The 51,538-nt window shown below is 39.8% G+C and overlaps 1 long non-coding RNA gene and 1 pseudogene across 1 annotated transcript, besides 2 other annotated features; both read right to left on the minus strand.

Annotated features, from left to right (window-relative positions):
- Nucleotides 1–978: 978 nt before the first annotated feature.
- On the minus strand, nt 979–3,139 carry LOC105370230 (uncharacterized). The gene is made up of 3 exons (XR_007063921.1): nt 3,080–3,139; nt 1,980–2,078; nt 979–1,182 (listed from the first exon to the last, which is right to left on the minus strand). It is a non-coding gene; the product is annotated as an uncharacterized LOC105370230 (long non-coding RNA).
- Nucleotides 13,256–13,935: an enhancer, noted in NCBI's record as "OCT4-NANOG hESC enhancer chr13:61203144-61203823 (GRCh37/hg19 assembly coordinates)". NCBI's record gives its function as "activates a minimal SCP1, AML or CMV promoter by ChIP-STARR-seq in naive and primed H9 embryonic stem cells {active_cell/tissue: H9 hESC(naive and primed)}" and the evidence as "EXISTENCE:reporter gene assay evidence [ECO:0000049][PMID:30033119]".
- EIF4A1P6 (eukaryotic translation initiation factor 4A1 pseudogene 6) lies at nt 20,965–22,357 on the minus strand (annotated as a pseudogene).
- Nucleotides 22,051–22,211: a silencer, noted in NCBI's record as "fragment chr13:61211939-61212099 (GRCh37/hg19 assembly coordinates)". NCBI's record gives its function as "represses an EF-1alpha promoter that drives an FKBP-Casp9 reporter gene in an ReSE screen in phorbol 12-myristate 13-acetate-treated (for megakaryocytic differentiation) K562 erythroleukemia cells {active_cell/tissue: K562(+PMA)}" and the evidence as "EXISTENCE:reporter gene assay evidence [ECO:0000049][PMID:32094911]".

A 51,538-nucleotide genomic window follows, 5' to 3' on the forward strand; every position in this document is an offset into this window, starting at 1 on the left:
AATCACTAAAAGCTGTAGGTGAAGGGGAAGGTCCACAGTGCATTTCAAGGTGACAGAAATAAAAGGCGGCTCCACTGGTCAATGTTACATCTTGGAAGTCAAGAGGCTAAATCTGCTCCTGGTATTTAGTTGTGCATATTGATTATTAACAAAATAATACATGTAATTCTTAACAAAATATTAGAAGCCTCAATAGCAGAAAAATAAAATCTATTTTAGAAAAACTTAAATCCTGAGAAGGGAAAAAAAAAATAAAGTGATAGACAAGTTTTTACACAGAACAGACATGAACACGTTATCTTAATCTCCCGGAGGCTTTGGGCCATTTTAATTCTTTTCCAACTTACAAATTACCTTAACATTTCTAAGGGACACAGATGTCTTACATTGATAAGTAGAATGTCAAGCATCACTTCCAGTAACAGGAAAAGAATCCACCGCCTTTAATTTTTACGTCTAATTGACTTCAGTTCAGGTGTAGTCAAATGTATATTATTTCTTAAATTGACACCTTCCATTTCAGATGTCTTATTTTATATGTGTCAGAGTCACAGGTGTGAAATTAGTCACTGGGAAGGCTAACTGTTCCGGATTCTTTTGACCTTATGGCTGGAGGGAATTTAATTGTAACCTCATAAAAAGAAAGGAATTCTGGCCACTAGGGAAGATGATTACATGGTCATTGACAATGTGAACTTGAATGGCTACATTAGCTCTTTAATTATAATGAATCAAGAAGAAACGTTCAAGGTTGGAAAGGAGGCACCTGGTAGGGGATAAGGACAGGTAGTTATGCAAATGGTATCAACACTTACAGAATGAAGAGACTGGAGCTTCTTTGAGCCAGTTTGAAGATTTCAGCCAAGAGAAGTGCAAGACTCACAAAAGGTTCAGTGTCATTAAAACTACTCTGTCAAGTGGCACACTTCTATTCAGTAAATTGCAAGCTGGGGTTTTTCTTGGCTAGGAAGGTGGCTCAGTTCTCTTGTCTCCCTTGAATTGTTCATGCTAATTTTTTTCCGTCTTTTTTTTTCTTCCCTTTTTTTCTTTTTTAGTCTGTGTCTTTCTACGTTGCCCAGGCTGGGCTTGAGCTTCTGAGCTCATGTGATCCTCCTGCCTCTGCATCCCGAATAGCTGAGATCACAGGCGTATGCTCTTCATGCTAATTTAGTGTTAGTTTCCCTAAATGTGAATGGAGGGGGAAAGGAAAATAAAATAGCTGAAATCAATAGAGTATACCAAAAGCTCCCAGTAACCAAGTTTTCTTCATATAAGTTCTCATAATTTAAAAAAAAAATTGTTCCGTTTTGTTTTTGTTTTTTAGTCTTAGCTCTGGCTTTAACTTCTATCATCTCAAAGCACCTAGGGCTCTTCTTAATGCACAGAACATACTCATTAAGACTAAATAAATAATGATTGAAGGAATGGATAATTATGGGAACATGAATGTTATAAAGGAGAAATAAAAGCAACTCAAAATGGAATTAAAGGAAACAGATTCAGTATTAGATCTCAATTTACATACCTATTATAACACTAAAAATAGATGTATTTCTTGGAATTCTTTAAAGAAAGTCTGTTGAGAACACTTGTGAGATAATCATTTTTAGTCAGAGATGACTTAATTAAGGTAAGGATATATAAACAGCTTTTACCACCCACAGGCAAAGTACTGTTGTTTGTCAGAATAATGAAACTGGTTTCTGTTTATAGAAAACCAGACAGTCCTCATTGGAGTTCCTTCTTCTAAACAATGGAAAAAAAATGCCCCTGTGAAAAAATACATTTTCTTAGGATGTAGAATCATTACCTTGGGTGGTATGTTTAGGGAGAGAACAGTTATTCCTCACTGCTAATGCTTCCTTCCATGTGGCTAGAACTTCTGTTAGAATCATTTCCCTCTGCCTCTCTTGTTACTTCTCTCCGGGGAAAGAGGTTTTATTTGATATGAAAATTTGGGAGAAGACACTGAGCCTCACCCTCTTCTCCAGTGCCATCCTGCCCATAAGAAACCCACATTATTGGTTCCTCTAGGCCAGTCTTCTCAAAATGTGTTCTTGGGCCAACAGTAACAGCACCTGGAGACGTGAGAATTTGTTACATAAATGCCCAAGATGGCCTCTGTATATTGGGCCTATTATTTACTCCCTCACAGGAGGCTGGGAGCAGTGAGCTCAAAAGCCGAGCAGTGCCCAACTCAATGTTTACACACCCAGTTGTTTTAAACATAGCCCAGATAAGTAGGTTCTTAGCCATTTAGATACTTCTTGTTTTGCCTACCCTGTGAAACTGCACCTGACATCTGCTAGCCATTGACAGGAGAAATCCTGCTTCTATACCAAGACTCCTAGCTCTGCTACCCTTGGGAGCTCATTGACCCAGAGACTCTGCTGGGCTGCTGAGGGTACCACTTAGTAATTGTAGTTCTCCCCTCTGATTCCCTCTCTCTCGGGAGTTCCCTTGTCCTCTTTCTCTTGGAATGGTCTCATGCTCTGAGAAACTTCTGCCAGGAGCGGACTTCTCAGTGTCACCCAAATAAAGCTTGCTGTGTGTTAGTGCCCTCTCATGGCCACAACATTTCATCAGCTCCCAAACCCCTGGAACTCACTCCAGAATTCCACATTTTCTGATTTTACCTCAGATCTATCGAATCAGAAACTCTTGGGTCGGGCCCAGTAATCTGTATTTTAATAAGCCTGGCAGATGATTCTGTTGCCTGTGGGAGTCTGAGAACAACTGCCTCAAGTTTTATAGGGGGAGGGCCCCAGTGGGGAGGCCTACAGCTCTCCACTATATGTGCTGTGACCTGGCAGGTAAGTTTCTATATTACTTATCTGTTGCTGTGTAACAAATTGCCCCCAAAACTTAGTGGCTTAAAACCACACACATTTACTATCTCACAGTTTTTGTGGGTTGAGAATTTAGAAGCAGTTTAGAGGGGTGGTTCTGCTCAGGCTTTCTCATGTGGGTATAGTCAAGGGGGTTGGGGCTTCAGTCATCTGGGGGCTTGAGGGCTGGATGATCTGTTTCCAAGGTGGCTCAGTCACGTGGCTGTTGGCAGGAGGCCTCAGTTCCTCACCATAAGAGTGCCTCCACAGGGCTGCTTGGGTAACCTCATGACCTGGCAGCTGGCTTCTCCCAGAGAGAGAGAGATCCATGAGAGAGCAAGACAAGTCATAATGTCTTTTGTGACCTAGCCTCAGAAGTCACATTTGTCATTTTCACAGTATCCTATCAGTCCTATGAGTCAGCCATATACAGCATGGAACAGGGCTCCACAAGGACATGAATACCAGGTGGCAGGGATCACTGGGCCATCTCTCTAAATCACGAATGAAACATTTGCAACCTGTGTCTCCCAAACATGATATGTCTCAATCATCAAAGGTAATATTTTACTTCTGTTTATGCCCATGCCTCATTTGATTGGGGAAAAGCAATGTTTTTTACTAACCACCTCAAAACCCAACATGTAAAAATTATAAATCATGGTGACCTATTTTTTGAATAAACTGTTGATAACTAATAACTTATATATGATCTTTAATATATATCTTTAATCTTTTATATCTATCTTCATATATCTCAATATATCTTTAATCTTTATATATATGAATATATATCTTTTTGAATAAACTATATATCTTTACCGGGATGTCCCACAGCACCTCAAGGACAAAAACTCCTGATCTATCTCACTGTGTTAGTCTACTTTGAATTGCTATACAGGGGTATCTGAGGCTGGGCAATTTATAAAGAGAAGAGGTTTATTTGGCTTACAGTTCTGTAGGCTGTACAAGAAGCATGGTACTAGCATCTGCTCAGCTTCTGGTGAGGTCTCAGGAAGCTGACAATCAAGATGGAAAGTGAAGGGTGAGCAGCGTGTCACATGGTAAGAGGGAGCAAGAGAGGAAAGGGGAAGTGCCAGGCTCCTTTAAACAACCAGATCTCATGTGAATTAACGGCAAAAGCTCACTCATTACTGGGAGGAGGGCACCAAGCCATTCATGAGGGATCCACTTCCATAACCCAAACACCTCCCACTAGGCCCATCTCTAACAGTGGGGATCACATTTCAACATGAGATTGGGAGGAGATGAATATCCAAACCATACCACCTGGTAAACCTATTTTTTCTTTATTTCTTTTTAAAGTAAAGAGCACCACTATCCACCCAGCTGCCCAAGTCAGAAACCTGGAAACCTGACTCCTTTGCCCCAAGTCCTGTTACTCACTGAGCCCTGCTTATTCGATCTCTTGAATGGCTCTCAGATTGGACCACCTCTCTTCTTCACCAAAACAGTCTCTCAACAGGATTGTTGCAACAATCTCCCCAGCTGTTCTCCCTGCCTTCCATGTGAAAAATAGTGTAGAGGCAGGACAGAGTGGAGGCAAGGAGGCCAGCTGGAGATATCATGTCAATCCAGTTGACAGAGAAAGTTGTGATGATGGAGAGGGCTAGACCAGTCTGAGAGTGATTCAGAAGATAAAATGAACAGGACTCCCTGATTTCTCTAAAGTGATATCTTCTTTCAAGTCTTTGATGGTTCTCCTTTGCCCTCAAAGTGCCAATTCTGAGAAGGCTTTGTGAGACCTTCATAGCTTGGCTTGATTTACATCTCCAGCTTTCTCTTTTAGATACTATCCTGAGCCAGTCAGAACTTGTTAAATCCAACATTGCCTATTTCCACTCAACACCAAACCCTTTTTGTATACTTTCTCCTCCACCTGAAATGCCCTTTGCCCCACCCTCTTCACTCAAGGAGCTTTTATATGTTCTTCAGGTCTTGGTTTAGATGTTTCTTTTTTGGTGGGTGTGACCTTTTGGGACTTCCAAGTTTGGATTAGAAGCCTTTTTATGATCTCCAGCCTTTTTATGATCAGCATGGGGTAGTTAATCATAGCACTTGCTAATATTGAAATGTCAATTTACTTGAATCTCTCCTCTACAAAACTGTACAGTGCTTGAGGCAGGGACCGTGACTTATAGACTTTTTTATGCCAAGTCCCTGCCATATGTTTGGCACTTGATATCATTTGTTGAGTGAATGAATGCTTTTATACTTATTATTTAATGTCTTCTGCTTATTATCTTAGTGGGGGGTCGTTTTGTTGGTTGTCGTCTCATTTGGTTTATGTTCTGTCCTCCCTCCTTCCCACCCCCATACTTCCTTTCCTCTTTCTACTTCATTTCTTTTCTTCATACATTCCCAAATATTTGTTGAGCTCCTACTGTATACCAGCAAGTGCTTCTGTAACTTCTGTTTCTTCACACCTTCTGTCCTGGATTTCTCTACTTGCTGTTGTTTTTAATTTTTACTAGGAAAGGGGATAATTTTTAAGATCCTTCTAACCTGTGTCTAACCTTGTAATGAAGATAGTGGACAATGCTTGAGATGCTTGAAATACTACTCTAAATGCTCAGGGATGTGGTCACTTGACCACGGTGATGCACAAGTCTGACTATTTTCTTAAACACATAAAAATACTTGGGTGAGCATATTTACTGGGTTCCTTCTAGAGGAACATATTTATGAAGAAAAGGACACTAAGGTTATCTGCAGTACTTCACAGTGTGTGGGTGGATGTTAATGTGGCCGTCTCCAATCACAAATTATAGGGGACTTACCTGACAGTGGTGTGCTGGTAAATTGGCTGTCTGGAAAAAAAAAAAAAGCCCTGATGTGTAGCATTTGCCAGTTTTCATGATATAAATACTCCCCTCCTGGCTGATTTCAGGCTACTAATATGACATCACTGAATACGGAGTTGGGAGGTGATAGGGAGAATCGGCTCATTGCTGCTAAATCAGGGGCATGGTTTCCAGGAAGAGAGTGCTGGACAACTATTGTGAGGTTGTCTAGTGTTTTGTCTCCTTTTCTGAAACTTGTCCTAACCATGGCACAGTTGACACACAGATTATTCTGACAGGAATAATCGGAATAATCAGAATGATGGGAATAATCAGCTCAACTGGGCTGAGGAATGTACTTTCTAGATTTGGAATTGGTTTGGCTAGTTTCATGAATAGAGAAGATATAAATTGGGAATTAGTATTGAGACCATTTCCTTCAGATGGGCTTAGAACAGAATAAACCCACCTGCAGCAAGAAAGAAGCAGCAACAGGAGATGGAGAGAACAGAATGTCTGGGTTTGTACAGCTCTCAAGCAGTGCCTCTGTCTATGGAGCTGTGAAACTCCCTTGGCCTCTTGGCTTCTGCTAGCTCCATCTTATTTGAAAATCAAGATCTTAATAGCACAAAGAATCTGGCTGAAAAATAACAATATCTTTCTTTTCTAATTTATCTCCCAACCACCTATCCAGAAATTAACCTCTGAAATAATAAATCCTTGATTATAGATTTAAAAGAAATGGTTCTTATAGATAAGAAAATCTCTTTCACAAGAGCAACTTCCAATAGGCCAGTGGTTTTCAAAGCATCTTTCCTGGACCCTTAGGGTCCAAGAAACCCTAGAACTCTGTGATGTCTTGGGGACTAGAAAAACGAGTACAGTGGACAGAGGTCCAGACTCCAATTGCAACATCACCTGAAGCAGCTCTGGGCTTATGTACTTTAGAAAGATGTTCCATTTGCAATTGTATTCATACAGTTTTCCCTGCTGAAGCCTTAGGTAAAATTGAGAAGAGGTTGGCTTGCCTTCTGTGTCCTTAGCTCTCCCTTTCTGCTGCTGCTTTCCTCCTAGGCACCTGGCCTCACCCTCTCTTAGAATCTTCCTGTCACTGCCTCTTGCAGAAGCAGCTCTCAGGAAAGGGCAGATAACTTGCAGTACATGAGGATGAAACTAACTGATAAGTCTAAAGGTGTTAACTTTGTAATACTGTCTGCATCTCAGTGGAGGACAATGTAAAGCCCAGGGCAGAAGCCGTAGTCATAAAATTTCAATCATCATCCAAGAGGTGGATGTGGAAATGAGATGTGGGTAAGATGGAAATATTTTCCTGCAACTTCGGAATTTTCCTTGTAGACAATGAACTCTTTGGGGCAGTCATGAGGTTCATTTCAGAGTCAAGGGCATGAATCCTCCTTACTCAGGAACTGGATATGAGATGGAGTGATTTTCAGTTTTTTTACTCTGGTTTCGCTTAGACAAAGTACTTGCATTCCTAGTATTAGCATTTTATTTTTTAAGTTTTGTTTTTCAATAGCAAATATAAATGAATGCGCTGAGCTGGGGTATGTCTGCTTACTTTTTTGAAAAACAAAACTAGTCCTCAATGATATTTAGTACTTTTCTTGGCTCAAGATGTTAGATTGTTTTTTAATAGATCTCATAGTTCTCTAAGTGGAGGTGGCACACCTAAGTCACAGCACTAGGGAGATAATCAACAGGAAGATGGATATGTGAATTTGGAAAAAATCCAAAACTCAAAACAATACCTGAGGACACCTCTGAGCATAATCATTGATATAAATTTGTGAAGCATGGTGCCTCAATGTGGAGGGCAGAATAAGGTGTAGAATACACTTTGGCTGAGGAGTTCTAACATGCCTGAGGCTTCAGATGGAATAAAACACATTCCTCAGAAACCTCCAGGAGAGGAGGAGGTGTGACATTTCCACACATGTCTAAAATGTGGAAATTACCTGGATTCCCATAGGTTTTCTTACTGACGTTAGGGACTGTAACCACATGTAATAGGATTTTATAATGAGCACATTCCCTTTGAATGTGTTCACTGTAACCCCTAGATTATATTATGTATAACCTAATTAACAGGATATCAAGTAGATTTTCAGTTAGTACACTAAAGGCAATTACTACTTAAATACTCAACAGTTTTAGGGAAAAATAGAAAAGGTGATTTCATTGGTACATAAATATATAACATAAAATAACATGCACTCTTTCTTGTGTCCTGACTTTTGTTTTTCGTTTGCCATTGAATCATTTGGCTCTGACATTTTGCTATGAATCTTGTTTAGCTGGTAATTGCTTTCACTCAAATGGGCCATTTATATATGAATTTCATTTTAATAAAATTTTCTCTCTGATAAAAGTCTCTTGTTTGCCTATCTTATAGGCCAAATTTTGTTCAATTAATAATCTTTTTTTTTTCACATTTCTTTAAGGCTTTCTTATAGATTTCCTTTTTTTTTTTTTTTTTTTTTTTTTTGCATGGAGTCTGGCTCTGTCGCCCAGGCTGGAGTGCAGTGGCATGATCTCGGCTCACTGCAAGCTCTGCCTCCTGTGTTCACACCATTCTCCTGCCTCAGTCTCCCAAGTAGCTGGGACTCCAGGCGCCCACCACCAGGCCCGGCTAATTTTTTTTGTATTTTTAGTAGAGATGGGGTTTCACCGTGTTAGCCAGGATGGTCTCGATCTCCTGACCTTGTGATCTGCCCGCCTCGGCCTCCCAAAGTGCTGGGATTACAGGTGTGAGCCACTGCGCCCGGACATAGATTTTCTTTTACAGCTTTTTAGTGTCATGTTATTTGGTGGTGTGATTTGATCTTTTTTTGTGAAGTTTGTTTTTTTTCTTTGCAATGATGGGATTTTCCATTCTTCTGTTTATCTTTCCTGTTTCCCTGCCACTGAGTGCAATTTTTTCATACCTGTACAACTACATGTTTTAGAATTTGACACTACCTCTCATAAGATTTTGGAAGACTACAAGAGCGAAGATTGCCTAACATAAAATGTTTGTCATGGTCAGAGCTTTCTTTTTTAATAAGGTCAACGAACATGTCAATTAAGCCTTTGCTTCTCTTCTTCCCCATGCCAATGGGATGGAAATAGCCACCAAGATGAGCCAGAATGGGCAATTTTCTGAATATCTACTAAGTGCTGCTGGAATAGAAAACCCATATGCCATTTCCTTTACTCTTTATAATAATCTCCAATGTGAAGTAGCAATATCTTCAGTTCATTCATGAGTGGTCTCACATGGGTATCAAGAGGATCACACAAATTTCCTGGTGCTGGGCATTTTCTTGCATGTTTCTATATACATCTTAAAAGCTGTCATAGCCGGGCATGGTGGCTCATGCCTATGATCCCAGCACTCTGGGAGGCCGAGGTGGGTGGATCATATGAGGTCGGGAGTTCGATACCAGCCTGACCAACATGGAGAAACCCCGTCTCTACTAAAAATACAAAATTAGCCGGGTGTGGTGGCACATGCCTGTAATCCCAGCTACTCAGGAAGGCTGAGGCAGGAGAATAGCTTGAACCTGGGAGGCAGAGGTTGTGGTGAGCTGAGATCACGCCATTGCACTCCAGCCTGGGCAACAAGAGCGAAACTCCATCTCAAAAAAAAAAAAAAAAAAAAAAGCTGTCATAGATGTAAGCTTTAGGCAAACTCACAGTACTTCTGACAGCCTGATGTTCTGGCTGCTGCACTATTTCTCAAATGATTTCTAAATATTGGTGGTACCTTTGATTTGTTCCTTTCTTTTTGTGAATGGGGGCTTGAATAAATTGAATTAAAAGGAATTTGTCATAAACAGCTGCTATTTGTTAATATTTCCCAACTGATTTTGCTCAGTAGTAGAGATTTCTAGAACTAAATATTTAGGATCTACTGGCCTTGATTTGTTTTACAGGTGGATCAATTGTTTATTCATGTAACAAATATTTATAGAGAACTGACTGTGTGAAGTTATTTGTTATTTCTAACTGTTGTCATCAAAAGAGGATGAATCCTAACTGGAAAGACTAACAGAGAGTCATATTTCTCTAAAAAGAAAGAAGATACAGGGAGATGAGGTTATGGATGAGGGTAGTAAGATGAAGATTGGAGGGTGCATGGGGGGAAATGGTCTGGATTTGTTGGCTAGAGGTTGCCAGGGACTTCTGGAGGAAAATATATGTTTAATTTTCATGGAAACATCCAGGCTAGGCATTATTAGCCCTTTTAAAGTTGAGGAAATTGAGGCTGCTCAAGGGACACAGTTACATCTGTATAAAACTCCATGCCATCATGGTATGGTGTCTGGGAGCGGGGGGCACAAAGGTGAATGTGGGATAGAGATGTCTTCTTCTGAGCCACAATATGACATGTTTCAGGAGTATTTATAAAGTATCACATACAGCATAAACCCTCTTTTGTGTCACCACAAAATCAATAATGAAATATTGTGAATGAGAAAAGCTATTCTATGGGGTGTATGAATATAATCTTGTGAATAAATTGAGTTTGGGCATTTTGGATTATGCCAAAGGTCCTTAGTCTTGCATGAGGGTGGTACTGGAGGAAAAATGAAGCTTTGAGAAATAAAATGTTTGCCAGAGCTTGAACTCACATCTGCTGAGCTGGAGGCTGCTGTTTGTAATGCCCGTGTTTGGTCCAGAATATGTTAATAGAGTTTACCCACAGGTTTCCCCAGAAGTACCCCAATCATGGGCTGGGCACTGTGGCTCATGCCTGTAATCCAGCACTTTGGGAGGCTGATGCAGGCGGATCACCTGAGGTCAGGAGTTTAAGACCAGCCCCACCAACATGGTGAAATCCTGTCTCAAAATACAAAAATTAGCTTGGCGTAGTGGTGCATGCCTGTAGTCCCAGCTACTCGGGAGGCTGAGGCAGGAGAATCGCTTGAACCTGGGAGGCAGATGTTGCAGTGAGCTGAGATAGCGCCATTGCACTCCAGCCTGGGTGACAAGAGCGAGATGCTCTCAAAAGAAGAAGAAAAAAAGTATCCCAATCACTCTGGGAGCTCCAAGGACACTGTGGCCACATGTGAGGAGGTCCCAGGGCTTACAGGAGCAATTGTGGAAGGAATAGACTGCTATCCTTAATTAAAAACAAAACAAAACATTGACCAACCAGTTAATGTTCTTTTGTGTTATTCATGAGAAATTCAACTGTATTTTGTAGGTGCTTTCTTTTCACATTGAGATGTCCTACCTATCAAATAACCAATCTGCAAAGATTCATTAAACAGGAAAGGGATGATTGTAGAGTCTTGATAGTTGCATGCAGCACTGAGGCACCTTTTTAAAAAAAATGATTGAAATACGTGGTGAAACCTCAGTTAACAAGCCACAACCATAGCTGCTTGTTCCTCAAGTCTAGTTTTAAAACCCCATTTATGTGGAATAATTGCCTTCTTTTTATTCACGGTAAGAATGATCTCACCAGCACCATTGGCATCCCCTGACTGCTTGTTAGAGATGGAGGATCTCAGGCCCCACCCAAACCTTCTGAATTAGAATCTGCAGTTTAACAAGGTCCGCAGGTGATTCCTATGTACATTACAGTTTGAGAAGCACTGCTCTAAGGCAATTTTAGGCTCTGAGGTAGATTAAAAAATACCAGGAATGTCTTCGCCCTGCCTGAGCTTGCGTAAATGGCAATTAGTTGAAAGCACATGAATTAGAAATTAACAAAAGGCAGTAAGAGTTCCGTGCCAAGCCAGTGGTACCCACAGAAAAGGCTGTAAGTGTTGGGAGAAAGAGCAATCACATCCAATTAGGTCTACCAGGGAAGATTTCAAGCCGGCTGCTGCCTTCTGGTATTTCAAATTCTTTTAACTTCCAGCGCGTGCCATAGACCCCTGTAGCCCTAGGGGGCAGTGTGGTATAGTAAAAAGCAGTTTGTGTCACCTCCCCAGTGTTGTTACTCTGTGGTAGCCCTGGGATCTTGGGAGACCACTCAATCCCCACTGAACCTCAGTTTCCTGAGGAATAAAATAAAATACACTTTCCTTATAGGATTGTTGTAAAGATTCAAAGCCAAATGCACATAATGTCTAGCACATATCAGGTCCTCAATTTCTCCCTTTCCCATCTTCTCTTTTGTCTAATCCATAGTTAACGTAATTCGTAGTTACAATGAAGAAAGCTGTGCTATTTATTGCTGTCCAAGCATGTTCACATGTTATGTTAAAGCAAATACATCTAAAAGAAGCTGTCAACGGTGGCTGGCTCGCTAGATAGCTAAGTTTCCTAACAGGTAGTGCTTGCAGAAGAAGTAATCTAACCAAGTGCTCATGATGGTTTATAGGAATTCAGAAGATGGCTTCAGCCTTTTGCTTATTTTCTTACCTTTCAAGGTAGTGTTAAGCCCGGAGCATGGCTATGTTGCAGTGGTGAGAACCTCCATAGGCCTAGATCTAAAGCAGTAGTTCTCAAGCTTTGATCGTACGTTGGAATTTCCTGGGGATTTATAAAAACTCCTGGTGCCTCAGATAGCTTCCAGACCAACAGAATAGACTTTCAGGGGTTGGAAAGCTAGTTAAGAAAGCACACCAGGTGATTTTAATGTGTTGTCAAGGTTGAAAACCATTATAACCCGTGCATTACAGGCTTAGTACCACTATAAACCATTCATTACAGGCTTAGTACTTAAGTGTAAGCAAGTAAGAGACTTCTGCCCCAGTGGTATGGCTTCCCTGTCAACAAACACATACGGTTCTTGTGGCTTCTGAGAAAATTTTAAGTTTAATCTGTTTAGAGTGTGACAGTTGAAAAAGAAAATCAAGCTCAGCATTATGTATCCCAATGTTACATATTTTTTTTCCAGCTTTAAGTGGGGTCCTTGGGTCCTTGCTGGTTTCATTGTATATTTTTTATAACATTTGGAATACTTGGTACTATCAAGTTTATTTGCTTAGAAATTTGCTTGCATTTCTAGTTTCTCTTTATCTCTTTATGATACAGACATTGCTTATCCTCAATCTTTGGGGAGGGACTGATTTGTTTTCTCAATATTTGTATGTTTTCTACATTTTTATGAATCTTCCTTGGGTATTTTCAACAAAATTAATCAGTAAAGACACTTAAGATCCATCAAGTGCAACTTGGGCATGTTAAAACACACAGTTCGGTGTCAGTGTGACTCCGAGCTCCTTCTGTAACTTAAAGTCTGGGAAGCAATAAACATGTTTGATTCACGTGCTGTGAATGGAGATAATGAGACTCTCTTCCTCCCAGGACCGAAGTGAGGATTAAACCAGTTAATTCTCACAAGAGTTACAAACAGTGCCTGGTACCTAGCAAGCACTCAGTAAGCATTTGTGTATTTTATTATTCCAGGAAGCAGGGTCAGAATGTAACCAATATATTTGGAAATGGGGTCATACAGTAGCTGGCTATGATAGCAAAAGGCTTTAATTCTTTATCTTTATAAAAATTTGAGAATGTTAAAGAATAAAATAGTGTGTCACAATTTATTATCAATAATTGAAAGAGTTTGTGGCAGTTCTGACACCTTCTGGTGGTTCCACGTGTTTTCCCTGGTGGAAGGTATATGCATGGACATGGCGTGAGCCATGTTGCCAGTGTTACGATTAGCCAAGAGATATTTATTTTTATTTTTTAATTTCTGTAGAACTTATGAAGACAACAGAGAAATCTGTTGAAGTAACTAAAGCATCTTTAGAGAATGAGAACTATAGATATTTTGACATATTACTATTTTATAAGGTTATCTCCACATCTAATTCATCAACATCATATTCTACCTTCAAAACAGATTTTAAATCTGTTGACTTTGTTGCTGCGAACACCGCTCAATCCTAGTTCTACCCTCTGCTTCTGTTCCAATCTAGGACTACCAGTAATTAACTCCCTGTTTCTACAATGTACTAAATAGCAGTCCAAGTGGTCTTTTAAAGCACAAATGGAATCCTGTGGCTTCCAGGATTAAACCCGTTTCAGTTCTTTGGAGTGCTAATTGCCACCTGCTATGTGGAAGAGGACACCCGTGACAGCTCCATCTTCCTTCTAGTACCCTAGCAGTAAATGGTGTTCAGTGCAAATTTTTACACGTATGCTAAAATGACCACAATAATTCTTTAATTGTGTTTGGAGTTTTACAGAGGGTATGTATTTTCCTATATAATTATATTTATTTTTGTTCATGTTAGGATCTGAGCTAGTTTTAATAAATATAGATGATACACATGAAAGGTACAAAGCAAATAGTGTGTGTTTTCAGATGGTCCGTGTTTTAATTTTAGTTTTAGAGAGATAGACCATACACACAGAATATTTAATATTATTCATACAGTTTAAAAGTAACAAAACAAAATACAATAATACAGCAAAATATCAATTTTGAATGTCCTTGTAAATACCTCCATAATCTCATCCCTTTCTTCTCCCCTTTACAAGGTAACTGCAATTCAGAATTTTGTATTTATTATTGGCTTGCTTTTTTTCTCTTTTGGTTTTTGAGTGAATATACTTTTTTCCTTTTTCTCTTTTTTACTTAAATTTTTAAAAATTGTATACAATACAATTATAAATATATACAATGCAATTATAAATATATACATCATGTACAACATGATGCTTTGAAAGATGTGTATGTTGTAGAATAGCTAGATCAAACTAACATAGTGCCTTTCATCATTTTTTGGGTATGAGAAGACTTAAAATCTCTTAGTGACTTTTAAGAATACAATGCATTATCATTATAGTCACCAGGTTGTACAACAGCTCTCTTGAACTTATTCCTCCTGTCTAACTGAAATTTTGTATCCTTTGACCATCATCTTCCAAACCTTTCCTTCCCTCCACTTCAGCACCTGGTAACCACCATTTTACTCCCTGCTTCTGTGAATTCAACTTTTTTAGATTCTATGATTGAGAACATGCAATATTTGTTTTTCTGTATCTGGCTTATTTTGCTTAACAGGATGTCCTCCAAATTTATTCATGTTGTTGCAAATGACAGAATTTCCTTCTTTTTAAAGACTGAGTAGTATTCCATTGTGTACATATACAACATATTCTCTTTATCCATTCATCCACTGACAGAAACTTAGATTGCTTTTGTATCTTGGCTATTGCAAATAATGCTGCAATGAACACTGGGGTGCAGATATCTCTTTGACATATTTTATATCCTTTGGATGTATACCCAGAAGTGAAATTGCTGGATCAAATGGGTAGTTCTATTTTCAGTTTTTGGAGCAATCTTCATACTGTTTTTCATAATGGCTGTACTAATTGACATACCTACAAACAGTGTACCATGGTCCTTTTTCTCCACATCCTTATCAACACTTGTTATCTTTTTTGTGTGTGTTTTGTTAGAATAGTCATCCTAACAGATTTGAAGTGATACCTCATTGTGATTTTAATTTATATTTCCCTGATAGGGTGATATTGAGCATTTTTTCATATACCTGTTGGCCATTTGTGTATCTTCTTTTGAGAAATGTGTATTCTGTTTTTTTTTCCTGTTTTTAAAATTGTGTTAATTTGTTTCCTTGTATTGAGTTGTTTGAGTTATTCATATCTGTTTGATATGAACCCCTTATCAGATGTTTGCAAAAATTTTCTCCCATTCCATAGATGTTGTCTTCACTCTGTTGATTGTTTCTTTGCCTGTGCAGAGCTTTTTAGTTTGATGTAATCCCGTTTGTCTATTTTTGTTTTTGTTGCCTGTGCTTTTGGGGTCATATCCAAAAAACCAATATTATGAATCATTACCCTTATGACTCATAGTAGTTTTACAGTTTCAGGTCTCACATTTAAGTCTTTAATCCATTTTGAGTTGATATTTGTATGTGGTGTAAGGTAAGGGTACTATTTCATTCTTTTGCATATGGACTTCTAGCTTTCTCAACTCCATTCGTTAAGACGATCCTTTCATCGGCCCGGCACAGTGGCTCACACCTGTAATCCCGGCACTTTGGGAGGCTGAGGCGGGCAGATCACCTAAAGTCGAGAGTTTGAGACCAGCCAAGCCAACATGGAGAAACCCCGTCTCTATTAAAAATACAAAAAAATTAGACGGGCGTGGTGGTGCATGCCTGTAATCTCAGCTACTCGGGAAGCTGAGGCAGGAGAATCGCTTGAATCTGGGAGGCAGAGGTTGCGGTGCGCTGAGATCGCGCCATTGCACTCCAGCCTGGGCAACAAGAGCAAAACTCCATCTCAAAAAAAAAAAAAAAAAAAAAAAAAAAATCCTTTTCCCATTATGCATTCTTGGCTCTTTTATTGAAGATCAGTTGACAATATCTATGTGGATTTATTTCTGGGTGCTGTCTTCTGTTTCATTGGTCTATGTGTCTGTCTGTATGTCAGTACCATACTTTGAAAAATAACTGTAGCTTTGTTACATATTTTGAAATCAGGAAGTATGATTTCTCCAGCTTTGTTCTTTTTCAAGATTGTTTTGGCTACTCATTTGTGGTTCCATAAGGATTTTAGAATTTTTTTTTCTATTTCTATGAAAACTACCATTGAGATTTTGATATGGATTACATTGAATCTGTAGATTGCTTTGGTAAATATGAACATTTAAATTAAGTCTTCCAGTCCGTGAACACAGAATGTCTTTTCATTTTTTGTCTTCTTTAATTTATCTCATCAATGTTTTGTAGTCAGTATATAAGTCTTTCAACTCTTTAAATTTATTCCTATTTTATTCCTTTGATGCTATTGTAAATGGGATTGTTTCCATTATTTCTCTTGCAGTTCACTGTTACTATATAGAAACACAACTGATTTTTATATATTGATTTTATACCTTGCAACTTTAATGAGTTCACTTATTGGTTATAACGTGTGTGTGTGTGTGTGAGCGTGTGTATGTGTATATGAAGTCTCTGGGGTTTCCTATATATAAGATCATGTCATCTGCAAACAGGAACAATTTGATTCCTTCGTTTCTGATTTAGATGGTTTTTATTACTTTCTTGTGTAATTGCTCTGGCTAAGACTTATAATACTATGTTGACTATAAGTGGTAAGAGTGGGCATCCTTGCTTTGTTCTTGATCCTTGGCTTTTCTTTATTGGGAGTTTTTTTTTTTTTAATTACAGATTCGATCTCCTTACTAGTTATAGATCTGTTCAGATTTTCTATCATGATTCAGTATTGGTAGGTTGTATGTTTCTAAGAATTTACCATTTCTTCTAGATTATCAAGTTGTTTGGCATACAATTGTTCATAGTAGTTTCTTTTTATTTCTGTAACATAAGTTGTAATGTCTCCTCTTTTATATCTGATTTTATTTGAATTTTTTCTCTTAGTCTAGCTAAAGATTTGTCAATTTTGTTTATCTTTTCAAAAAACTTAGTTTCATTGATTTTTTTTCTATTGTTTTTCTACTCATTAATTCCTAATATTTATTATTTTTCTATCTGCTACTTTTGGGCTTAGTTTGTTCTTTCTCCCTGACTAGTTCCTCAATCATAAAGTTAGGTTATTTATTTGCAGATCATTTTTTTTTAAATGGACATCTAGTTTTTCCAACTTCCTTCATTGAGGGAAGACTGTCCTTTTCCCATTGTATATTCTTGGCTTTTTTTGTTGAAAATCAGTTGACTATATATGTGGATATATTCCTGGGCTGTTTCTTCCATTTCATTGTCTATATGTACATTTATTACTATAAACTTCTCTCTTAGTACGTTTTGCTGCATCCCATAGGTTTTGGTATGTTGTGATTTGTTTGTCTCAAGATATTTTCTAATTTTCCTTTTGATTTATTTTCTGACCCACTGGTGTGTGTTGTTCTATTTCCACATATTTTTGCATTTTTCAGTTTTTCTTCTATTGATTTGTAGTTTTATTCCATTGTGGGTAAGAAGAGATCCTTGGTATTTTAATATTTTTAAGTTAAGATATATTTGAGACATAACATAATTTTTCCTAGAGAAAGATCCATGTGCACTTGAGAAGAAAGTGTGTCTGCTGCCGTTGGGTGGAATGCACTACATATGTCTGTTAGATTCCTTTGGTCTAAAGCAATAGTTCAAGTGTGCTGTTTCCTTACTGGTTTTTTGATTGGATGTTTTTATTGAAAGTGGGGCATTGAAGTCTCTCACTATTTTTATATTGTCATCTATTTTCTCCTTCATTTCTGCCAGTGTTTTCTTTGTACATTTAAGTGTGTTAATGTCGGGTTTCTATATATTTATAATTGTAATATTATCCTAGGAAACTGACCATTTTATCATTATATAATATCCTTCTTTGTCTGTGATAGTTTCTGACTTAGTCTATTTTTTTCTGATACTAATATAATCACTCCTGCTCAATTTTAGATGATTTGCATGAAACATCTTTTTCCATCCCTTTATTTTCATCCTGTATTGGTCCATAAATCTAAAGTGAGTCTCTTGTAGATGGTATATAGTTGGATCTTGTTTTTTTTTTTTTTTTTTTAAAAACATTCACCTGCTCTACATGATTTCAGAATTTAACTTATTTAAATTTAAAGTCATTATTTATAGGAAAGAACTGAATTTAAAATAGAACAGTCTATTTTAAGCTGATAACTTCAATTGCATACAGTTTCTCTATATTTTTACTTCTCACCCCACTACACTTTGTTATAGATATCTCTATTTACATTTATTTATGCTTTGTATTCATTAACATATTTTAAAATTATAGTTATTTTAATACGTTTATCTTTGCCTTTTATACTGGAATTAAAAGTGACTTGGCTAGGCATAGTGGCCCACGCCTATAATCCCAGCACTTTGCGGGGGTCGAGGCAGGTGGATCACCTGAGGTCTGGGGTTTGAGACCAGCCTGGCCAACATGGTGAAAACCCCATCTCTACTAAAAATACAAACAATTAGCTGTGTTGGTCGTGGGCGCCTGTAATCCCAGCTACTTGGGAGGCTGAGGCAGGAGAATCACTTGAACCCGGGAGGTGGAGGTTGCAGTGAGCCGAGATCGCACCACTGTACTCCAGCCTGGACAACAAGAGCAAAACTGTCTCAAAAAAAAAAAAGTGACTTATTCACTACTGTTACATTAATATAGCATTCTGTATAGGTTTATATATTTGCTTTTACCAATGTTGTTTTATACATTCTTGTGCTATTGTGTTTCTGCTTAATGATTGTTCCATGTTGAACTCCCTAGTATTTCTTATAAGGCGGGTCTAGCGGTGATGCACTTCCTCAGCTTTTGTTTGGCAAAGTCTTTACATCTCTTTCATTTTTAAAGGATAGTTTTGCCAGGTATATTCTTTTTGATTGGCAGTTTTTTTCAAGCATTTTAAATATATCATCCCACTGTCTTATGGACTGCAAGGTTTGTGCTGAAAAGTTTGTTGATATTCTTTTGGGGGTTCTCATGGATGTAAAAGTTGCTTTTCTATTGCTTCCTTCAAAATTCTTTGTGTTTGACTTTTGATAATTATAACATGTTTTGGTGTGGATTTCTTTAGATTTATCTCATTTTGGATACTTTGGGCTTCATAAATCTGGATCAATTTCTTTCTCAAGATTTGGGATGTCTTCAGCCATTATTTCATTTGAATAAGCTTTCTGGTTCATTCTCTTTTCTCTTTCTGAAACTCCTGTACTTCTAATGGTCCAGTTGATGATGTCCTGTAAGTCCCTCAAGTTCTTTTGCTCCTCTGACTAGATAATTTTAAATGACCCATCTTTTAGTTTGATGATTCTTTCTTTTGTTTGTTCTAATCTGAAGCTTGCTGTAGTGTCAATTAGCTTCTTGATTTCTCACAATGGGAATTGATCCATGTATTGCTTTTAAATTGATGTGTCTATGGGGGAAAAGGAAAATTTAGAGCTTCCTATTCTGCAATTTTGCTAATATCTTGGCTTGCTTTTTAAAAATGCATTTACTACATAGGTATGATTTCCTGAGTAATATATTTGTCTGATTATACTTTTGACCTGTGTATAAATGGAATCACACTATATATATTCTTAAGTGTCTAGCTTTCTTCCCTCAACATAACTTTTGAGATTCACCTATATTGATGAATGTAGGTGTATTTAATTTGCTTTTACTGCTGTGTCATATACTGCTGCATAAAGGTAACACAATTCATTTTTGCATTCTACTCTTGTACAGTTATGTTTTCAGTTTTTTGGTATTGTAAATAATACTCTTACAAACATTTTTAGGTATATCTTGGTGGACATATATAACAGCTTCTCTAAGATTCATATGCAAATAAAATGGCAGGGTCATGAGGCATGCATATATTCAACTTTAAAAGATGATGCCTAAATATTTTACAAATTGTATTAATCTAAACTCGAGCTAATAATGTCTTCAAATTTCTTTTGTTTTACATCTTAGCCAATGTGTTTACATTTTTATCTCAGAATAAAATGATGTACTATAGTGGTTTTACTTTGCTTTTTCTTGATTAATAAAGAGTGTGAATTTCTTTTACATGTTTGATGGCCACTTGTGCTTCCTTCTCTCTGATATGCCTGTTAATATAATTTGACCATTTTAATATAGGGTAATTTGTCTTATTCTTAGTAACTTACAGGCATTCTGTATGTATTCTGGACACTAACCTTTTAACAATCACAGATGCTGCAAATATCTCATAGTCTGTGGCTTGTCTTTCACTGCCTTTATGGGGTATGTGTGTGTGTGTGTGTGTGTGTGTGTGTGTGTTGTCAGCTTTTTGGAATGAAATTCTTACTTTAAATGCAGTTTGATTCACTCATCTTTCTTTACAGTTTGCATTTTTGAGTCTTTTAAACAAAATTCTATCTTACACCGAAGCCATAAGATATTCTCTCATATTTTTTCCTAAAAGTTGTACCTTTTATGTTTAAGTTCTTGATCCACCTGGAATTGATTTTTGTGAATAGTAAAGTGGGTATTTGAATCAATTTTTCTCCCCATATGAGTTACAATCACTTGTTTTTCAGTCCATTCTTTCCTCATTAACTGTAGTGGGTAGCACTGTTTTATATCAGGTATTAACATACACGTGGCCTATTTCTGGGCTCTCTATTCAGTTTCGTTAGTTTGTTTCTTGTGTCAGTATCATGGTGACTAAATTACTACAGGTTTATACTAAATAAATATCCAGGGGGGACAAACATTTCAAATTTTTTTTTCTGTTAGGAGTGTTTTAGATAGTCTTAGATCGTTGATCTTCTATATAAATTTCAGAATCACATTTGCAAATTTCAGAAAATACACTGGTAGACTTTTACTGCAGTTGCATTGAATCTACAGAATATGTTGGAAAGATTAATTTTTATAATATTGTTTACTTTTGTCCACAAACATGGTTATAAATTTATGTGTTTAAGTTTTAAAACTTTTTTCTTTTGCCTCAAAAAGTGACATTTATTTAAAGAAAAAAAAATGACAAGATATTCATCCCTTGGCTCCCTTCCCTACCCGCTCCTGCTGCTTCTCAGCCCCCCAAGATTGAACGCTGGCTGGGGCTAAGTAGCAAGACAGCCCCTCAGATGAGGTCAGCAACATCGAGGGGCATTTCCTCAATGGAGGTGTTGTAGAAGGTCCTGATGTCTCGAAGAGTCCTCTTGTCTTCTTCTGTCACCATGTTAATATCCGCATCCTTAAGGTCAAACCATCTACCTCGACTGATTCTGTGGATATAGTTTTGCCTGTTGGTGGGAAGGTTATATTTGATGACTAAAGAAAGTCGTTGCATATCAATATTTCTGGGCAGCAGGTCAGTGGTAATCAATACTCTGCTAGAGCCAGAATGAAACTCCTTCTGATCACATCGCGTTCCTTTTGGTCCATATCTCCATGCATGGCAGAGACGGTGAAATCTCGAGCATGCATCTTCGCAGTGAGCCAGTCCACCTTCCTTCAAGTGTTGATGAAGATGACTGCCTGGGTGGCAGTCAGGGTTTTATACAAGTCACACAGTGTGTCCAGCTTCTACCTCTTATTCCACGTTGATGTAGAATGAGCAGACACCCTCCAAGGTCAACTCTTCCTTCCTAACAAGAATCCGAATGGGGTCCCTCGTGAACTTCTTGGTCACCTCAAGCACATCAGAAGGCATTATAGCTGACAGCAAAACAACCTAGGTGCTGCTGTTGAGCTTTTGGAATATGTCTTAGATCTGGTCCTTGAATCCATGGCTTAACATTTCGTCAGCTTCGTCCAGTACAAACATCTTGATGTATTTGGGAGACAGGTATCTCCGGTTAAGCATATCAAACACATGACCAGGAGTACCCACGATGATATGGGGAGCTTCCATCTGCTGTTTCTATACCTCAGCACACACGTTGGTGCCCCAAATACAGGCGTGACAGGAGGCACCCATGTAGTCTCCTAGTGTCATGACCACCTTCTGTATCTGCTGAGCCGATTCTCAACTGGGTGCTAGGACCAAGGCCTGGGTGGCCTTTAGATCTAATTCAATCTGCTGCAGAATCGATATGGCAAATGTGGCCATTTTCCCAGTCCCAGATTGGGCTTGAACGATCGCATCATAACCCTTGATACAAGGTAGGATGGCTCACTGCTGGATGACAGAGGGCTTCTCAGAACTGTAGATGTACATGCCATGGAGGAGGGACTCTGAGAGGTTCATGTCATCAAAGCTGTCGTCAACCTCATTCCAGTTACTCTCAATGACGTCTCCAGGCTCCATCCCATCAGGACCATGGTCTCTGGAATCCTGACTCACAGACATGATCCTTAGAAACTCTAAAACTATTTTTATAATTGTCTAAATAAAGATCTTCCACAACTTCTGTTAGATTTATTAGTAGGCATCTTTTTATTGCTATTTTAAATAGCATTGTTTTAAAAGTAGAGTTTTCGGCCAGGTGCGGGGGCTCATGCCTGTAATCCCAGAATTTTGGGAGGCCAAGGCAGGCAGATCACGAGGTCAGGAGTTCAAGACCAGCCTGGCCAATATGGTGAAACCCTGTCTGTACTAAAAAATACAAAAATTAGCCAGGCGCAGTGGCCCACAACTGTAGTCCCACGTACTCAGCAGGCTGAGGCAGGAGAGTTGCTTGAACCCGGGAGGTAGAGGTTGCAATGAGCCGAGATTGTGCCACTACACTCCAGCCTGGTGACAGAGTGAGATTCCATTTCCAAAAAAAAAAAAAAAAAAGTAGAGTTTTCAAACTGTTACTGGTTTACTGAAATGCAATAGAATTTTATATATTGATTTTATATCTAGCAACTTTGCTAAATTATATTAGTGTATTAGTAGGGTGGTAGAGTATAAGGTAGTGGTTAAGAGCACAGATTCTGGATTTGGACTGTCTGGGTCTATCCTCTGCTACTAACTTGTTATATAATCTTGGACAAGCTATATAGCTTGTTTTCTCATCTGCAAAAATGGATAACACTATACATACCTTATAAGATATTGTATTAAGTTCTGTAAAGTGCTCACAACAGTGCCTGATACATGGTTGTATCTAATAAATGTTAACTGTTAAATAGGACCTACAGTATGATGTTGAAATGGCATTTAGTGGGTTTTGTTTATATTTAATACAGCTTGAAATATTTGGCCCTTTAACTGTACAGTTTCTTTCAATTAAAAAAAACTTCATGAGGCAAGGAAGCTATATACTGCATTTCTCTTCCTTTAGTGTTTCAATAAAAATTTTTCTTTCAATTAAAAAAAACTTCATGAGGTGAGGAAGCTATATACTGCATTTCTCTTCTTTTAGATTTCAATAAAAATTTTAAAGTACTTTTTAAACTTAGCAATGAATAAAATTCACATCTTTACTTTTATCCTAAAAAGCATTAATGTTAATAACTTCCCACTCTTAAACCATTGCAGTATTTCAGTTCTATCTTTATTTTAAAAATCCAAAAAATCAGATGTTATTATTTTGATTAATATATTCTACAGTTGATATTTGTTTACATTTACCTCATGTTTATTATTTTCTTGGCTCATAGTTTCTTTTTGCATTTTAGGCATTCCTTCTGAGATAATTTTTCTTCTTAGTAGTATTCCTCTTTTGGAAATTTCTTTGGTGTTTCTGTTGGCATAAACACTCTCAGTTTTTTTCTTATCTGACTTTTTTGAAAAAGTTTTCTTACCTTAACAATTATTTTATTTTTAGTTATGAATCTATAAGAGCTGTGTAGTTTTCTTATATAATTCTTTGTTATTTTCGTCTAGCATTAAAATCTATAATTCCACTCTCCTCTGGCTTCCATTGTTGTTGAAATTTTAAAGATAGTCTTGTTGTCTCTGATGTTCTGCAGTTACAATATAATGTAGATTTAGTTCTACTTATTTTTGCTTATGATTACATTGTTTCTGAATCTGAGGATTCATCTTATCAATTATGGGAAATTTCTAGTCATTTTCTCTTTGAATATTGCCAGTATCCTCTTCCTTTTATTCTTTCCATCTGAAATTTTATACTTTCTACTTCTTTAGTTGTCTATATTAAGTTCTGGATAATTTTTTCAGATCTATGATTCAGTTCATTAAATAGTTTTTACGCTGCTTCTCCTCTATTTAATTTGTAAAGAATTTTTTCATTTTCATTTTAGATTTTCACTTCTAGCAGTAAAAATTTGTGTTCTTTCAAAAGTCTGGGCATTTCTGTAGTGTCTTTTTCTACTGTCATACTTTTAATACCTCTAATTTTTAAAATGAATTTATTTTAACAAGCTTATTGAATTTAAACAAGTTTTGTGAGTCTGATTCTGTAGCTGGTTGTTTTGGTTGACTTCTGTCCATGTTTCCATGGTCCTTATGTATTTTATTAGTTTTGATTGTGAATTAATGTTCCATGGAATCTTTAGGAATTTTTTGAAGTGTGGACTTAATGTGCCTTCTCTTCCGTAGGATCGTGTTTGCTTCTGCCAGATGCTAGAGGATGCTACTAACTTGAGTTCATTTTCAAATAAATTTTCAAGTACACAGAAATAAAACTTCTGGTTCTAACTGCCTGTGAATGTGGGCTCCACCCAAAGCCTCACTTGACTCACTAGGTAGGCAGATATAAGCAAGAATCTTCCCCATCTCCCATTGTCCAACAGGGCTTTTCTTCAGATTGCTTATTGATGATGTCGCTTTACAAAAGCCCCAGCTTCATTCAGTTGTCTCTGATCTGAAATTTTGTACTCTCTAAGCCCCAAGCTTGGTCTCTTGTCCTCCCCAGTCATGGGACCCTTAGAACTCTGGATTAAAACCACCAGAGATTGGTATATACCCTCAGAGCCATGCTGCTCCAAAGCTTGCCTACCTCTCGGGAAACACACTTTCTACTATTCCTGGAAATGCCATCTTCCTGATCTCCATATTTTAAATTCTACATCATTTCACAGATTTTTTTTTTTTGAGACAGAGTCTTGTTATGTCGCCCAGGCTAGAGTGCTGTGGCATGATCTCAGCTCACTGCAACCTCTGCCTCCTGGGTTCAAGCGATTCTCCTGCCTCAGCCCCCCAAGCAGCTGGGACTACAGGTGCCCACCACCACTCCCAGCTAATTTTTGTATTTTTAGTAGAGACGGGGTTTCACCATCTTGGCCAGGCTGGTCTCAAACTCCTGACCTTGTGAGCCACCTGCCTCAGCCTCCCAAAGTGCTGGGGTTACAGGCGTGAGCCACCATGCCCGGCTGAAGTATTCTTTTACAGATAAAATAATAGTAGTTAATATTTGTTTTATTCTTCTAAGCATCAGGACTGTGTTACATGTTTTACATGAATTATCTAATTTAATGTGCAGAAGAACCCACTCTGGCATGTAAAATCTCATTTAGCAATGAGAAGACTGAGATCTTGGGAGGTTAATAACTAGTATGAGGTCCAGCTCATACTGCTGGACAGTTCTGGAATCAGATTGTAACCCAGAGTGATCTGACTCCATTGAAACTTTTGTTCATTTCCTCCACTTTTTATAAGAAAATATTTCAAACATACAAAAAAATTGAAGTAATAAAACAATGAACTTATATTTGTTGCATTCAACTGTTATAAATTTTCTTTCTCTCCCTGTGTATAAATACATATTTTTTTTGCTATACTATTTGAAGGTAAGTTTTAGATATCCTAGCACTTTACCCTCGATACTAAGACTTCATTCACAAAGTGAGCTTATAACTATCTTCAAAGTGGTTGCTTTGGATTTTTTTTTATTGCTTTCCTGAAAATAGAGGAAAATTCTTTGCTCGAAGGTAGGACTCTTTTATCTTTGAAATCTGAGCTTTAGCAAAGTGTCTGGTACGTACCAAGTGAATCAATGAAAAGTTTGTTAAAAAGAAGACCTAGGTTAATAAGAGAGGATGTAAAAGTTATCCAAGAAAAGAAACTTGTTCCAGTTTAGACAGTAAGAAAAAGGGATACATTGAAAAGGCTAGTTGTATTTCCCAGAAAATTGTGGTGGAACATTTTACGTTGACAAGAAGCAAAGAGAAAACATTCAGGTAAATCCATGTGTACAAACATTTATCCCATGTCATGCAATATGTTTTTCCCTAGCTAGGTGATAACCCTCCCTACCTGGGGTAGTAATTCTGTCTTCTCTCTGTGTATCTAGCCAATTATGTGGTTCCTGGTACAGTGGAATGAATGAATCAATGAATCCATTCCAATATAATGTTTATAGTAAAAATAATTTCCACTTATTACTACTGTTCCTGCTACTGAAGCCAGTTCTACAGATAAAATTACTGTTACTGAAACTGTTACTATCATGGAGATCTCTATGGGGAAAGTAGAGCCAAGTGAGGGAATATTATTCCCACCTTACAGTTCAGAAAGATTTGAAGGGAATTAGTTCAAACTTGAATGTAGATATTCTATCTGCAAGTCTAGTGTTTCCTTTATGCCATTCCTTTTGATCTAGTGTTTCTTGAGCTTTCACTTTGTGCCAGCCACTCTTCTGCAGGTAAAGTAGCCATGAAACTAACAGCAGAAACAGCATGTTTGCAGAACTGCTGACTTTACTAATACCTGACATTCTGAAAAGAACATGACAGGTATTAGCTGCTTTTTAAACTCAATCCATTATAATTATGCACATGTTAACTGAATACTAAAATATACTTTTAGGTGAATATATACTTAGATATTTATAGGTATCACTTCTAAAATAGCATTATTTATAAAATGTATTTTATATGGATATACATAAATACACACACACACACACACACACACACACAAATATATATGTATCTGTATATACTGTAGGGACTTCTGCCTAATTCTGCATCCATGACTAAGGAAGCAGGAGGTAAGGAGTTAATGGACTAAGGCAGGCCTGAAATTCCTTAGGGTTGCACATGAGAGATGAAGGCGAGGGAGGAGCTAAGTGATTGCCTTGAATGTCAGCTGGAGTCGGGTTCTGAATTTTGTGGCCACTGGCTGCCCAGTGTATGAGTTAATTGTCCCAAAATATAGACCTTGGTTGTTTGCATACTTTTTGCCTCAATGCATCAGCTTCCGGGGCATGCTCATATTGAGGCATATAAAAAATGTCTGGAGATGGCACATGACTGGCTTTCCCAGAAAAGCTTTTATTGCTTTTATTCAACTCCCGAGTCAGTTTCTGTTTATATATTATCTTTCCTTCGAAGAGCTTTCTGCAAATGCACTAACTGCTACTAATCCACTCAGACTTTTGAAATGATTTTCAAGTTTTTAAAGAAAAGCAAACATTGCTAATATCAGGATGAATCTCTTGTGTGACAAATAGGTGTTCACTGGTGATGATCTGGTATGTTTGGTTCAACATATTCTCCTGAAGACAGAGGATTTGTCCAGTTCTTAAGTCTTTATACTAATTCTTTAAAAAAAATTTAATTTTACTTTAAGTTCCAGGATACATGTGAAGGACATGCAGGTTTGTTTCATAGGTAAACGTGTGCTGTGGTGATTTGCTGCACTCATCAACCCATCACCCAGGTATTAAACCTTACATTCATTAGCTATTTATCATGATGTTCACCCTCCCCTGCCCATCTGACAGGCCCCAGTGTGTGTTGTTCCCCTCCCAGTGTTCTTGTGTCCTCATCATTCAGCTCTCACTTACAAGTGAGAACATGCAGTGTTTGGTTTTCGGTTCCTGCATTGGTTTGCTGAGGATAATGGCTTCCAGCTCCATCCATGTCCCTGCTAAGGACATGATCTCATTCCTTTTTTATGGCTGCATAGTATTCCATGGTGTGTATGTACCACATTTTTTTTTTTATCCAGTCTGTCATCGATGGGCATTTAGGTTGATTCCATGTCTTTGGTATTGTGAATAGTGCTGTATATACTAATTCTTAAGCAACAATTTTTATCCCTCTGGTATTCAGTAATAATTTATCTGATGTTTATGATGCTTATCGTCATCATCATCCATAAATCTATTACACAGGAACAATGGAATACATTTTAAATATCAGGTATCAAGTATAGAAACATGATGCAACTACCAAAAATCAACTGCAAATTGACATTTTTCTTTTATGTAACATTCAGCCTTTTTGTAATAACTATATGATCTCCAGTTTCTCTGCATTGTAAGATGTGTTTCTGGCAAAAACATTGTGAATAATATAAATGCAATCTTTAAAAATAACTTGGTAATGTCTATAATCCTTTGTATTCGAGGCTTCAGACTTGTTAGGGGAATACAAAATACGGCTGTAGCAAGAAGTGCATTCTTAATGGCATCCTTAAACTCAAGTTCAGACCTTAAAGGTATTAACATAGAAATGGCACGGGCACTTTAGATATTGGACAAACAAACCAAGTGTTAAAAAAAAAAATCAGAAAAGAGTGAGGAAACAAGACAAATGGAGAAATTTTTATTTAGATATTATTCATGTAGGGACCTTTGGATCTCATGGAAGGTAAGAGTAATTGCATACCCTTTGTAGGCTGAATCAAGTGGCCACATGGTGAAAAGTGGCTTCTTGATAGATGGAGCCAGACCAGAACACATGCACATCTATCTGCTACATTTTATAACCATCTATTCTGTGAAAGGCAGTTAAAATGGAAACTGGACTCAGACCAAAGTCTTGATCCTCATTGAATGCAGGTGAGAGAAGAGAAGACCAGGGAATGAAGGAGAAAAAATAATAAACAAATCATTTTTATTTAGTTTTTAAATGTTTAAGGTATAAGTTGGGAGCTGACAGAGGCTGGAAATATGGGTCTTAAATAAAGGAGAACTTTTAATGATGTTGTATTACTACTTTTAAAAACACTTTCAGACTCTTTCACACCCTAGTGTTGATGGCAGAAAGCTTAAGTTTGAATATTTGCCCTGCCACTTAATAGCTCTGTGATACTGGGTGATTTTATGAACCCTAGATTTCTTATCTAAAATATGGGGTTATTGACATCTATCATAGGGTTGTTTTGAAGGTTAATATATATACAAAAAAGTCTGCTACAATGACTAATACTGGCCAGGCACATAATACTGGCATCTTAGTTTGTTTTGTGCTGATATTACAGAATAACAGGCACTAGGTAATTTATAAAGAAAATAAATTCATTTCTCACAGTTCTGGAGGCTGGGAAGTCCAAGATTGAGGGGCTAGTCAGCATCTGGTGAGGGCCTTCTTGCTGTGTCGTAACATGGAAAAAGCCATCACAGGGGTGAGGGAGGGTGAGAGAAGGTGAGAGAGGTCAAGAGGGGGTTGAACCTACTTTTGTTTATTTTTCGTTATTTTATTTTTTTGAGTCTGAGTCACTCTGTCACCCAGGCTGGAGTGCAATGGCGTGATCTAGGCTCACTGCAACCTCCGCCTCCTGGGTTCAAGTGATTCTCTTGCCTCAGCCTCCCGAGTAGCTGGGATTACAGTCGTGCACCACCATGCCCGGCTAATTTTTATATTTTTAGTAGAGATGGGGTTTCACTAGGCTGGTCTCAAACTCCTGACCTCAAGTGATCTGCCTGCCTCAGCCTCCAAAAGTGCCAGGATTACAGGTGTGATTCACCTTGCACAGTCTGAACCTGCTTTTAGAACAAACCTACTCTTGTGGTAAAAAACCCCACTGTGTGGTAGTAACATTAATTCATTCTAAGGGCAGATCCCTTGTGATGTAGTCTCCTCTTAACATTCCTACCTCTCAACACTGTTGCATTGGGGATTAAGTTTCTAGCATGTGAACTTTGGGGGACACAATCATAGCAAATGATAATTTTGTGTTAAATTCAAATTTCTTTCGTGTGTTTTGTCTCTTATAGTATGAGCACCCTCCTGTCAAAATCACAGCCCTGCCAGGTACATGGCTGGAAGGGGAGGTGATGTTTAACAGAAGCTCGTGGCAGCCCTCCCTCTTGTCATTTCCTTCACTCCCTAGGTGCTGTTCTCTGGGCACAGCTGCCAATGGAGTCCCAGGGTGGCCACAACAGCGCTGTCTGTGCCCAGGGCAGTGTTCCAGCTGCTCACAGTGCTGCATGCCTTGATTACTCTGTGAATCACAGCCACACTGGTTCCACATGGAAGGGCTCCATGCTCCCTCCCTCACTCTGAGTCTCCTTCTTCTAATGTGGCACCCAAGCAGTGCCAGTCACATTGCTGCTAAGAAGCTAAGATTCTATATACAAACAAACCTTTCTATTATCTGTGACTCATTTGGGCAACTTTAGTATTTTCACTTCCTTTTTCAATCCAGAGGGGCCGTGCTTGGCACACTAGAGCCCTGCTCCAGGAGTGATACTGCGGTAGACATTTTTGTACATATATTTACCTTCAAAACAACTCTACGACAGATATCAACCCCGTATCTTAAGAAATCTGGGTTTTATAAAACCATTCAATGTCACAGAGGTAGTAAGTGGCAGAGTGACTTTCCTTAGGGTTCAGTGGTGAGTCTCTGGGCTCTCGCAGAAAACACACACCTCCCTGTCTCCCACATTTATTTCCTTCCCCTAGTTACCAAGGGGAAAACGTGTTCTCATAGATCCCTTCCCAAACGAAATCAGGTCATGAGAAAAGATAACTCTTAGGCCCCCTGCCTGCTAACAGCTTGAAACTCAGGATGGAAGCAACCCACGAGCAGAGCTCTGTATGGGTGCAGGCCTCATTCTCTATCATAGCACCTTACTTTCTTCATTGGTTTCTCTTTAATCCAAAATAACCTTGTTTATCCATTTAATTGTTTATTTTCTATTTCTGCACCTAGACTATAAATCCCCTGATGGCAACATCATGTTTTTATTCCTCTGCTATTATACTCCTAATACCAAGTCTCTGATATATAGAAATTGAATAAACAGAGGAACAAATCTTTTCTATTAACCGTGCCTCATTTGGTCAGCTTACTTTAATATTTTCACTTCCTTTTTCAATCCAGAGGGGCCATGCTTTTGTCACACCACAGCCCTGCCCCAGGACTGATTAATCTCTCATCTGTGCTCCTATTTCAACCTGTAAATGTCGCATGCATGCCCAGAGCTCTGTGGGAGTGTGTGGGGACTGAGATTGAGCTGGCTGATTGTGATGCGACACCCCAGTGTTCCCTAAGAGGCTCTTCCTTTCTGTGGACAGAGTTGCTAGGGATGCTTCAGTGGCTCTTCTCATCTTGGCAAGGGAATGGATTTAGCTCTTTCCTGGGTCAATGCTAGCTCCAATCTCCATGTTTGTATTAAAAGGTTAATTGCTTTACACCTACACATTCCCAGCCTGGCTTTTCTAAGGAAGAAAAACAGCCACAACCAGAGCCGCGTTTCTACTCTAATATAATTCGCTGCATCAAGTACACAGAATCTCTTTATTGGAGGCCAAATGCACATTCCCATTTGAGAGGCGGTTGCTGCTGGCTGGCTGGATAACTGCTCGTTCTGAAACCCTTGAAGACATTGCTTGGTCTTTCTATTTGCTGTGGGCTGGTGGAGAATGGTTTCTTATTTTCTAAGGGCAGCCTTTAATGAGCACCCAGTGGCTTTTTGATGTTGCCCTCCCACAGACTGTGGGTAGAGGCAGTGCTAGGAATCATACATTTTCATTTGTGGAAGTATTTTGTATTGAACCTTGTCAAAAATAACACTGCCTTTGGGAGGCAGAAAATCCAATTTGATAGCTATGTTTCTGCTTTTTTTTTTCTCTTAGATACATTCTATCTGTTAGGGTAGTTAGGGTATAGTCTTTGGACCTCAGCTATTTTTCACCTGGAAAGTAATTTAGGATAGAGCCCTGTGCTGTTGTTAGTGATGACTTGGATAACTATATTTGCAAGCAGTTCTCTCCTAAACCCAAATTAATATACCTGTAAAGAGTGGGGAGAAGAAAGGAGTAAAGTGATTTGTCCCTATGCTTTCCCTGGGAACTCTCCATATGCATAAGGTACTCAGGAATGCTAATTTCATGAGGATTCTCCTCTCCCAACTGCTTTCTTCCACTAAACATCCTGTGAGAAAGCAAAAGAGGAATTTTGGGGCTGACAGTGGGAGGCTTCTGGGACCTGAAATGACTCCTTTCTAAATGGAGAAGAGTGTAGGATGGGGATTGTTTTCCCAGAAAGACAAAGATCTCATCCTAAGTTTGCAAATAGTCTTTCATATGATTTATTCATTCATTTATTCAACATGTATCTACTGTGTTTCAGGCAGGGCTATAAATAATAACACCTGGATCTTGACTTCAACATCTTAAAGTGTAGTGGGAGGTAGAGACATACAAATGAACAAATACAATAAAGCATGAGAAGGACTGAAATTTAGGCATGTACAGACACAATGTCAGCTTGGGGGCAGTGTTTCTTAATCTATTTTCCCCATTACCACCCTCTATATGAGCCTTTTAAGACTCTTTCCCCCAATCATCCCCCTTCTTTAAATTTATTACCACATGTATACTGTATATTTATGTTCTAGTAGGTCTATTTGTGTTTTACTGCAAAAAAGAGTAAGATTTTTGTCCCCCTAAACTTTGGAGGCTGTTATGGACTGAATATTTGTGTTCCTCCCACACAAATTCATATGTTGAAATCCTAACCCTCAATGTGATAATACTAGGATGTGTGGGGCCTTTGGGAGGTAATTAGGTCAGGAAGGAGGAACTCCCATAATGGGAATCGTACTCTTATAAGAAGAGACATGAGAGCTGGCTCTTGCTCTTTCTTGTCTCTGCTTTGTGAAGATACAAGAAAATGGCATTGCCTGCAAACCAGGAAGTGTGCCCCTACTAGACACCAGATCTCCTGCGGCCTTGATCTTGGACTTCTCTACTTCCAGAATGATGAGAAATAAATTTATCTTGTTTATAATCTATCCAGTTATAGCAGGCAAACTGACTAATACAGAGGTGCTGTCACCTCCATTAAAAATGTATCACCTAAAGGAAGAAAGTCTTTCTCACTCAGGAGAGTCCAGTAGGACCTAGTAGAAGAGAGAGTATTAAAGGATGAGTAGGCAACCACTCAGGGAGAAAAAATGAATAGTTGCATAAGAATAGGGAATAACATGTGCAAAAGTTCAAGGGTATGAAGGTGTTGGGGCTCAGAGTACAATATCCAAAAATGAAGGCCTTAGAAGCAGCCTCAGAAGCAAAAGTTTCTCCTTGACCTTTTACTTCCCTCCTGTCTCTCAGTCCCATTCTTCCCCAAGGTTTGTCATAGAAACTAGAATCCCTCTTCTCCAAGGCAGGTCATAGAAGGAAGAACCCCTAGCCAGGCACGGTGGCTCATACCTGTAATCCCAGCACTTTGGGAGGCCGAGGTAGGCGGACCACGAGGTCAGAAGTTTGATACCAGCCTGACCAACATGGTGAAACCCCGTCTCTACTAAAAATACAAAAATTAGCCAGGTGTGATGGCATGTGCCTGTAATCCCAGCTACTCAGGAGCCTGAGGCAGGAGAATTGCTTGAACCCGGGAAGTGGAGGTTGCAGTGAGCCAAGATCACCACTGCATTCCAGTCTGGGTGACAGAGCGAGACTCTGTCTCAAAAAAGAACCCTTTTGCCCTAAAGCCAGCCATAAAACCTAAATATATTACTCTAATTTTCCCTCTGCCTTTCGGTATAAAAATTGGTCATAAATTTTCTGACCTACCTTGTTTGTAGGTCATAAGACACCCACTTCAGAAAGGGACCTGCGTCCACACAAAAGGAAGGAATATGTGCTCAAAGAGGCCAAGAAGACTCTAGAGAGACAAGTCTTGCTGGGTTTCCCAGCTCAGTCTATTAACATTAGATTGTACCCTTTTTTCCCAATCATATTTCTACATGGCTGTCCATACGTTGTTGAACCTCAGCAAAAAAATGGATAACTTCCCCTGAATTTTCAGGTCTTTGTTCTGAAGGCTTCTGTTTATACACATTAAATACATTCATATGCCTTTTCTATAATTTATCCACCTTTGTGAGTTGATTTTTCAGCAAACCTTCAGAGGACCAAGGGGAAAGCTCTCCCATGGGCCCTAGAAAGGGGACAGTTTAGCATATAGCATGCACAGGTAGAAATAAACCTCATTAGGCTGAGTTCTGTTCAAGGTGCTGCTTACCTGGTTTGCCTATCAAATGCACCAACGTATTGATTCTAATGGGCAAGTTCTACCTAGTTCAAATAGGTATCTATGAAAATTTGAAAAGATTCTTACTCATATGACTTTATTGGCACAACAAAGAATTTGTCAGTAATGTTTGAGTTCAGAATCTGTAATAAAAATGTTTATTATATAAAAACCTATAAAAGGTGTGCAGTAGAACCTGGTCTTAAGCACCATTTTATCTTCACTTAGTAACTGGAGCAAACTCATAATTTGTGCTGTAAGGGTTGAATTAAGAGAAGTATGAGTTTGGGGTTAAACTGAATTAGTGTTCAAATTCTGAATCTATTGATTAATTGAATGGCTTTGACTAAACACATCCCTCAATTTCCCCATCTGTGAAACGGGGAAGAATATCTATATCATGGGTATACTGTAAAGATTCACTCACCCATCCTTTAAAAATATACCTGGGAGAGGATAGTCCAGAAGGCACTCCATTTACCAAATTTTATGGACTGAAGGTGTCCCCACAAAGCTCATAAGTTAAAACCCTATCCCAATGCGATGGTAGTTAGAGGTAGGGCCTTTGGGAGGTGCTGTCGTTTGAATATCCCCTCCAAAACTTATGTTGAAATTTAATTGCATTGTGATAATATCAAAAAGTGGGACCATTACGAGGTGATTAGACCATGAGGGCTGTTCTCATTGATGGATTATATCTCATTATTGCAGGAGTGGGTTAGATATCGCCAGAGTGGGTTGTTATAAAAGCGAATTTGGCACTCTCTTGCCCTCTTGCTCTCAGGCACGCTCTCTTTCCCTTCCACCTGATGCCATGGGATGATGCAGCAAGAAGGCCCTGGCCAGATGTTGGCACCTTGATGTTGGGCTTCTCAGCCTCCAGATCTGTGAGAAATAAATTTTATTTCCTTATAAATTAGCTGGTATGTGGTGTTCTGTTAAACAACACAACATGGACTAAGAAGGTAATTAGGTTATGAGGATGAAGCTATCATGAATGGGATTAGTGCTCTTAAAAGAGGCCAGAGAGCAAACTAGCTCTGTTTCTGCCATGTGAGGACACAAAGAGAAGCCAGCTGCCTGCAGCTGGGAAGAGGGCCCTCACAAGAACCTGACCATGCTGGCACCGTGATCTAAACTTCCAACTTCCAGAACTGTGCAAAATAAATGTTTGTTGTTTAAACCACACAATCTATGGTAATTTGTTTTAGCAGCCTGAACTAAGACACCAGGGGACTGAGAAAACAGTAAGGGGTGCACCAGCATCTTTAAAGAGCTTTGTGATAGTTATTCTCTGTAGGTCAGAAAAGTGAGTGGGAAATACATTGAAATGAACTGCCTGAATTCAGAAAGGGTAAGAGGAATTCAGGGAGTCTGTTCTGAAGCCAGTGGGGATAATGGAAATTTAATGGGGATAATGGTCAAGGGTTAGATGGTGGTCAGGTAGTAAGATGAGGCAAAGTAAGCATGTTATTGTAATGAACAGCAGAGCTAAAATTTGACCATTCTGATGTCAAATCAGAATGGTTTGACATGGATATTTTTGGTGTTGACTAATTGATCATGGTATCCCTAGGACTAAGATAGACAAGCAGTCTGCTAACACTTTACTTGATTTGAATAAGTGGGAAAGCTCTAGGTCTTGTGAGCAGTTGACTAACTCTAATCACCACAAAAAGTGTTGTAGCCCCTCAATCTGTTCCTGGACTGACCCAGCTCACACAGTCCCTTAAGTGAAGAGAAGCCTGGGTCTCTTTGAGGAAGAATCCCCCTACTCTGCCAGAAATTATACTGTAAATCTTTTTCTCTACTTTCTTTAAAAGGACCGGTGGTTACTTACCTGGGTGTCTGTGAATTGGGAAAGGAGAACTAATTAGACATTTTGGCTCTGAAGTGACACTAATTGTTAGAGACTCAAAACATCTCAGTGGTCTACCTATAAGAATAAGGACTTAAGGAAATGAGATAATTAATGGAATTTTGGCTTGTATCCATCTCAAAGTGGCTCAATTGGTCCCCAAAGCTATTCAATGTTTATTTTCTCAGGTCAGAAATTTATAGTTGGAGGAGACATACTTAGCCGCTGGGAGAACCCTCACTCTGATTCCCTCACACATGCAGAGAGGGCTGTCTTGTAGGAAAAGCTGTGTGGAAGCCACTAGGATGGCTCTGTTCTAAAAATCATACACTAAAAGCTATGTTGTATTCCTGGAGGGGTTTTTCAGATCTCTGCCGGTATCAAGGACTTGAAGGATATGGGAGTGGTGATTCCTACCATATCCTAATTCAACTCACCTATTTGGCCTTTGCAGAGAGTAGATGGATCTTAGAGAACAACAGTAGTATTTTTGAAAACTGAACTAAGTGATGAATCTTATTACAACTGTTATTCTAGATAGGGTTTATTTATTGGAGAAAACATCAATACCCCTGGTACCTGCTATACAACTTGAATAGGTTGTAATCCCTGGTTACTCACCCAAATATGAATCTAGGTGGTGCTACAAAGGTGTTTTGTAAATTTGATCAAATTCTATAACCAGTTGATGTTAAGTAAGGGAGATTATTCTAGGTGGTTTGGGAGCAGCTGATTCACTCAGTTGAAACATCTGAATAGCAGAGCCGATGCTTCCCTGAAGAAGCAGAAATTCCATCTGTGAACAGCAGCATGCACCCATGCCTGAGTGTTCCAGCCTGTCCTTCTGACAGGCTGTCCTATGAATTTCAGACTTGCCCAGCCAGCCTTTACAATTCCATAAACCAATTCCCTGCCATCAATCATATATATATATGTTCTATTTCAACCCTGATACAGTGATTTTTTTTCTCAATTCTTGTTAACAGACATCATCAGAAGCCGTTTGCTTTTAATAAGCAAAGCCAGCAATACTTCTTCAGTATCCCACCTCAGGATTAAAATTCCTCTCCAATTCTCTTACCATCTTGTCCATAGGAAACTTGATTACCTCTTCATTCCATAAGACATTGTGCTGCACCACTAATTTAATGATGTTGAGCTAATTGAACTAGTGAGCAGAAAGTAGCAACTAGTCTAGATATCTTGGTAAAACACATGCAAAATAGAGGGTAGAAAATGACTAAGCCCCCCCACTCCCCAAACAAATGTAGAGACCTTTCACTTTGTTAAATTTCTAGGCAATCTCATGGTACATTGACATATTCCTTCCAAATTGAAGAATAAAGTTGCTGCATGTAAACTCTTTTACAACAAAGGTAGTGGCATAGCGCTGATCTCTGCCACTAAGCAGTATAACCCAACAGATCGATTTGATGGTACTTGCAGGGGCAGAAATGCTTTATGGGGCCTTTAGCAGATTGTAATATGTGAATGATATCACTAACCTTTAGAATTTTGGAGTGAAGCTATGTGACCTTTTTCAGATAACTATTTTGAGAAACAACTTCAGGCTTGCTATTAGGCCCTACACATGACATCAGCAACTTATTATAACTATCATAATGTATTTGTTGTCTGATTCAGTAATACGCTGTAGCATGTGTGTAGCAGCATTCTATCAAGTGTAGGTGGTATATGTGAGACTAAGTTTGAATAGATCTTGAAGTCTCAGATAAGTTGCACAGGCAAGTAGTACAGATGTCCATGGTCGTTCCTCTGGCCACATTGCTTTCTCCTTCCCAGTCTGTACCCATGGCCTTGGGCGAAGTTCTCTCATTACTTGATGGCTAAGGAAGACAAAATAGGGCCTACTCTACAGATGATTTTGCAAAATGTGCTGGCATCACCAGAAAGTGTACAGAGATAGCACTGGAACCCTACTCTGGGGTATTTTTGAAAAATAGTGGTGGATATGGAATACTGTGCAGCCATAAAAAAGGATGAGTTCATGTCCTTTGTAGCAACATGGATGAAGCTGGAAACCATCATTCTGAGCAAACTATCGCAAGGACAGAAAACCAAACACTGCATGTTCTCACTCATAGGTGGGAACTGAACAATGAGAACACTTGGACACAGGTTGGGGAACATCACACACTGGGGCCTGTTGTGGGGTGGGGGGATGGGGGAGGGATAGCATTAGGAGAAATACCTAATGTAAATGACGAGTTAATGGGTGCAGCAAACCAACATGACACACGTATACATATGTAACCTGCACATTGTGCACATGTACCCTAGAACTTAAAATATAAAAAAATTATTTAAAAAAATGTGGTGGAGAGAAATTCTCTCAAGAGAGGCAGTACTTTGAGCACTACTCTTTTTTTTCCATTTCTCGTGGAAGGAGAGAGATGATCAGAGGTAGGTAGAGATCTGCATCATTTCATGGTAAGTGGATAAGAGTTCAGCTTGATGGTCAGGGACTTGGAAGGAACAAGATTGGAAAGCTAATAACTAGGAGGTCTGGGAAGAAGTACATAGATGAATCTGTCCAAAAGGGTATAGACTGTCCATATATTTGTGTCCCATGTTAATGCTTGCCAAAGAAAAATCTCAGCAGAGAAATTATCAGGCAGATGAAATGACCCATTTTGTAGATGTTGGTCAGTCTCTTTCACCAGACACCTATGTCCTTTCTAGTGGACTCAGGAACAAATGACCATGGTGGCAGGGATGAAAGTTATGCCCAGGTTCATTCAGCAACATGGACTTTTACTCACCAGGGCTGATTGCCCATAGCCACTGCTGAGTGTGCAATATGCCAACAGAAGAGATCAACACTGAGCCCTGGATTTGGCTCCACTTTCTGGGATAACCAGCCAGCCACTGGGCGGCAGTGTGATTATGCTGCACTAAATTAACTTGGAAGAGACAGAACTTTGTTCTTACTGAAATAGATACTGTACATGTGTATTTGCCTTCTCTGTTATATTTCTTCTGACAAGTCCACCATCCATGGATTTACAGAATGTTATATTCACTGTCATGGTATTCCACACAGCATTGCTTCTGTCAAAGCAACTCATTTTATAGAAGATGGGCTCATGCTCATGGAATTCACTGTTTTTTTTTTTTTTGAGAGGGAGTGATTGGGATACTTTATCTTCTTCTTCTTCTTTTTTTGAGAGCGTCTCGCTCTTGTCACCCAGGCTGGAGTGCAATGGCGTGATCTCGGCTCACTGCAACCTCTGCCTCCCAGGTTCAAGTGATTCTCCTGCCTCAGCCTTCCGAGTAGCTGGGACTACAGGTACGCACCACCATACCCAGCTAATTTTTGTATTTTTAGCAGAGACGGGCTTTCACCGTGTTGGCCAGGATGGTCTTGATTTCTTGACTTCGTGATCCCGACCGCCTTGGCCTACCAAAGTGCTGAGATTACAAGCATGAGCCACCGTGCCCAGCTAAATTCACTGCTCTTATCATCATCTCCCTTATCCTGAGAGGATGGTGGATGTCTTTGAAGACTGAGTTAGAGCACCATCTGGGTGGGAATGCCATGTGGGGCTATAGTAATGTCCTCCAGGATGAAGTAGTCTCTGAATTGTTGACCGTTATATGGTCCTGTTTCTCTCATTCTGAATTAAGCCATGGTTTGTTTATTGCCAGTCACCTGGCAACTTAGTGTTTCTCATGCTAGTAAAACAACAGGCAAAAAGAAGCAATTACCATACTGGGTGATTTATCCCGACTGTCAAGAGACTAGCTATTACACAATTGGGCCAGAGAAGACTGTATGTGGAGTGCTAGAGATATGTGTGTGGGGAGGTACTTTTTTAGTATTCTCATGTTCTGTTGACAGAGGTAATAGAAAACCACCCCAAACCAGCAGGGCCTTTAGGAATGAAGCCGTGTGTTACTCCACGTTGACTGAAGTCAATATAGAATAGGTAGGTGACAGCAAAGTCAATATAGAATAGGTAGTAGAGAAAGGACATTGTAAATACTTCTATAACTATGCAGCCAGTTACAGAATTTTTAGTATTTATATGTTTTCTTCCTTGCTTTTATATGGATATGTTTGTATATAATATATATTAGCAAATTAGAAAATTTCTTTCCCCCTCTTTCCTTTTCCTACCAACTAATATAAGACTAATAGTGTGTAATTTGGGGGCTGTGTATGGTAGCGCATGCCTGTAGACCCACTTATTTGGGAGGCTGAGGTGGTATGATCACTTGAGCCCAGGAGTTTGAGGTTACAGTGAGCTATGATTATGCCACTGCACCCCAGTCTGGGTGACAGAATGAGACCCTGTCTCTTTAAAAAAAAATGAGTAATAGTGATTATATCTTATTTAAGTTACAAGATGTCAAAGCAAGCATGTAACTCAGGGAGAAGAGTAATAAATATCACCTGAAGATGTATTAAGTATGTGTATCCTTTTTTTAGGGAGCGCATTAGCAGTTTTTGGTTGTATGATAAAAATTGAGCATCCCTAATTCAAAAATACAAAATACAAAATGCTCAAAAATCCAAAACTTTTGACCACTAACATGACACAAAAAATATGCTCATTGGAGCATTTTGAATTTTGGATTTGGGATGCTCAACTGGTAAGTATTTGCAAATATTCCAAAATTTGAAATATGAAACACTTGTGGGGCAAGCATTTTGGATAACCTGTCACTGCATCATATTAAGTAGAAGCATCCTTTTACTATTATCTTCATTTGACAGTTAAGGACGGTTAAACGAGGTATATGTGGCTGCTAGGTTGAAAGGGTTGCAAAGTCCTAGATTGTGCTATTGTCAATTTAGAAACTGTATTTTCTAGAATCCCTTATATGATTAGGTTAGAAGTAGCTGATAGAGGAAATTGCACAAGATTTAGGAGGGAGAGTAAATCAGTGGCTATTATTTTTGGAAGGTTGTAGTGCTCAGAGAGTGTGGCAGTCAGGTGCAGAGGTGTCTGTGAGGTCTCAGCTGGTCCTTGCTCTCCTCTGCTCCGTGTCTAGCTCATCTTTCTGTTATAACTGCTGGCCCTGCTGACCAACGGTGGTCCCAAGCCTACCAACAGATGTTTGGCTGTGAACCTGCACAGGTGGTAGCTACACACAAATCCAACTTCCCATAGATAACCTCCATGTGCCCCATCATTGTGTTCCCAATTTGGTGGCTAGAAATGCTTGGCTTCTTGGATTTCCCTGCACGCTCCAAATTATCCACCCAGGCCAGCTAGGCAGGCAGATTTAGTAACTCTTATTTTTTATTGTGACTCTGCAAATTCCTCTTGAAGACCTTTACTTCCCCAGCATCTCCCTCGCAAGTTTAAATTTTAATCTCTATAACAAATTCCTTATTTCCATACGAGTAATTGTAATATGCTCTGCCTCACTGACTGAATCCTGAATAATGATCTTACTCAAGGACATTGGCATTGTAGTTGTTCCCCCTTTCTTCTGCATCATAAATTATCTCCTCTTTAGCAGGTCATTCATTCCCACCATGTAAACATGGTATAGTTTTCTCCAATTTAAACAGGTAAATACTCTCTTAATCTCACATCTTTTTTTCAGTAACACTTATTTGTTTCCAGTTATAGCAAATCTTCTTAGGACATTTGTCTATCATCAGTGTGTCCAATTCCTATCCTTCTTTTTCTCTTTTGAATTTATTGCAACCAAGTTTCTCCCCATCACCTTTCACAAAAACCGCGCTTCCCTATTGCTGTTTTCAATAGACAATTCTAATTCCTTATTTTACTTCACTCCTCAGTTGATCATTCATTCCTTCTTGCAACCCTTTCTTCACTTGGCCAAGGATGTTCTCTCTCTTTTTTCTGTAGCACAACTGTTTATCTCTTTGTAGCAATTGTGAATGAGAGTTCCTTCCTGATTTGGCTCTATGCTTTATTGTTGGTGTTTAGGAATGCTTGTGATTTTCACACATTGATTTTGTATCCTGAGCTTTGCTAAAGTTGCTTATCAGCTTAAGGAGATTTGGTCTGAGATGATTCCATATTTCTAAATATAGAATCATGTCATCTGCAAACAGAGACAAGTTGACTTCCTCTTTTCCTTTTTGAATATCCTTTATTTGTTTCTCTTGTCTGATTGCCCTGGCCAGAACTTGAGAAGGCACCCTTGTCTTGTGCCGGGTTTCAAAGGGAATGCTTCCAGCTTTTGCCCATTCAGTATGATATTGGTTGTGGGTTTGTCATAAACAGCTCTTATTATTTTGAGATATGTCCCATCAATACCTAGTTTATCGAGAGTTTTTAACATGAAGGGACGTTGAATTTTATTGAAGGCCTCTTCTGCATCTATTGAGATAATCATGTGGTTTTTGTCATTGGTTCTGTTTATGTGATCGATTATGTTTATTGATTTGCATATGTTGAACCAGCCTTGCATCTGAGGGATGAAGCCAACTGGATCATGCTGGATAAGCTTTTTGATGTGCTGCTGGATTCAGTTTGCCAGTATTTTACTGAAGATTTCGGATCGATATTCATCAGGGATATTGGCCTGAAGTTTTCCTTTTTTTTGTTGTTGTGTCTCTGCCAAGTTTTGGTATCGGGATGAAGCTGGCCTCGTAAAATGAGTTAGGGAGGAGTCGCTCCTTTTCAATTGTTTGGAACAGTTTCAGAAGGAATGGTACCAACTCCTCTTTATACCTCTGGTAGAATTTGGCTGTGAATCTGTCTGGTCCTGGGCTTTTTTTTTTTTGGTTGGTAAGCAATTACTGCCTCAATTTCAGAACTTGTTATTGGTCTATTCGGGGATTTGACTCCTTCTTGGTTTAATCTTGGGAGGGTGTATGTGTCCAGAAATTTATCCATGTTTTCTACATTTTCTAGTTTATTTGCGTAGAAGTGTTTATGGTATTCTCTGATGGTAGTTTGTATTTCTGTGGGATCATTGGTGATATCCTTTTATCATTTTTTATTGTGTCTATTTGGTTCTTCTCTCTTTTCTTCTTATTAATCTAGCTAGTGGTCATTTTGTTAATTTTTTTTTTCAAAAAACCAGCTCTTCATTGGGTTTTTGAAAGGTTTTTTGTGTTTCTATCTCTTTCAGTTCTTCTCTGATCTTAGTTATTTCTTGTCTTCTGCTACCTTTTGAATTTGTTTGCTCTTGCTTCTCTAATTCTTTTAATCATGATGTTAGGGTGTCAGTTTGAGATCTTTCCTGCTTTCTGATGTGGGCATTTAGTGCTATAAATTTCCCTGTTAACACTGCTTTAGCTGTGTCCCAGAGATTCTAGTATATTGTGTGTTCATTCTCATTGGTTTCAAAGAACTTCTTGATTTCTGCCTTAATTTCATTATTTACCCAGGAGACATTCAGGAGCAGGTTGTTCAATTTCCATGTAGTTATGTGGTTTTTAGTGAGTTTCTTAATCCTGAGTGCTAATTTGATTGCACTGTGGTATGACAGACTGTTATGATTTCAGTTCTTTTGCATTTGCTTAGGAGTGTTTTACTTCCAATTATGTGGTCGATTTTAGAATAAGCGTGATGAGGTGCTGAGAAGAATATGTATTCTGTTGATATGGGGTGGAGAGTTCTGTAGATGTCTATTAGGTCCACTTGATCCAGAGCTGAGTTCAAGTCCTGAATATACTTGTTAATTTTCTCTCTCATTGATCTGTGCAATATTGACAGTGGGGCGTTAAAGTCTCCCACTAGTATTGTGTGGGAGTCTAAGTCTATTTGTAGGTCTCTAAGAACTTGTTTTATGACTCTGGGTGCTCTTGTATTGGGTGCATATATATTTAGGATAGTTATCTCTTCCTGTTTAATTGATCCCTTTACCATTATGTAATGCCCTTCTTTGTCTTTTTTGATCTTTGTTGGTTTAAAGTTTGTTTTTTCAGAGACTAGGATTGCAACAGCTGCTTTTTTTTTTTCTTTCCATTTGCTTGGTCAATTTTCCTCCATTCCTTTATTTTGAACCTGTGTGTATCTTTGCATGTGAGATGGGTCTCCTAAGTATAGCACACAGATGATCTTGACTCTTCATCTAATTTGCCAGTCTGTGTTTTTTAATTGGGTCATTTAGTCTATTTACATTTAAGGTTAATATTGTTTTGTGTGAATTTGATCCTGTCATCATGATGCTAGCTGGTTATTTTGCACACTAGTTGAAGCACTTTCTTCATAGTGTCTTGGTGTTCATATTTTGGTATGTTTTTGCAGTGGCCGGTACCAGTTTTTCCTTTCCATATTTAGTGCATCCTTCAGGAGCTCTTGCAAAGCAGGCCTCTTGGTGATGAAATCCCTCAGCATTTGCTTGTCTAAAAAGGATTTTATTTCTCCTCCACTTATGAAGCTTAGAAGAAAATTATTTTCTTTAAGAATGTTGAATATTGGCCCCACATTCTCTTTTGGCTTGTAGTGTTTCTGCTGAGAGATCAGCTGTTAGTCTGATGGGTTTCCCATTGTAGGTGATCTGGCCTTTCTCTCTGGCTGCTTCTAACACATTCTCCTTCATTTTTACCTTGGAGAATCTGATGATTATGTGTCTTGGGGTTGCTCTTCTCCTGGAGTAGCTTAGTGGTGTTCTTTGTATTTTCTGAATTTGAATGTTGGCCTGTCTTGCTAGGTTGGGGAAGTCCTGAATAATATCCTGAAGTATGTTTTGCAACTTGGTTCCATTCTCCCCATCTCTTTCAGGTACTCCAGTCAATCATAGATTCAGTCTTTCTACACAGTCCTGTATTTCTCAGAGCTTTGTTCATTCCTTTTCTTTCTTTGTTCTCTAATCTTGTCTGCCTGCCTTATTTCAGCAAGATGGTCTTCAAACTCTGATATTCTTTCTCTTGCTTGATCAATTTGGCTATTGATACTTGTGTATGCTTCACGAAGTTCTTGTGCTGTGTTTTTCACCTCAGTCAGGTCATTTATGTTCTCTAAACTGGTTATTCTAGCTGGCAGCTCCTGCAACCTTTTATCAAGGTTCTCAGCTTCTTTGCATTGGCTTAGAATGTGTTCCTTTAGCTCAGCAGAGTTTGTTATTACCCACTTTCTGAAGGCTTCTTCCGTCAATTTGTCCATCTCATCCTCTGTCCAGTTCTGCCCTCTTGCTGGAGAGGTGTTGCGATCATTTGGAGAAGAGGCACTCTGGCCTTTTGGGTGTTCAGCGTTTTTTAGTTAATTATTTCTCATCTTCATGAGTTTGTCTAGTTTTGATCTTTGAGGCTGCTGACTCTTTGAGATTTTTGTGGGGAATTTTTTTGTTGTTGTTGCTTTCTGTTTGTTTTTCTTTAATGGTCAGGTCCCTCTTCTGTAGGGCTGCTGTGGTTTGCTGGGGGTTCACTTCAGGCCCTATTCATCTGGTTCACTCTTGTGTCTGGAGATGTCACTCAAGGAGGCTGGAGAACAGCAAAGATGGGTGCCTGCTCCTTCCTCTGGATCTCTGACTCGAGGGACACCTACCTGATGCCAGTAGGGATGCTCCTGTTTAGGGTGTTTGGCAACCCCTTTTGGGGAGTCTCACCCAGTTGGGTGGCACAGGGAGCAGGACTCATTTAATGAAGCACTTTGGCTGTCCCTTGGTGGAGGGTGTGTGCCATGCTGGGGGGTAACCCACTCATCTGGGTTGCCGGGATTCCTCCAAACTAGCAGGAGGAAAAACTAAGTCTGCCACTCCGCAGAGACTACAGCACCCCTTTCCCTAGGGGCTCAGGCCCAGGGAGATCAGAGTTCTGTTCCTGAGCCCCTGACTGGAGTTGTTGGAGTTCTTGCAGGGAGGCCCTACCCAGTGAGGAGGGATGGGTCAGGGTCAGGCCTGAAGAGCCCAATGTGTTGGGCTGTGGGGAATACCTCTTGGGACTAAGCCATCCAGCCTCCTGGGCTTCAGCAGGAGAAAAGCATGGCCTGGAGCTATAGAGGTGGCTGCTGCCCTTCCTCTGCCCTGGGAGCTTAGTGTGTTAGGCAGCTAGCAGTCCCAGTGTTGGCTACTGCCCCTCCCGCAAGGAGCTCAGATGGCTTAGACAGCAGGCAGCCACAGCTGTGGTGATAGCTGCCCCTCCTCCCAGGGACTTGGCAGGCTTAAGCAGATTCTAGCTGAGTGGATGTTGAGAATCTGCACGGCCCTGTGATTGGGACCCTAGGCCCTAGTGGTGTGGGCTCACAAGTGGGATCTTCTGATCCATGGGTTGCACTGTTCCATGGAAAAAGCATGGTTTTCCACGCTGGGTAGCATGCTCACTCACCACCTCTCTTGGCTTGGGGGGTGGGGGCTCCCCTGCCCCATGTGGCTCTCAGGTGGGCGGCCGCACCACACTGTTCTTCCTTCCTCTTCCAGGGTCATGCCAGCTGCCTAGTCAGTCCTGGTGACAGAACCTGGATACCTCAGTTGCCAGCTCAGGATTTGCACCATGTTTTGGTTCTTTTCAATGAGCGCCTCTGATCACTGCTGCTTCTATTCTGCCCTCTTGGCCCCGCCCCCTGCCACCCCCACCCCCCCAGCACTTTCTCATATCCAGTGTTCTTATCACATAACATGGGAGTACTAAAAGGCATCCCCTGAGGACCTCATGCATTCCACACATAGTCTTTGGCCCAATTGCGTTATAGCTATTTTCTTGATCGTCAGAATCAATCACTCCAATATAGTAACCACTTCTTTTTTTTTTTTTTTTTTTTCCCTGCTGGTTCATTGGTAATCAGATACTAATTTGTCTTTGTTTATAATTTGTATTTTTCTTCTCAATGTAAGCTCTCCCTCCTGGAATGTACACAGTTCCTCTAGAGGGCATAATTTTAAAAAATAGTTTATATTTTAGAGCAGTTTTAGGCTCACAGCAACACTGAGCAGAAAGTACAGGGAATTCTTAAATACTCCACACCCCTACACATGCACAGCCTTCCTCACTATCAGCATTGGGCACAAGAGTGGCATATTGGTTACATTTGATGAACCTACATCAACACATTCTAATCACCCCAAATGCACAGATTACATTAGGGTTCACTCTTGGTGCTGTACATTCTATGGTTTGGACAAACATATAATGACACACACCATTATAGGATCACACAGAGTAGTTTCACTTCTCTAAAAACCCTGTGGACTTGAGTGAGGAGGTGCCAAGATGGCTGACTAGAAGCAGCTAGTGTGCGCCTCTCACAGAGAGGAGATAGAGTGGTGTTTAAACACCAGCTCTTCAACTGGATGGTCCAGGAGGGCAGGTTGGAATTCATCAAGAAAGCAACATGACCCATGGAGAACAGAGAACAAGGAGACAGGGCAGCCACCCACCTGGGATTGGCTCAGAGCCAAGGGAGGCCCCCACTGCTGGGAAACCGTGAGTGAATGAGAGTCCTTGGGGACCCACGCTTCTACCATGACCCTTTGCAATCCTAGGCAGAGGAGATCCCCCCGACCCTCTCCCGTGGGTGTTTTTAGACTGACACTGAGAGCTGCAGTGGAGTCTGGGCAGAGACACCCAGGCCCATGTAGATCCCCAAGGGCTTGGACTCCTGAGCACCCTGGCGCCAGTTGCCATAGCTCTGCCAACAAGGAAGGGCCAGACTCTGTCTCATGTCCCAGAGTAGAGGCTGCATCCACAGTGCTGAGAAGCAGAAGGGCTGCAGGCCTCACCTCCACTATAGCTCTCCAGGCAAAACCCACTGGCTTGGGGCCTCAGCACAGCCACCTCACCCTGCCTGAGTCTTGGGCTGGGAACAGCTTTGCATTTCTCTGGGACAGAGCTCCCAGGGTTAACAGACAAGCCCGCCATTTTAGCCACGGCCACAGCCCCTGACCCTACTGCCTTCAGGCTGGACAGGGAGTGAAGAGCTAAAGGATTTGATGGTGGGCCTCCTGCACAGTACAGCTAGCTGCCTTATGAAAAATTGACAAGTCTACTCTCCACAAGGTCTCTGTCCCTGCTACTCCACACTGGGCGGGGCTTCCGGATCTGGGCCCCTAGCACAGCCGCCCTGCCTCTGCTTGATCACTTCTGCGGTGGCTGTGCACTTCTCTGGAAAAAGGAAATCTCAGAGACGAGCCATGGGCTCTCTGCCATTGCCACTGCATGGGGTCCACCCTTGCTGCCCTCGGGCTGGGGAAGCAATAGAGCCTGAGTGCTTTACTCGTACCTCCAGCACACTACAGCCACCATACAGAGTGGAACCCAGTCTCTCTTCCCTGTGAACTCCCACCCCACTGCCCTTCACCAGGCAGGGCCTCCTAGCTCAGGCCTCGAGTGCAGCCACTGCACCTGCGGCTGAACATTCCCATTGGCAGCAGCTCTGCATTTCTCTGGGTTGGAGCTCCCGGGGCAACCAAAAGCCTCTCTGCCATTGCCACTGCCAGTGGTACTGCCCTTGCTGCCCTAGGGCTGGGGAAGGCACCAAGATCCTGAATGCTTTACTAGACCTCCAGGAGGCTGCAGCTGCCCTAGGGAGAGGCCATTTTGTCTTCCCTGCAAATCCCCCTCTTCCTCTGCTCATAACCAGGCAGGGCCCTCCGGCTTGGGCCTGCAATGCAGCCCCCACCCTGGGTCGATCACTTTGATTGGCAGTGGATCTGTGTTTCTTTGGGGTGAAGCCCTAAGAGATAAGTGAAAGCCCCCCTTGCCCTTGTTGCCAGAAGCTGGGGAGGGAACAAAAAGTCTGAGCTCACCCCAGGGATGTGGTGCAGTCTGGGAGTGTTGAGCCGAGATTTGCAGCCAGCACTAGGTGAGAGAGGAGCGCCACACTCTGAAAGGACTGAGAGGGAGCAAGACTGTAAGCCCAGGATATACAGTGGGGCCATGGGGGATGGAGAGAGGGAGGCAGGGGTTGAAAACTATCTATTGGGTATTATGCTGATTACCTGGGTCACAAAATTATCTGTACACCAAATCCCGCAACATGCAACAGACCGACACATGTATTCCCTGAACCTAAAATAAAAGTTGGAAAGAAATAAAAATAAAAATCCTCTGTGCCCTGCCTAGTCATCCCTCTCTCCCCTCCACCCTGACAACTATTGATCTTTTTTTATTTTTACATTTTTAAGTTGGGAATCCATTTTAAAATAGATTTTGTGTTTTAGAGCAGTTTTACATTCACAGCAAAATTGAGCAGAAGGTACAGAGATTTCCCATATATGCCTTACCACTGATCTTTTTTACTGTCGTCGTAGTTTTGCCTTTTTCAGAATGTCATATACTTTGAATCACATAGCAAGTAGCCTTTTCAGATTGTCTTCTTCCACTTAATAATATGTGTTTAAAGTTTCTCCATGTCTTTTCATGGCTTGATAGCTCATTTATTTGTTATGATGAATAGTATTCCATTGCCAAATGTACCACAGTTTATTCACCTGTTGATGGTGCAATTTTGTTTAACCTTGTAATACTAGCTCCTAATACACTGCTTGGCACATAGAAGATGTACAGTACATTTTCTTTATGGTTTTTTTTTTAGATGGAGTCTTGCTCTGTTGCCCAGGCTGGAGTGCAGTGACGTGATCTCGGCTCACTGCAAGCTCTGCCTCCTGGGTTCATGCCATTCTCCTGCCTCAGCCTCCCGAGTAGCTGGGACTACAGGCGCCCGGCATCACGCCCGGCTAATTTTTTTTGTATTTTTAGTAGAGACGGGGTTTCACCGTGTTAGCCAAGATGGTCTCGATCTCCTGACCTCGTGATCCACCCGCCTCAGCCTCCCAAAGTTGTGGGATTACAGGTGTGAGCCACCGCGCCCGGCCTATGCTTTTTTTTTAAAAAAAATATTTTCAAACTTTTATTTTAGATTCAGGGGGTACATGGGTAGGTTTGTTACCTGGGTATATTGTATGATGCTGAGGTTTGGGGTATAATTAAGTCTATCAGCCATGTACTGAGTGAGCATAGTACCTAATAGTTGCCCCTCTTCCTCCCTCCCTCCTCCCCCCACCTCTAGTAGTCCCCAGTGTCTATTTTTGCCATCTTTATGTCCATGAGTACTCAATGCTTAGCTACCACTTATAAGTGAGAATATGTGATATTTGGTTTTCTGTTCTCATAGTTATTCACTTTGGATGATGGCCTCCAGCTACAACTAAGGTGTTGCAAAGAACATGATTACATTTTTTTTTCTTTACTTTTCTTTTTTTGTTTTCTGAGATGGAGTCTTGCTCTGTCACTCAGGCTGGAGGGTAGTGGCACGATCTCAGCTCACTGCAACCTCTGCCTCCCAGGTTCAAGCAATTCTCTGCCTCAGATTCCCGAATAGCTGGGATTACAGGTGCCTGCCACCATGCCCGGCTAATTTTTGTATTTTTAGTAGAGACAGGGTTTCACCATTTTGGCCAGGCTGGTCTTGAACTCCTGACCTCGTGATCCACCTGCCTCAGACTCCCAAAGTGCTGGGATTACAGGTGTGAGCCACAGCACCTGATCATGATTTCATTTTTTATGGCTGCGTAGTATTTCATGGTGCATATATACCACATTTCCTTTATTCAGTCCACCATTGACTGGCACCCAGGTTAATTCCTATGTCTTGGGTATGGTGAATAGTGCTGTAGTGAACATATGAATGCATGTGTTTTTTTGTAGAACAATTTATTTTCTTTTCCAGCGTCAAGTTGTAGCTCTGTTTTAAGTTCTTTGAAAATCTCCTGTTTTCCATAGTGGCTGAACTAATTTACATTCCCACCAACAGCATATAAAGGTTTCATTTTTTCTGCAGCCTCACCAACATCTGTTGTTTTTTGACTTTTTTATAATAGCCATTCCAACTAGTATGAGATGGCATCTCATTGTGGATTTGATTTGAATTTCTCTGATTATTAGTGATGATAGGCATTTTACCATGTTTCTTGGCCACATATATGTCTTCTTTCAAGAAGTGTGCGTTCATGTCTTTCACCCATTTTTAAAGGGGGTTGTTTTCTGCTTGTCGAATTTGTTTAAGTTCATTATAGATTGTGGATGTTAGACTTTTGTCAGATGCATAGTTTGCAAATATTTTCTCCAATTTTATAGGTTATCTGTTTACTCTGTTGATAGTCTCTTTTGCTGTGCAGAAGCTCTTTAATTAGGTTTCACTTGTCAATTTTTGTTTTTGTTGCAATTTCTTTTTTGGACTTAGTCATAAATTCTTCCCTAAGGCTTATATCCATTTCCTAGGTTTTCTTCCAGGATTCTTATAGTTTGATGTCTTATGTTTAAATCTTTAATCCATCTTGAGTAAAATTTTATACATGGTGAAAGATAGGAGTCCAGTTTCATTCGGCATATGGCTTGCCAACTATCCCAGCACCATTTATTGAATAGGCAGTCCTTTCCCTGCTGCTTATTTTTGTCAGATTTGTCGAAGATCAGGTGGCTGTAGGTGTGTGGCTTTGTTTCTGGGTTTTCTATTATTTTTCACTGGTCTATGTGTGTGCTTTTGTACCAGTGCCATGCTCTTTTTTGTTGCAATAGTCTTATAGTATAGTTTTATTTCAGGTAATGTGATGCCACCAGCTTTGTTATTTTTGCTTAAAATTGCCTTGGCTATTTAGGCTTTTTTTGGTTTGTTTTATATGCATTTTAAAATAGTTTTTTCTAGTTTTGTGGAAAATTAAGTTGGTAAGTGGTTGGAATAGCAATGAA

Source organism: Homo sapiens, chromosome 13, assembly GCF_000001405.40.
Source record: "Homo sapiens chromosome 13, GRCh38.p14 Primary Assembly".
In the NCBI taxonomy this organism is placed as follows: Eukaryota; Metazoa; Chordata; class Mammalia; order Primates; family Hominidae; genus Homo; species Homo sapiens.